Source organism: Oncorhynchus gorbuscha, linkage group LG10, assembly GCF_021184085.1.
Source record: "Oncorhynchus gorbuscha isolate QuinsamMale2020 ecotype Even-year linkage group LG10, OgorEven_v1.0, whole genome shotgun sequence".
Lineage (NCBI taxonomy): Eukaryota > Metazoa > Chordata > Actinopteri > Salmoniformes > Salmonidae > Oncorhynchus > Oncorhynchus gorbuscha.
The window spans coordinates 94,321,627-94,393,715 of NC_060182.1; the positions used below are offsets into that span (position 1 = coordinate 94,321,627).

The 72,089-nt window shown below is 44.6% G+C and overlaps 2 protein-coding genes across 7 annotated transcripts in view; both read left to right on the forward strand.

Moving 5' to 3' along the window:
- The first annotated feature begins 1,736 nt into the window (after window positions 1-1,736).
- On the forward strand, window positions 1,737-29,783 carry LOC124046772 (glycogen phosphorylase, liver form-like). Its single transcript, XM_046367519.1, has 21 exons — window positions 1,737-2,049; window positions 3,298-3,399; window positions 4,838-4,916; window positions 6,191-6,294; window positions 8,128-8,259; window positions 8,728-8,839; window positions 11,247-11,329; window positions 12,557-12,694; window positions 12,787-12,879; window positions 14,853-14,999; window positions 15,311-15,474; window positions 19,215-19,329; window positions 19,451-19,552; window positions 21,757-21,904; window positions 22,122-22,180; window positions 22,786-22,927; window positions 25,424-25,631; window positions 26,473-26,607; window positions 26,883-26,949; window positions 29,169-29,353; window positions 29,629-29,783. The coding sequence occupies exons 1-21, from the start codon at window positions 1,807-1,809 to the stop codon at window positions 29,723-29,725; spliced, it is 2,655 nt and encodes an 884-aa protein (XP_046223475.1). The 5' UTR covers window positions 1,737-1,806; the 3' UTR covers window positions 29,726-29,783.
- An 8,652-nt stretch (window positions 29,784-38,435) lies between these two features.
- The window catches only part of LOC124046767 (ninein-like), a 75,699-nt gene continuing 42,045 nt past the window's right edge, over window positions 38,436-72,089 (forward strand). For all 6 annotated transcript variants that reach the window (XM_046367512.1, XM_046367509.1, XM_046367510.1 and 3 more), the window contains exons 1-4: window positions 38,436-38,710; window positions 64,683-64,892; window positions 67,954-68,056; window positions 70,336-70,502. In XM_046367512.1, coding sequence (XP_046223468.1) covers window positions 64,704-64,892; window positions 67,954-68,056; window positions 70,336-70,502 — 459 coding nt within the window. In that variant the 5' untranslated portion in view covers window positions 38,436-38,710; window positions 64,683-64,703. The remainder of the gene's footprint in view (window positions 38,711-64,682; window positions 64,893-67,953; window positions 68,057-70,335; window positions 70,503-72,089) is intronic.

Sequence of the window (72,089 nt, forward strand, 5' to 3'; positions counted from 1 at the left end):
TTGTGGATTGGAGGAGAGGAAGATGATCCTAGATCTGTATCTAGAGGACATTTCACCCTGGAACTCATTAATGCCATTGCCAACTCTCTAAACACGTAGTTGTTTTTTCTGTTTGCCTCTTTGTTGAGTCATTATGCAGTCTACTAGACAGACTCTTTCCCACACTGCCCAAAAATATCTACACAGGCCCAGCACTGAGGAGGTCTCTGGACACGTGTGTGTGTGTGTGTGTGTGTGTGTGTGTGTGTGTGTGTGTGTGTGTGTGTGTGTGTGTGTGTGTGTGTGTGTGTGTGTGTGTGTGTGTGTGTGTGTGTGTGTGTGTGTGTGTGTGTGTGTGTGTGTGTGTGTGTGTGTGTGTGTGTGTGTGAGAGAGAGTAACAGGTAGACGGAGGGGGACTGAGACAGAGAGAGACTGGGGAGGGAGACAGAGAGAGGGGGGAGGGAGACAGAGAGAAATGGGAGAGGGAGACAGAGAGAGGGGGAGGGAGACAGAGAGAAATGGGAGAGGGAGACAGAGAGAGGGGGAGGGAGACAGAGAGAAATGGGAGAGGGAGACAGAGAGAGGGGGAGGGAGACAGAGAGAAATGGGAGAGGGAGACAGAGAGAGGGGGGGGAGACAGAGAGAGACGGGGGAGGGAGACAGAGGGAGTCGAGGGAGACAGAGAGAGGGGAGGGAGACAGAGAGAGGGGAGGGAGACAGAGAGAGACGGGGGAGGGAGACAGAGAGAGGGTCGAGGGAGACAGATTAAGAGAGAGATAGAGAAAGGGAGGCGAGGGAGACAGAACGAGGGGCAGGAAGACAGAGTGGGGGGGAGACAGAGAGCGTGAGGAAGACAGGGAGGGGGAGGGTCATCTCTGATCTAGGCCAAATTAAGACAAAGATGGTCATTATCCCAATGTTATATAACTATTCCAGGATACAAATTAAATTAGCATTCTTTTGTAAACTAGTTTTTAAGCAATTTTGAGACTGAATTTATATTTGATTCAACCAAATACAAATGTGTAGATACTGTCAGTACTGGAAGGTTGATGTTGAACTATTGGTGTAATTTATCCATACTCATTGTAGTTTCTCTAAACCTGCTGTATAGACCATGTTGTCTGATCATTTAAGTCATTTAAGGTGCCTATCCAAGAAGATGTGAGTTGAATGAAATACACGTTTGAGCACAGGAAACGCACGTGGGTAGTGGTGGTATCAAAAACCAAATGCGTCCTGCAGTCCCTCAAGACAACCTTTCTTTACTCTCCTAATTTAGCATAATTTAGCATTCTAGAATTTACATACGGTCGCTGGGCGACACACAAGTATAGGCAGTTCTCTCAATGTATATAATGCGCGCTTAAGCAATGTGCGTCGGAAATATAAAGTAATAAAATCGAAGCTCTGCTTGGCGGGTTATACAAAAAGTCCAATGTCCTTAAACATTGGTTATACTTTACATATAGTCTGTTTACTTATATGCCAATAAAGACAACTGTTGCTATTGTTATGATTATTGTTATTACTATATTTGGAAGTGTTGCTCTTATTACTGATCTCTCTTGGTGTTTTCTGTATCTGTGAATATTCAATAAAATGATAAGTGTCCCAAAAATATTTTTCCAATATTTTTCTCTGCACTCATCTGCCAGAGGTTGAGAGGTTGGGAGGTTGGGAACACGACACACCTCCTCCTCCATGCACCAATGGACATTAAAGAGGAGGAGACTGACGCTACAGAAAAGCAACTACCTAAACTTAATTTCTCCACTTTAAGAGTTGAAATTGAATGACTGTTAGCAGCCGTTTTGTTCAGCAGTATGGCGGCTCCTCTCACTGACCAGGAGAAGCGTAAACAGATCAGTATCAGAGGAATTGTCGGGGTGGAGAACGTCGCCGAGTTGAAGAAAGGTTTTAACCGACACCTCCACTTCACTTTGGTCAAAGACAGGAATGTAGCGACGCCGCGCGATTATTACTTCGCCCTCGCGCACACGGTTCGAGATCACCTGGTGGGAAGATGGATCAGAACCCAGCAGTTCTACTACGAGACCGATCCCAAGGTAAAGTTGTTGGCTTTTCCAAATATCATGCTGTACTTTTGTTTGGAGAACTTATCCTGGCTTTACCTGTCTGTCTTGTGCTGTCCTTATTTGGTCCAGTATTAGCTAGTGATGAGTCGTTCCAATGGCTCTTTTTGGTGAACTTTGGGAACCGAATCGTATTTGGTTCCCAGATTTGAAAACTGCGTCTACTAACACCTTTTTTTTAAAGTTTCAAACAACGATTATCTGCTAATAAATTACAAAATAATTATCAGAAGATGGTGAATCCTCACTGCAAAAAAATAATACATAGTGGAGAGAGCATATCGATCCGTACCACGCTCGTTTTTGCACCCCCCCCACAGAAAAAGGGGTTATGTAAATATGTATCTTAACGTGCATATCACGATCTGACATGGTACTCTACTTTTTTAAAATTACATTTGAGATTTGCAATTTTAAAAAATATATATATATCGATTTTCAAGAGTAGTGAATAAAGAGCTGTTTGGGTCCCAATTTACGCGTCTCTTATTTTTTTATATGTCAACGGAGCCAATAATGTGGCTCTCCGAAAAGACTCGGAATGACCATCACTAGTCACAGCCCCGCCTCCCTTTCTAATACATGGTTCCATCTGCTGCTCCTCGTCATCATTATCATCAATCTGCACCCTCTGGATGCTTCCTGATAATATCTCCTTTCTCCTGAAATGTCACCTAATTTCTACAAATCTAATAGCGTTGGATTGGTGGAGACCATAGGTTAGTGGGCGTTTCCACCATTATTTCTAATCGCGTTGGATTGGAGGAGACCATAGGTTAGTGGGCGTTTCCACCATTTCTAATAGTGACAATATTTAGCCTTACCATGAAGCTTTAGGACTCATGAAATCATAGTTTCAATGGCCTGGTTGTATTCCGGAAGAATCTGAGAGTAGGCGAGCTGATCTCGGATCAGTTTTGACTTTCACATCATAATGAAAAGGATTACACTACTACGCTGAGAATGTTTTTTTTATTGATACGTGCCAGTGTTGTATTAGTACTGAATGTTGCATGTTCCTGGGATGTGTGCATCACTAGGAAGCACACAGAGAATGGAACTAAAAGTGGTTATTGACATACCTGACTTTGTTAAAATATAAACTCTTTTTTTCATGCAAAACGTTTTCTCATTGGAATAAACGGGTTTGCATTGAGAAAATGATTCTCTTTTGATTCTGGTCTGCCACCTAATGAATACACCCCTGTTCTCCTTGACCAGCGGGTGTACTATCTCTCTCTGGAGTTCTACATGGGCAGAACCCTCCAGAACACCATGATTAACCTGGGGCTGCAGAACGCCTGTGACGAGGCCATCTACCAGGTGAGACAGAACTGAGAGACGTCTGGAGCACATCAATGGCCTGACTACAGGCAGGAACCACTGGAGCCAGAGACTAAAACAGCTGTTACAAGAGACAGAATTTCTCAATGACTGTGAAAGCGTGATTAACACACCTTAGTCGAGCAGGTTAAGCGTGATTAACACACCTTAGTCGAGCAGGTTAAGCGTGATTAACACACCTTAGTCGAGCAGGTTAAGCGTGATTAACACACCTTAGTCGAGCAGGTTAAGCGTGATTAACACACCTTAGTCGAGCAGGTTAAGCGTGATTGCCACACCTTAGTCGAGCAGGTTAAGCGTGATTGCCACACCTTAGTCGAGCAGGTTAAGCGTGATTGCCACACCTTAGTCGAGCAGGTTAAGCGTGATTGCCACACCTTAGTCGAGCAGGTTAAGCGTGATTGCCACACCTTAGTCGAGCAGGTTAAGCGTGATTGCCACACCTTAGTCGAGCAGGTTAAGCGTGATTGCCACACCTTAGTCGAGCAGGTTAAGCGTGATTGCCACACCTTAGTCGAGCAGGTTAAGCGTGATTGCCACACCTTAGTCGAGCAGGTTAAGCGTGATTGCCACACCTTAGTCGAGCAGGTTAAGCGTGATTGCCACACCTTAGTCGAGCAGGTTAAGCGTGATTGCCACACCTTAGTCGAGCAGGTTAAGCGTGATTGCCACACCTTAGTCGAGCAGGTTAAGCGTGATTGCCACACCTTAGTCGAGCAGGTTAAGCGTGATTGCCACACCTTAGTCGAGCAGGTTAAGCGTGATTGCCACACCTTAGTCGAGCAGGTTAAGCGTGATTGCCACACCTTAGTCGAGCAGGTTAAGCGTGATTGCCACACCTTAGTCGAGCAGGTTAAGCGTGATTGCCACACCTTAGTCGAGCAGGTTAAGCGTGATTGCCACACCTTAGTCGAGCAGGTTAAGCGTGATTGCCACACCTTAGTCGAGCAGGTTAAGCGTGATTGCCACACCTTAGTCGAGCAGGTTAAGCGTGATTGCCACACCTTAGTCGAGCAGGTTAAGCGTGATTGCCACACCTTAGTCGAGCAGGTTAAGCGTGATTGCCACACCTTAGTCGAGCAGGTTAAGCGTGATTGCCACACCTTAGTCGAGCAGGTTAAGCGTGATTGCCACACCTTAGTCGAGCAGGTTAAGCGTGATTGCCACACCTTAGTCGAGCAGGTTAAGCGTGATTGCCACACCTTAGTCGAGCAGGTTAAGCGTGATTGCCACACCTTAGTCGAGCAGGTTAAGCGTGATTGCCACACCTTAGTCGAGCAGGTTAAGCGTGATGTGATGCATCAGCTCATACATCATTAAACACTAATATGGGGCTGTCCCCTTTTGTGTTGTTGTATTGCCTGAACAAGTTGAATGTGAGTTTGTTATTTTTTTGAAGTCTCTGTTTGTTGTGTAGCTGGGTTTGGACATGGAGGATCTGGAAGAGATGGAGGAAGATGCCGGGCTGGGGAACGGAGGCCTGGGCAGACTGGCAGGTACAGTACGGACCAAGTGTTAGGTGTGTGTGTCCTTGCTAACTTCTATGGTGGTTCATGACCAAAGAAGTTGGCTACACGGAACCAATGGAACCGGGGAACGGGCTACAGGGTTCTATTTAATGTAGTACAGAATACAGTGGGTTGTCATCAGGTGGAAAACTACAGCAAACCTCTCTTGTCTGCAAGCCAGAACAGGAAGTTTACCTAACACTATGAGGCTGTTGTTGGCTGGCCAAAACAGGAAGTTTAACCAACCGTAGGAGGCTGTTTGGATGGCTGCATGTCCGTGTTTACACAAGCAGCTCAATTCTCTAAAAATAAGATCAGATTTGGGCTCCCTGTGTAAACGCAGCCTTTTTGAAATGAGAGCAGATCTTCATTCCACGAAGGAAATTATCAACATCACTGTAGCCTGGTCCCAGATCTGTTTGTTCTAATAAGCCAACTCCTATAGTCTCTATAACTAACCTCCATATGAATATTCCAGAACAGATACTAAGAAATACTACGCCATACTTTACCCCCTACGCCATACTTTACTCCCTACACCATACTTTACGCCTTCCACATACTTTAAGCTATACTTTACCCCCTATACTTTACGCCATACTTATCGCCTTACACCATACTTTAAGCCATACTTTACACTTTAAGCCCTACTTTAAGCCCTACTTTAAGCCCTACTTTAAGCCCTACTTTAAGCCCTACTTTAAGCCCTACTTTAAGCCCTACTTTAAGCCCTACTTTAAGCCCTACTTTAAGCCCTACTTTAAGCCCTACTTTAAGCCCTACTTTAAGCCCTACTTTAAGCCCTACTTTAAGCCCTACTTTAAGCCCTACGTGAAGCCCTACTTTAAGCCCTACGTGAAGCCATACTTTACACTTTAAGCCATACGTGAAGCCATACTTTACACTTTAAGCCATACGTGAAGCCATACTTTACACTTTAAGCCATACGTGAAGCCATACTTTACACTTTAAGCCATACGTGAAGCCATACTTTACACTTTAAGCCATACGTGAAGCCATACTTTAAGCCATACTTTACACTTTAAGCCATACTTTAAGCCATACTTTACACTTTAAGCCATACGTGAATCCATACTTTACACTTTAAGCCATACTTGAAGCCATACTTGAAGCCATACGTGAAGCCATACTTTACCCCCTTACACCATACAGGTTTTCTTTGCATCCACTGTGTCTTTAAACTTCATCGGTTTGGTATTTTTGAAACATTGACAAATAATGAATTGAAATTCCCTGCCCAGCATGTTTCCTGGACTCCATGGCCACCCTGGGTCTGGCAGCGTACGGTTATGGCATCCGTTATGAGTATGGGATCTTCAATCAGAAGATCAAGGAAGGTTGGCAGGTAACAACCCTTCTCTGCTTTATTCCACTGCATTTTAAAGGGGCAATCTGGGATGGATACATCCAGGTTTTTGACTAAATTATTGAGATGTATCATTTGATTCTTGGAGAATATAATGAATAAATGCATCATGAGCTTATTTAAACTGTCTTACCCTATTAGATACACTTATTTTAACAATGACAAACCACAAGGATTTCATTCTTTGCAGTAGAGTGTAACTTCTACAACACTATTCGTTATGTAGAGGACAGGTTTCAGGTTTCATGCATGCCTCTTCACTTCAGTCAATGAATAATCAAAACCATCTAGTTCAGCGTTCAGAAGTGCATTGCACTGCAAACACACAGCCCAGATTGAAAAGGGCAAAACCCCTCCGGTGTGTGTAATGTACTGTAGGTTGTTATCAGAATCCAAACAAGGGCAACAACACGTCGATTGGTTGGCTCAGAGGTTGAGAAGGCTATCGCAACAGGCACTGGTCCCAAATGGCACCCTATTCACTATGTAGTGTACTACTTTGGACCAGAGGCCATAGGGCTCTGTTCATGAGATGTGCACTATATAGGGAATAGGGTGCCATTTGGGATAAAAGCCAGTGTTTCACCACTTAAAGAGTGAAGACAGGCAGCAGCAAACCTCTTTCTGTTAAATGATTGACAGACACCGCAGACCTGGGTTCAAATACTATTCAAAATCATGTCTAATACTTTATCTGAGCTTGTTTGACGCAGTGGAACCAATCGAATAATCCTGCCCATCTGACACCTAAGATTCCAATAAGATTAGAGCGAACGCTAAAATGTATTTGAAAGGTTCCAGGTCTGCAACACTGTGGCGACCCACATCCTTCCTCTCTATGGCTCCAGCCTGGATTGCAACAGTGTGCAACAGTATGACAGGGGTGGATTTCAATTGAAATTAACCCTGGCTGCCTGGGGGGCCCCACTGATTTAAAAAAAATGTATGTATGTATGTATGTATGTATGTATGTATGTATGTATGTATGTATGTATGTATATGTATGTATGTATGTATGTATGTATGTATGTATGTATGTATGTATGTATATATATGTGTATATATAAACAATTATGTATATATGTGTATATATATGTATATATAAACAATTATGTATGGCCTATTGTGTTTATTTTTATTCTGAAATTAAAAGCGTACATGAAAGTTATATTAATTTGTGTAATAATAGCAGCAGGTCTGTGGGGAAATGTCTAGTTTGGGAGGGGGGGGCTCAACGGTATTTTGAAACTGGGCCCCTGGCTAGTGAGGACGTCTTTAGACCATCGTTCACTCAGATCACACTGACTAAATGAAGAAACGTTTTAGAATGAGAAGCTCAGCTGTTGTATTTGTACAATCATCTTTGGGGAGGCGGGGTAGCCTAGTGGTTAGAGTGTAGAGGCGGCAGGGGAGCCTAGTGGTTAGAGTGTAGAGGCGGCAGGGTAGCCTAGTGGTTAGAGTGTAGAGGCGGCAGGGTAGCCTAGTGGTTAGAGTGTAGAGGCGGCAGGGTAGCCTAGTGGTTAGAGTGTAGAGGCGGCAGGGTAGCCTAGTGGTTAGAGTGTAGAGGCGGCAGGGTAGCCTAGTGGTTAGAGTGTAGAGGCGGCAGGGTAGCCTAGTGGTTAGAGTGTAGAGGCGGCAGGGTAGCCTAGTGGTTAGAGTGTAGAGGCGGCAGGGTAGCCTAGTGGGAGTTGGCAAGAACACAAACTGATCTGAGACCAGGCTATGGTTCTATTCAACATATTGACCCATTTCAAGTTTTGCTTAGTCACACTTTCGATTTAGTATGTTGCCTTGTGATTGGCTTGCTCCTAGGTGGAAGAAGCAGACGATTGGCTGCGTCATGGTAACCCTTGGGAGAAGGCCCGCCCTGAGTACATGCTACCAGTGCACTTCTACGGCAGAGTGGAGGAGTCTAAGGAAGGGGCCAGATGGGTGGACACACAGGTACTTACAGTCATGATAATGAATACTACCCTTTAAAAAAATCATTGTAACGTGCTGATAATAGCGCTAAGTTGTACCACTTAGTACCTGCATATCTGATGGGGATTTGAGATGCATTTTCTAATGTACTTACATTGTCACTTGTGTTATTACACAGGTATAACAGCAACTAAGGGTCGCTGTGGTGTTAAAAATATTGTTTTGGGCATTGAACTTTGCTAAAAGTATTACTGATATTTATAATGTTAAATTGAAGTGTTCCCAATTCTTCCCACAGGTTGACTCACTAAGTACCTGCATATCTATGATTTTATTGAGTTTGGTATTTTTTAAATTTATAGTCTTGAATTGACCCTTAATCTTTTTGGAAGGAAGTTTTAAGATGATGAATAAATCTGACATTTTTAATCTTCATCTTCAACCTAATCTTAATTCCTTAACCCCCCCCCCAATGCCTTGCCTCTATAGGTGGTCCTTGCTATGCCTTATGACACGCCCATCCCTGGATATATGAACAACACAGTCAACACCATGAGGCTGTGGTCTGCCAGAGCTCCCAACGACTTCAACCTGATGGACTGTAAGTGGTGTCGTGTCTTTGGCATCATGAGATTGAAGACTGTTAATTTATCAAATCAATTCTCTGTAATTATTATTATTACGTGATTAAACAAATTATGTTAATGTAATTAACTAGGAAGTCAGGGCACCAAGAAAAATCTTCAGATTATAAAGTTATACTTTTCCTAATATAACTCTTCAGATATTTTAATATCTGATCAATTAGTCTTCTATTAATGAATGATTCTTTACCTCACGTTAATCTCATTCCAAACGTCGTAAATTGTTGGTTATCTGCACGAACCCAGTCTTCACTATGAGTCATCCACACATCAATTGTCTTAATAATTTATTTACGAACTAACTAAATAATCACAGAAATGCACAAACAGTAGATATGTATATGGTTACAAGGAAATGATAGGAGAGGTTCCCTAGTGGTCTAAGATGATATGACAGCTTGGTGGACAAAGGGAAGTGGGTGTGGACTGGGAAGTGGGTGTGGACTGGGAAGTGGGTGTGGACTGGGAAGTGGGTGTGGACTGGGAAAAGTCACTTCACAGTTGATAATTATATTAATTGTAATCCTTTGCACGTGAACGCTCACTCATTCGGAAATAATTGCAATAATTGCAATAATTGCTATATATATATATTTATTTATATATTTATTTATATTTATTTATTTATTTATTTATATTTATTTATATATTTATTTATTTTATATTTATTTATTTTATATATTTATTTTATATATATTTATTTTATATATTTTTATTTTATATATTTTTATTTTATATATTTATTTATTTATTTTATATTTATTTATTTTATATTTATTTTATTTATATATTTATTTTATTTATATATTATTTATATATATATAAATATATTTATATATATATATTTATATATATTTATATATTTATATATATAATTTTATTTATATATATATATATTTTATTTATATATATATATATAATTTTATTTATTTACGCTCAGTGTCCGTGATCTTTGTTGGAATCATCAGTCCTTCTGTTGGAAGGTTCATCTGAGCGTCTCTCTCTGCTTCCCTGAAGTCTTTTGTGGTTAGAATGGATACTTCGGAGTACCCTTCAGAAATGTTCTCATGGAATAGATGTTTCGGCGGTTGTCGGTCCTCGCATCTCGGGTTGACACAACTTCTAGCTGCAGACTAATAATTAGTATCTAAGATTTGCTCTTATTCTGTTAGGATCGATAGTCTCAGAGTTTAACCATATCCGCCCGTGTAGCCAATGCTCCACGTGGTATGGTTAGGAATTCAACAACCATTACAACCTTGGCTTATACTGAGGTTTTTGTGGACTCTACTCAAACCTTCGCCCCCTCTGTGAGAATTTCAATTCTCTCACATTAACGGTTTAAAATCACATTACATAATTTCACAAATAGTTTCATCTTTACTCATTCATTTTCTACAATAATTAGACGCAAACCTCACAATGGAGGCACCTGTATAAACAGGGTTATGGTAATGTGGCATGAAACAAAACTGACCGGGTCGTACCTGGCTTCTCCACCGACCGTTTACACATTCTCCAAAACATGGATATTGTTCAGTTCTCAAGTTCTGTGATGCAGAAGTTCTACTGTGAAACACACTCTCTATATACTGCATGGCCCTGAGGAGAGTCTCCTCCAGGAATTTACGACCTGAGATAACAGAACCTGGGTGTAGGAGGGAGGGGGATGCCACACTCGATACCCAGAAAGGGCCACGTCATGACAGTGGCCAGGAGGATGACATTACTTTTTTGTAACCCTGCCTACTCAGAGGTAGCTTTGGTCCAGGGTGTTAATACAGCTCGCTAGCACAGCCTTCTTCAAGCAAGCCACACTAACACCATGGACCAGAGCTAACTTTGACTCTAACTTGAGATGCAAGCACTTTAGCAAGCACCCTGTCAACTAAATGACGTGTTTCTGCCAATGTACGCTTTACGGAGGAAACGAAGTCGCACACATCTCAAGTTAGAATCCAGGCCTGAATGATGACAGCATTGAATTGAGTCTAGTGAATAATATGAAGCCGTTTCTTTTCCTGAGAAACAGAAGTCTTGAGTCTTCTCCCATTAATGTCCCTGTTAAATCACTTCTATGTGCTCTCCCATTTAAGGCAGGGTAGCCTAGTGGTTAGAGCGTTGGACTAGTAACCGAAAAGGTTGCAAATTCATATCCCTGAGCTGACAAGGTACAAATCTGTCGTTCTGCCCCTGAACAAGGCAGTTAACCCGCTGTTCCTAGGCCGTCATTGAAAATAAGAATGTGTTCTTAACTGACTTGCCTAGTTAAATAAAGGTAAAATAAATCAAATTAACTTCTATGTCCTCTCCCATTAAGGTCCCTGTTAAATCACTTCTATGTGTCATTCTATGTCTCCTCAGTCAATGTTGGAGATTACATCCAAGCTGTTCTGGACAGGAATCTGGCGGAGAATATTTCTCGTGTGCTTTACCCCAACGATAACGTAAGTTCTAGATTGGTACATTGACCACGTAGGTGTTAGTCCATTATGTCTCCCTCCTGCTCTCTTTCGTGTCGTTTAGCAGACGCTCTTATCCAGAGCGACTTACAATACTGAGTGCATACATATTCAATGATTTTCACACACTGGTCCCCTCGTGGGAATTGAACCCACAACCCTGGTGTTGCAACCACCATGCTCTACCAACTGGGCCCCCTGTGTGTGTGTGTGTTTTTTTTAAATTCTCACTTGGCACCTCTTGTTTTCTCCCCCTCCTATTTGTGGATGTTTCCCGATAGGCCCTGGTCTAAAGTAGTGCACTACCCTATGGGGCCCTGGTCTAAAGTAGTGCACTACCCTATGGGGCCCTGGTCTAAAGTAGTGCACTATAACGTATAGGGTGCCATTTCGGCACGCACACCTTGATTCCTCCACATACTCATCTCATATGTATATACTGCACTCAATACCTTCTACTGTATCTTGCCTATGCCGCTCTGTACCATCACTCATTCATATATCTTTATGTACATATTCTTTATCCCCTTACACTTGTGTCCATAAGGTAGTAGTTTTGGAATTGTTAGTTAGATTACTCGTTGGTTATTACTGCATTGTCGGAACTAGAAGCACAAGCATTTCACTACACTCGCATTAACATCTGCTAACCATGTGACCATTAACATCTGCTAACCATGTGACCATTAACATCTGCTAACCATGTGACCATTAACATCTGCTAACCATGTGACCATTAACATTTGCTAACCATGTGACCATTAACATCTGCTAACCATGTGACCATTAACATCTGCTAACCATGTGACCACTAACATCTGCTAACCATGTGACCACTAACTTCTGCTAACCATGTGACCACTAACATCTGCTAACCATGTGACCACTAACATCTGCTAACCATGTGACCACTAACATCTGCTAACCATGTGACCACTAACATCTGCTAACCATGTGACCACTAACATCTGCTAACCATGTGACCACTAACATCTGCTAACCATGTGACCACTAACATCTGCTAACCATGTGACCACTAACATGTGCTAACCATGTGACCACTAACATCTGCTAGCCATGTGACCACTAACATGTGCTAGCCATGTGACCACTAACATGTGCTAGCCATGTGACCACTAACATGTGCTAGCCATGTGACCACTAACATGTGCTAGCCATGTGACCACTAACATTAGATTTGATTTGTTGTAGTTCTTTGAAGGGAAGGAGCTGCGGCTGAAGCAGGAGTACTTCGTGGTGGCTGCTACCCTCCAGGACATCATCCGACGCTTCAAGAACTCCAAGAAGGGCTCCTCCGGCCCGGTCTCCTTCGACAGCTTCCCAGAGAAAGTAGATTACTTATTGATTTTTATCACGACTCCACTGAATCCTAACAACAACAACAAATACAGTTGGTTGTTCTTTTTTTTGTGTGTTGACAGGTGGCCATCCAGCTGAATGACACTCATCCTGCCATGGCCATCCCAGAGCTCATGAGGGTCTTTGTGGACATTGAGAAACTCGACTGGGACACGGTGCGTTTTTAAAAAGGGGGAGAGGATGAAACTGATTATTTATTGTATGAAAATAAAACCACTAACTTTATCTAAACTTGCATAATAAGTATTTGTGGGTGTGGTGTGTTGGGTAGATGAGTGAAAAGCCACGCGGCACCTTGAACCCTAAAGCCACGCGGCACCTTGAACCCTAAAGCCACGCGGCACCTTGAACCCTAAAGCCACGCGGCACCTTGAACCCTAAAGCCACGCGGCACCTTGAACCCTAAAGCCACGCGGCACCTTGAACCCTAAAGCCACGCGGCACCTTGAACCCTAAAGCCACGCGGCACCTTGAACCCTAAAGCCACGCGGCACCTTGAACCCTAAAGCCACGCGGCACCTTGAACCCTAAAGCCACGCGGCACCTTGAACCCTAAAGCCACGCGGCACCTTGAACCCTAAAGCCACGCGGCACCTTGAACCCTAAAGCCACGCGGCACCTTGAACCCTAAAGCCACGCGGCACCTTGAACCCTAAAGCCACGCGGCACCTTGAACCCTAAAGCCACGCGGCACCTTGAACCCTAAAGCCACGCGGCACCTTGAACCCTAAAAAGCCACGCGGCACCTTGAACCCTAAAGCCACGCGGCACCTTGAACCCTAAAGCCACGCGGCACCTTGAACCCTAAAGCCACGCGGCACCTTGAACCCTAAAGCCACGCGGCACCTTGAACCCTAAAGCCACGCGGCACCTTGAACCCTAAAGCCACGCGGCACCTTGAACCCTAAAGCCACGCGGCACCTTGAACCCTAAAGCCACGCGGCACCTTGAACCCTAAAGCCACGCGGCACCTTGAACCCTAAAGCCACGCGGCACCTTGAACCCTAAAGCCACGCACCTTGAACCCTAAAGCCACGCGGCACCTTGAACCCTAAAGCCACGCCACGCGGCACCTTGAACCCTAAAGCCACGCGGCACCTTGAACCCTAAAGCCACGCGGCACCTTGAACCCTAAAGCCACGCCACCTTGAACCCTAAAGCCACGCGGCACCTTGAACCCTAAAGCCACGCGGCACCTTGAACCCTAAAGCACGCGGCACCTTGAACCCTAAAGCCACGCGGCAAACCCTAAAGCCACGCGGCACCTTGAACCCTAAAGCCACGCGGCACCTTGAACCCTAAAGCCACGCAGCGGCACCTTGAACCCTAAAGCCACGCGGCACCTTGAACCCTAAAGCCACGCGGCACCTTGAACCCTAACCCTAAAGCCACGCGGCACCTTGAACCCTAAAGCCACGCGGCACCTTGAACCCTAAAGCCACGCGGCACCTTGAACCCTAAAGCCACGCGGCACCTTGAACCCTAAAGCCACGCGGCACCTTGAACCCTAAAGCCACGCGGCACCTTGAACCCTAAAGCCACGCGGCACCTTGAACCCTAAAGCCACGCGGCACCTTGAACCCTAAAGCCACGCGGCACCTTGAACCCTAAAGCCACGCGGCACCTTGAACCCTAAAGCCACGCGGCACCTTGAACCCTAAAGCCACGCGGCACCTTGAACCCTAAAGCCACCTTTATATCATAGAACAAGTGCCTCGTCTGTCGTAGCCTGGTATATCCACAGAAGATCTGGGGCCATCAAATCAAATGTTATTGGTCACATACACATATTTAGCGGGTGTAGAAAAATGCTTGTGTTCCCAGCTCCAACAGTGCAGTAGTATCTAACTAAATGCTTGTGTTCCTAGCTCCAACAGTGCAGTAGTATCTAACTAAATGCTTGTGTTCCTAGCTCCAACAGTGCAGTAATATCTAACTAAATGCACATCTAAAAGTAATGGAATTAAGAAATGTATAAATATTTGGATGAGCAATGTCGGAGTGGCGTTGGCATAAATATATCAGAATGGACATATGAGATGAGTAAAGCAGTGTGTAAACATGATTTGAAGTGACCAGGCTATTCAGTGTGTACTGCGCTATTAGAACCATTGCTCTTTCCTATCAGGCGTGGGCCATCACCAAGCGGACCTTTGCGTACACCAATCACACGGTGCTTCCCGAGGCTCTGGAGCGCTGGCCCATTGGACTGCTGGAGACCCTGCTACCCAGACACCTTCAGATCATCTACAGGATCAACCAGGGACACCTGGACGTACGTACCGTATAGACTGGGTTCAGTGGGTGGTATTCTGATGTACCACTATAGACTGGGCTGTGCTCCCTGCTAAGCGTATGAATACATTGATACTGAATGACTTGAAATGTATCCCCCTTACAAGACTCATGGACACTCATCCGGTCCCCATCAGCTCCCTCCTCTTGGCCCTAATTCACCCATAGACATGCTGCTTGTACTGTGTCAATAACCTGGACTGTTCAGATTGGCAGAATCATGTGGTTTTTAGGAGGGATATGGAGCAGATTGGGACCAGCTGACACAGTGCGTTTCTGGTGTTGCTCCAGGAGATTTCAGCTCTCTTCCCAGAGGACGTGGATCGGATACGCAGGATGTCTCTGATCGAGGAGGACGGGGGAAAGAGGGTCAACATGGCTCACCTGTGCATCGTGGGATCTCACGCCGTCAACGGAGTCGCTGAGATACACTCCAACATCATCAAGAATGATGTGTAAGATGGTTCATCTCTACTGTATTCTCCCTGATAGTAACAGCTTTCTCTCAGATGTGTAAGATGGTTCATCTCTACTGTATTCTCCCTGATAGTAACAGCTTTCTCTCAGATGTGTAAGATGGTTCATCTCTACTGTATTCTCCCTGATAGTAACAGCTTTCTCAGATCAGATGTGTTTCTCTCAGATGTGTAAGATGGTTCATCTCTACTGTATTCTCCCTGATAGTAACAGCTTTCTCTCAGATGTGTAAGATGGTTCATCTCTACTGTATTCTCCCTGATAGTAACAGCTTTCTCTCAGATGTGTAAGATGGTTCATCTCTACTGTATTCTCCCTGATAGTAACAGCTTTCTCTCAGATGTGTAAGATGGTTCATCTCTACTGTATTCTCCCTGATAGTAACAGCTTTCTCTCAGATGATGTAAGATGGTTCATCTCTACTGTATTCTCCCTGATAGTAACAGCTTTCTCTCAGATGTGTAAGATGGTTCATCTCTACTGTATTCTCCCTGATAGTAACAGCTTTCTCTCAGATGTGTAAGATGGTTCAGTATTCTCCCTGATAGTAACAGCTCAGATGTGTAAGATGGTTCATCTCTACTGTATTCTCCCTGATAGTAACAGCTTTCTCTCAGATGTGTAAGATGGTTCAGATTCTCCCTGATAGTAACAGATGATGTTCATCTCTACTGTATTCTCCCTGATAGTAACAGCTTTCTCTCAGATGTGTAAGATGGTTCATCTCTACTGTATTCTCCTGATAGTAACCTGATAGTAACTTTCTCTCAGATGTGTAAGATGGTTCATCTCTACTGTATTCTCCCTGATAGTAACAGCTTTCTCTCAGATGTGTAAGATGGTTCATCTCTACTGTATTCTCCCTGATAGTAACAGCTTTCTCTCAGATGTGTAAGATGGTTCATCTCTACTGTATTCTCCCTGATAGTAACAGCTTTCTCTCAGATGTGTAAGATGGTTCATCTCTACTGTATTCTCCCTGATAGTAACAGCTTTCTCTCAGATGTGTACGATGGTTCATCTCTACTGTATTCTCCCTGATAGTAACAGCTTTCTCTCAGATGTGTAACAGATGGTTCATCTCTACTGTATTCTCCCTGATAGTAACAGCTTTCTCTCAGATGTGTAAGATGGTTCATCTCTACTGTATTCTCCCTGATAGTAACAGCTTTCTCTCAGATGTGTAAGATGGTTCATCTCTACTGTATTCTCCCTGATAGTAACAGCTTTCTCTCAGATGTGTAAGATGGTTCATCTCTACTGTATTCTCCCTGATAGTAACAGCTTTCTCTCAGATGTGTAAGATGGTTCATCTCTACTGTATTCTCCCTGATAGTAACAGCTTTCTCTCAGATGTGTAAGATGGTTCATCTCTACTGTATTCTCCCTGATAGTAACAGCTTTCTCTCAGATGTGTAAGATGGTTCATCTCTACTGTATTCTCCCTGATAGTAACAGCTTTCTCTCAGATGTGTAAGATGGTTCATCTCTACTGTATTCTCCCTGATAGTAACAGCTTTCTCTCAGATGTGTAAGATGGTTCATCTCTACTGTATTCTCCCTGATAGTAACAGCTTTCTCTCAGATGTGTAAGATGGTTCATCTCTACTGTATTCTCCCTGATAGTAACAGCTTTCTCTCAGATGTGTAAGATGGTTCAGATGTGTAGATGTGTAAGATGGTTCATCTCTACTGTATTCTCCCTGATAGTAACAGCTTTCTCTCAGATGTGTAAGATGGTTCATCTCTACTGTATTCTCCCTGATAGTAACAGCTTTCTCTCAGATGGTTGGTTCATCTCTACTGTATTCTCCCTGATAGTAACAGCTTTCTCTCAGATGTGTAAGATGGTTCATCTCTACTGTATTCTCCCTGATAGTAACAGCTTTCTCTCAGATGTGTAACAGATGGTTCATCTCTACTGTATTCTCCCTGATAGTAACAGCTTTCTCTCAGATGTAGTAACAGATGGTTCATCTCTACTGTATTCTCTCCATCTGATAGTAACAGCTTTCTCTCAGATGTGTAAGATGGTTCATCTCTACTGTATTCTCCCTGATAGTAACAGCTTTCTCTCAGATGTGTAAGATGGTTCATCTCTACTGTATTCTCCCTGATAGTAACAGCTTTCTCTCAGATGTGTAAGATGGTTCATCTCTACTGTATTCTCCCTGATAGTAACAGCTTTCTTTCTCTCAGATGTGTAAGATGGTTCATCTCTACTGTATTCTCCCTGATAGTAACAGCTTCAGATGTGTAAGATGGTTCATCTCTACTGTATTCTCCCTGATAGTAACAGCTTTCTCTCAGATGTGTAAGATGGTTCATCTCTACTGTATTCTCCCTGATAGTAACAGCTTTCTCTCAGATGTGTAAGATGGTTCATCTCTACTGTATTCTCCCTGATAGTAACAGCTTTCTCTCAGATGTGTAAGATGGTTCATCTCTACTGTATTCTCCCTGATAGTAACAGCTTTCTCTCAGATGTAGTAACAGATGGTTCATCTCTACTGTATTCTCCCTGATAGTAACAGCTTTCTCTCAGATGTGTAAGATGGTTCATCTCTACTGTATTCTCCCTGATAGTAACAGCTTTCTCTCAGATGTGTATTCGATGGTTCATCTCTACTGTATTCTCCCTGATAGTAACAGCTTTCTCTCAGATGTGTAAGATGGTTCATCTCTACTGTATTCTCCTGATAGTAACAGCTTTCTAGATAACAGCTTTAGTAACAGCTTTCTCAGATGTGTACGATGGTTCATCTCTACTGTATTCTCCCTGATAGTAACAGCTTTCTCTCAGATGTGTACGATGGTTCATCTCTACTGTATTCTCCCTGATAGTAACAGCTGATGTGTAGATGGTTCATCTCTACATTCTCCTGCTTTCTCTCAGATGTGTAAGATGGTTCATCTCTACTGTATTCTCCCTGATAGTAACAGCTAGATGTGTAACATCTCTACTGCTTTCTCTCAGATGTGTAAGATGGTTCATCTCTACTGTATTCTCCCTGATAGTAACAGCTTTCTCTCAGATGTGTAAGATGGTTCATCTCTACTGTATTCTCCCTGATAGTAACAGCTTTCTCTCAGATGTGGTATCTCTACTGATGGTTCATCTCTACTGTATTCTCCCTGATAGTAACAGCTTTCTCTCAGATGTGTAAGATGGTTCATCTCTACTGTATTCTCCCTGATAGTAACAGCTTTCTCTCAGATGTGTAAGATGGTTCATCTCTACTGTATTCTCCCTGATAGTAACAGCTTTCTCTCAGATGTGTAAGATGGTTCATCTCTACTGTATTCTCCCTGATAGTAACAGCTTTCTCTCAGATGTGTAAGATGGTTCATCTCTACTGTATTCTCCCTGATAGTAACAGCTTTCTCTCAGATGTGTAAGATGGGGCTTCTCTAGGTTGTGTAAGAGAAACTCCCAACTGTCTGAAACCAGGGGCGGCAGGTAGCCTAGTGGTTAGATCGAATCCATGAGCTGATAAGGTTAAATTCTGTCGTTCTGCCCCTGAACAGGCAGTTAACCCACCGTTCCTAGGCCGTCATTGTAAATAAGAATTTGTTCTTAACTGACTTGCCTAGTTTAAATTTAAAAAAAAAAATTTTAACTGTTTTTGCTACGGTGGGCCTTATTGAACACTATTTTACCGTCTTCTAGTAGCGGCCTTCTAGAATCTAAAATATATTCATTTTTTTGTTCTGAAAGGTTCCGAGACTTCAGCGAATTAGAACCGGAGAAGTTCCAGAACAAGACCAATGGCATCACTCCTAGACGCTGGCTCCTCCTCTGTAACCCGGGATTGGCTGAGCTCATTGCTGAGGTTTGATTGGCATCTTTGATTGTCCGTTTTTATCTCTCTTGATATTCCTGTATCTTTTGAATGCAATTTTCTTTGCTAATCTGCTATGTCACCTTCATGTACTTTGTCTACATGTTTCTAGGCCATTGGGGAGGAATATGTGAAGGACCTCAGCCAGTTACAGAAGCTCAATGAGCTGGTAGACGATGATACCTTCATCAGAGATGTGTCTAAAGTCAAGCAGGTAAAGTCTCCCCACCCATTCATTAACAACAGTCAACATGCATGGCCTATAATGGATCATGGGGCATATTTGTGAGTTCTACTCTGTTTATTTACTCTATTTATTCAGTTGGTTGGATTGTTTGCTTGGCTGGAACATTGTTTTTATCCATGGGGGGGAAGAGGTCATTTTCTGCCAATATTACTATTGGGAAATGGCTCAGAACCATGCCATTTCCCAATAGTAATATTGGCAGAAAATGACCCCCCCATGGATAAAAACAATGTTCCAGCCAAGCAAACAATCCAACCAACTGAATAAATACACTGAGTACACGTCAGTGTGGAGCTCCTAATGCCATGCTAACTCGGCGCAGACAGGAAGTTGACCATATAATTCCATGCAAACTCAGAGCAGACAGGAAGTTGACCATATATAATTGGTTTTGTTCCTAGGTACACGTGTTGGGGCTTGTTGCTGATGTTACTATTTCATAAGATTTTCCTTTCAAACTGATCCCATTGGTTCAACAGGGTTACGCCCCAAATGGAACCTCTGTGTTCTACTTCCTGCGGTGGTACAAGTAGCATGTCATACTGTAGTAAAGATACCGTAGTAGAAAATAACTCAAGTAAAAGTCACAGTAAAATCCAACTTGAGTAAAAAAAAGTTTTTGGTTTTAAATATTCTTAAGTATCAAAAGTAAATGTATTTGCAAAATTATACTTAAGAAAAATTACAAGTGAAATGATTTGATTTAAAAAAAGGTTTTTTTACTATATATTCACAATTGTCTTTTTTGGGGTTTTATTTACGGATAGCCAGGGGAACACTCCAACACTCGGACATCATTACAGATAGCCAGGGGAACACTCCAACACTCAGACATCATTACAGATAGCCAGGGGATCACTCCAACACTCGGACATCATTACAGATAGCCAGGGGAACACTCCAACACTCGGACATCATTACAGATAGCCAGGGGAACACTCCAACACTCGGACATCATTACAGATAGCCAGGGGAACACTCCAACACTCGGACATCATTACAGATAGCCAGGGGAACACTCCAACACTCGGACATCATTACAGATAGCCAGGGGAACACTCCAACACTCGGACATCATTACAGATAGCCAGGGGAACACTCCAACACTCGGACATCATTACAGATAGCCAGGGGAACACTCCAACACTCGGACATCATTACAGATAGCCAGGGGAACACTCCAACACTCGGACATCATTACAGATAGCCAGGGGAACACTCCAACACTCGGACATCATTACAGATAGCCAGGGGAACACTCCAACACTCGGACATCATTACAGATAGCCAGGGAACACTCCAACACTCGGACATCATTACAGATAGCCAGGGGAACACTCCAACACTCGGACATCATTACAGATAGCCAGGGGAACACTCCAACACTCGGACATCATTACAGATAGCCAGGGGAACACTCCAACACTCGGACATCATTACAGATAGCCAGGGGAACACTCCAACACTCGGACATCATTACAGATAGCCAGGGGCACACTCCAACACTCGGACATCATTTACAGATAGCCAGGGGCACACTCCAACACTCGGACATCATTACAGATAGCCAGGGGCACACTCCAACACTCGGACATCATTTACAGATAGCCAGGGGCACACTCCAACACTCGGACATCATTTACAGATAGCCAGGGGCACACTCCAACACTCAGACATCATTTACAGATAGCCAGGGGCACACTCCAACACTCAGACATCATTTACAGATAGCCAGGGGCACACTTCAACACTCAGACATCATTTACAGATAGCCAGGGGCACACTCCAACACTCAGACATCATTTACAGATAGCCAGGGGCACACTTCAACACTCAGACATCATTTACAGATAGCCAGGGGAACACTCCAACACTCAGACATCATTTACAGATAGCCAGGGGAACACTCCAACACTCAGACATCATTTACAGATAGCCCCAAAAAACGAAAAAAATACTTTAAAGTACTACTCTACCCCATTGACTGTTTGTGGCGAGCCCTATGGGCCATGGTCAGAAGTATTAGGGCCCCTGGTCAAAAGTATTAGGGCCCCTGGTCAAAAGTATTAGGGCCCCTGGTCAAAAGTATTAGGGCCCCTGGTCAGAGGGAGTACATTCACTACAAGGGAATAGAATGCCATGTGTATCAAGTCAAGTCTTTCTGTGCCCAGGATAACAAGGAGAAGTTTTCCCAGTACCTGGAGAAAGAGTACATGGTGGAAATCAACCCGTCCTCTATGTTCGACGTCCACGTCAAGAGGATTCATGAGTACAAGCGCCAGCTCCTCAACTGCCTTCACATCGTCACCATGTACAACCGTACGTCGTGTTTGTGTGTGTAGTGCACTAGTTTTGTCAAATAGGGAATAGGGTGGCATTTGGGCCTCCCTGCCTTATGATGACCCTTGGTTATATATGATCTGTGAAGCTTCACCGTAGCCTTTTTTTATAAAGGGTTATGAAGGCTTCATTTAGGCGTTACAATAAGTAACACCTTATTGTTTAAAATCTGATCAAGTTTTTTGTTTTTTTAAAGGCATCAGGAAGAACCCAAAAGCACCTTTTGTTCCCCGGACTGTGATCATTGGTGGCAAGGTACGTTCCAGACTAGCTTCAACTCTTTCTCTCAATATCGGAAAAGAGAGAATTGACCTCCTGACTTTCTCATCCAAATGGGGTTTTGAGGAAAGCGGACACGAGGAATCAAGGAAATGCAATTGAGATTCTCCCTGTGTCTTTCATGTATTCCTTACACCCTCTCCCCTTCATAATCTATTGGAGGAAAAGGCTCGAAGGGGAGGAACTGTGGCTCTTCTACTTCAGATATATTTTGAGAAGGAAGTGAGGAGAGGGGACACCCTAGTGAAATTAATTGACACCCTCGGGGGCCCCTGGTAAAAAGTAGTGCACTATCATGACCCCTAGGGGCCCCTGGTAAAAAGTAGTGCACTATCATGACCCCTAGGGGCCCCTGGTAAAAAAAAAGTAGTGACAAACCCAGTGGCGTTGCAGTTCTTGATACAAACCGGTGCGCCTGGCACCTACTACCCTACCCCGGTCAAAGGCACTATGACCCCCTAGGGACCCTGGTTAAAAGTAGTGCACTAAATATAGGGAAAATGGTACCCTTGTTTTTTGGATGCAACCCCATGAATGGAGGAAAGCTGAATTTGAGAAGGATCCTTTGTCTCCCTCTACAGGCTGCGCCGGGGTACCACATGGCCAAGATGATCATCAAGCTGATCACGGCTGTGGGAGAGGTGGTCAACAAAGATCCTGTGGTGGGCAGCAAGCTGAAGGTCATCTACCTGGAGAACTACAGAGTCTCTCTGGCTGAGAAAGGTACTGTCTCTATCTGGAGAACTACAGAGTCTCTCTGGCTGAGAAAGGTACTGTCTCTATCTGGAGAACTACAGAGTCTCTCTGGCTGAGAAAGGTACTGTCTCTATCTGGAGAACTACAGTCTCTCTCTGGCTGAGAAAGGTACTGTCTCTACCTGGAGAACTACAGAGTCTCTCTGGCTGAGAAAGGTACTGTCTCTATCTGGAGAACTACAGAGTCTCTCTGGCTGAGAAAGGTACTGTCTCTACCTGGAGAACTACAGAGTCTCTCTGGCTGAGAAAGGTACTGTCTCTATCTGGAGAACTACAGAGTCTCTCTGGCTGAGAAAGGTACTGTCTCTATCTGGAGAACTACAGAGTCTCTCTGGCTGAGAAAGGTACTGTCTCTATCTGGAGAACTACAGAGTCTCTGGCTGAGAAAGGTACTGTCTCTATCTGGAGAACTACAGAGTCTCTCTGGCTGAGAAAGGTACTGTCTCTATCTGGAGAACTACAGAGTCTCTCTGGCTGAGAAAGGTACTGTCTCTATCTGGAGAACTACAGAGTCTCTCTGGCTGAGAAAGGTACTGTCTCTATCTGGAGAACTACAGAGTCTCTCTGGCTGAGAAAGGTACTGTCTCTATCTGGAGAACTACAGAGTCTCTCTGGCTGAGAAAGGTACTGTCTCTATCTGGAGAACTACAGAGTCTCTCTGGCTGAGAAAGGTACTGTCTCTATCTGGAGAACTACAGAGTCTCTCTGGCTGAGAAAGGTACTGTCTCTATCTGGAGAACTACAGGGTCTCTCTGGCTGAGAAAGGTACTGTCTCTATCTGGAGAACTACAGAGTCTCTCTGGCTGAGAAAGGTACTGTCTCTATCTGGAGAACTACAGAGTCTCTCTGGCTGAGAAAGGTACTGTCTCTACCTGGAGAACTACAGTCTCTCTCTGGCTGAGAAAAGTACTGTGTATATATCTACAGTTGCTAGTGAAAGTCCTGGGCTTTGCTCTTATTTTTCATGTTTATTTTGATCTTGACAAACTCCCCAGTCCCTGCCAGTGACTAGCATACTCATAACATGATACTGCCAAAATAATACTTACCTTCTCGGGGGAAAAGCATCACCATTATCCTTGTGGGAGTATTAGTGATGTCCAGGTAACTGCCAAAATAAAGGAAACCGTCAACATACAAAGCGTCTTAAAAGGGGTTTTTGGGTCACCGTGAGTCAGAACAGCTTCAATGCACCTTTGGTCTAGATTCTACAAATGTCTAGAACTCTATTGGAGGGATGCGACAACATTCTGCCACGAGAAATTCCATCATTCTGTGGTTTTTTTTTGTGTTGTGTGTTGATGATGGTGGAAAACGCTGTCTCAGGCACCGCTTCAGAATCTCCCGGTAATTAGGTTGAGATCTGGTGACTGAGATGGCCAGGGCACATGGTTTACATCGTCTTCATGCTCATGAAACCATTGTGACCACTCGTGCCCTGTGGATGAGGGAATTGTCATCCTGTGGGGGCGTAGCCAAAATAATGGCCTGCCCAACATTTTTGTGTGACCCTAAGCATGATGGGATGTTAATTGTTTAATTCGCCCAGGAACTACACCTGTGTGGAAGCACCTGCTTTCAATATACTTTGTCCTTCATGTACATTTAGTGGCAGTTACTCTATTAGATGCAGGTAGCGTTAAATGTGCCAGGTAGCCTAGCGGTTAAGAACATTGGGCCAATAACCGAAAGGTTGCTGGTTTGAATCCCCAAGCCGGCTAGGTAAAAATAAAAGTGTCTGTGCCCTTGAGCAATGAACTTAGACTTACAGGAACAGTTAGGTTTATCTGGGTAAGAGTTTATCTGGATAAGAGTCTGCTAAATGACTCACTACTGTAAGTCTCTGGATAAGAGTCTGTTAAATGACTCACTACTGTAAGTCTCTGGATAAGAGTCTGTTAAATGACTCACTACTGTAAGTCTCTCTGGATAAGAGTCTGTTAAATGACTCACTACTGTAAGTCTCTCTGGATAAGAGTCTGTTAAATGACTCACTACTGTAAGTCTCTCTGGATAAGAGTCTGTTAAATGACTAACATGAGCAATGAAAATGTAAATCGGGCCCTGGTCAGAAGTAGTGCACTATAAACTGTATCCTGTATTAGAGATGGATCGGTTTTTTTATATCTATTTTCCCCCCTCCCTACTGTAATCTATTTCCCTCCTTACTGTAATCTATTTCTCTCCTTACTGTAATCTATTTCCCTCCTTACTGTAATCTATTTCCCTCCTTACTGTAATCTATTTCTCTCCTTACTGTAATCTATTTCTCTCCTTACTGTAATCTATTTCTCTCCTTACTGCAATCTATTTCCCTCCTTACTGTAATCTATTTCCCTCCTTACTGTAATCAATTTTTCCCGCCTTACTGTAATCAATTTTTCCCGCCTTACTGTAATCTATTTTTCCCGCCTTACTGTAATCTATTTTTCCCGCCTTACTGTAATCTATTTCCCCCCTACAGTAATCCCAGCCACGGACCTGTCTGAGCAGATCTCCACAGCTGGCACGGAGGCGTCCGGCACTGGCAACATGAAGTTCATGCTGAACGGAGCACTCACCATCGGCACCATGGACGGAGCCAACGTAGAGATGGCCGAGGAGGCTGGAGAGGAGAACATGTTCATCTTCGGCATGAGGGTGGAGGACGTGGCAGAGATGGACGTACAGGGGTAACACACACACACAGGGGGACATGGAGGGTAGGGTTTGTTTTCCCAAATTATATCTAATACTTATCTAAGGGTCATACTTTATGCAATGCCACATTGACCGCGCCACATCGACCACATTGACCGCGCTACATCGACCACATTGACCGCGCCACATCGACCACATTGACCGCGCCACATCGACCACATTGACCGCGCCACATCGACCACATTGACCGCGCCACATCGACCACATTGACCGCGCCACATCGACCACATTGACCGCGCCACATTGACCGCGCCACATTGACCACATTGACCGCGCCACATCGACCACATTGACCGCGCCACATCGACCACATTGACCGCGCCACATCGACCACATTGACCGCGCCACATCGACCGCGCCACATTGACCGCGCCACATCGGCCACATCGACCGCGCCACATCGGCCACATCGACCGCGCCACATCGGCCACATCGACCGCGCCACATCGGCCATTGACCGCGCCCACGATCGGCCACATTGATCGCGCCACATGGACCACATTGATCGCGCCACATCGACCGCGCCACATCGGCCACATCGACCGCGCCACATCGGCCACATTGACCGCGCCACATCGGCCACATTGACCGCGCCACATCGGCCACATTGACCGCGCCATAAAGTTATGCGATGCTCAACTCAATAAGCATCTTGACTCGTGTGATTTACTGAGGAAGTAATCCCTGAACACATTGTTGACCCGTTTTGGTTGAAAGGGAAGTTGCTCTATTGTAAACCTTGTAATGTAGAGATGTGACTATGATGTCTTGTTGTGAGAAATGTTGCTACTCCTCCTGTTCTCTCCTCTTAAGCTACGATGCCGTGACGTATTACCAGAAGATTCCAGAACTGAAGCAAGCCATTGATCAGATCAACAGTGGATTCTTCTGTCCCAAACAACCAGAGCTCTTCAAAGACGTCACCAATATGCTTTTCAACCATGACCGGTAGGTAGTGGCTGTGAACGGCACCCTATTCCCTATATAGTGCACTACATTTGACCAGGCCCTGTAAAAGGAATTGGATGCCATTTTGGGATGCAGACATAGAATTACCAGAAGGGTCGAGGAACGCCTCTCCAGTCAATTTGACTGCAACACCCCATCGCAGAACATTGATTTGAATGGGAATGTTGATTCCAGTAATTGTATTTCTATGGCTACAGTACTGTTGGCTGATGTGGTCCTTCCTGAGTCATGACGTTGACTGTCTCTGTCTTCAGCTTCAAGGTGTTTGCAGACTATGAGGACTACATAAAGTGCCAGGAGAAAGTCAATGAACTATATCAGGTAATCATTATCCCCCATGTACCTCTAGTTAATAATGACTATATCAGGTAATCATCATTATCCCTCTAGTTAATAATGACTATATCAGGTAATCATCATTATCCCTCATGTACCTCTAGTTAATAATGACTATATCAGGTAATCATCATTATCCCTATAGTTAATAATGACTATATCAGGTAATCATTATCCCCCATGTACCTCTAGTTAATAATGACTATATCAGGTAATCATCATTATCCCTCTAGTTAATAATGACTATATCAGGTAATCATCATTATCCCTCTAGTTAATAATGACTATATCAGGTAATCATCATTATCCCTCTAGTTAATAATGATTATATCAGGTAATCATCATTATCCCCCATGTACCTCTAGTTAATAATGACTATATCAGGTAATCCTCATTATCCTTCTAGTTAATAATGACTATATCAGGTAATCATCATTATCCCCCATGTACCTCTAGTTAATAATGACTATATCAGGTAATCATCATTATCCCCCATGTACCTCTAGTTAATAATGACTATATCAGGTAATCATCATTATCCCTCTAGTTAATAATGACTATATCAGTTAATAATGACTATATCAGGTAATTATCATTATCCCTCTAGTTAATAATGACTATATCAGGTAATTATCATTATCCCTCTAGTTAATAATGACTGTATCAGGTAATCATCATTATCCCTCTAGTTAATAATGACTAGTTAACACCCCTACTCTAACAATAAGTGCCATGGGATCTTTAGTGACCACAGAGAGTCCACACATCCATTTTAACATCCCATCTGAAAGACTGCACCCTACACAGGGCAATGTCCCCAATCACTGCCCTGGGGCATTGGGATTTTTTTTTTTTTAGACCAGAGGAAAGAGTGCCTCCTACTGGCCCTCCAACACCACTTCCAGCAGCATCTGGTCTCCCATCCAGGAACTGACCAGGACCAACCCTGCTTAGCTTCAGAAGCAAGCCAGCAGTGGTATGCAGGGTGGTATGCTGCGGAAACCTGATTACAGTAGAGCCTGATACGGACCATCCTGCTGAATAGATTACAGTAGAGCCTGATACGGATCACCCTGCTGACTAGATTACAGTAGAGCCTGATACGGACCACCCTGCGGACTAGATTACAATAGAGCCTGATACGGATCACCCTGCTGACTAGATTACAGTAGAGCCTGATACGGATCACCCTGCTGACTAGATTACAGTAGAGCCTGATACGGACCACCCTGCTGACTAGATTACAGTAGAGCCTGATACGGACCACCCTGCTGACTAGATTACAGTAGAGCCTGATACGGACCACCCTGCTGACTAGATTACAGTAGAGCCTGATACGGACCACCCTGCTGACTAGATTACAGTAGAGCCTGATACGGACCACCCTGCTGACTAGATTACAGTAGAGCCTGATACGGACCACCCTGCTGACTAGATTACAGTAGAGCCTGATACGGACCACCCTGCTGACTAGATTACAGTAGAGCCTGATACGGACCACCCTGCTGACTAGATTACAGTAGAGCCTGATACGGACCACCCTGCTGACTAGATTACAGTAGAGCCTGATACGGACCACCCTGCTGACTAGATTACAGTAGAGCCTGATACGGACCACCCTGCTGACTAGATTACAGTAGCGCCTGATACGGACCACCCTGCGGACTAGATTACAGTAGAGCCTGATACGGACCACCCTGCTGACTAGATTACAGTAGCGCCTGATACGGACCACCCTGCTGACTAGATTACAGTAGCGCCTGATACGGACCACCCTGCGGACTAGATTACAGTAGCGCCTGATACGGACCACCCTGCGGACTAGATTACAGTAGCGCCTGGTACGGACCACCCTGCGGACTAGATTACAGTAGAGCCTGGTACGGACCACCCTGCGGACTAGGTTACAGTAGAGCCTGGTACGGATCACCCTGCAGAAAAGGTACATCTGGGCACAATTACCATTCTAAGGTGGTCCTTTGTGGCGCAGTAGGTAAGGCAGTGGTGTTAGCAGTACCAAAGTTGTAGGTTCAATTCCCACAAGGGTTTACATGCTACCATAAACATGTTTGCACTCACTACTGCAAATCTTTTCAGACAAAAGTGTGTGTGTGTATACATTTTTTAAAAATTGCTGAATGACCAAAAAGTAAAAGTAAAGTGGCATTATATATCTATATATATATCATGTTTTTTTCCCTTAGAACCCGAGGGAGTGGACCAAGATGGTGATCAAGAACATCGCTGCGTCTGGGAAGTTCTCTAGCGACCGCACCATCACCGACTACGCCACGGAGGTGTGGGGGGTGGAGCCTACAGATCTGAAGATCCCGCCCCCCAATGAGCCACGCGAGGCCCTCGACGAGACGGCCAGGGCGCTGCGGGAGAAGTGAGGCTGCCTGGTGTGGTGTGGACCAGGGTGAAGTTACTCCTAGATGCTGTTCTTGTCAGTTTAATGGTTAGGGAGTGGGAGATGGGGAAGCTAATCCTTGACCTGTACCTAGGGAAAACTTCACCCCAGATTGCCTGCCATTATTTAAAGGGAAAATATGTAACTCCATAAACGGAGCTCTTTATGTAAAGCAGTTGACTACTTAATAACAGTCTGTTACATACTTTCAGCATAAACAAACAGTGTTCTATTTTTCTGACCCCGTCTTCTAGGTGCTACACTGTTGCAACCAGATTCTTACCGTGTCTTTCAGTTGCCAACTGGCTCATACTGTACTTGAAAGTGAAGTTATCAAAAAAAGTTTCATGACCCTTAATTTTCAAATATTCTGTATTTGTTACTTAAAAATAAATCTAATCGTCTCTGATCTGATGTATTTTAATGTTTTATTTTTCAACTAATAGTAACATTATGAGAAAGACTAGTAGAATACAAAATCTGACTCAGAACATGGACACGCTGCCATGAAAGTTCCAGTGAGGACAAAGGACATGATAATGAACAGACTATGTTCCGTCCTGTTGGTACGCTTAGCCACCGGACAAAAGCAGCCAAAAAGTGCTCAGCATATGTGGGAACACCTTCAAGGCCATTCGAAAAGCATTCCAGCTGAAGCTGGTTGAGAGAAAGCCAAGAGTGTGCAAAGCTGTCATCAAGGCAAAGGGTGGCTATTTGAAGAATATAAAATATACTTAGATCGGTTTAACTTTTTGGGGGGTACATGATTCCATGTGTTATTTCATAGTTACAATGTAGGGGAAAAAAGTACAAATAAAGAAAAACCCTTGAATGAGTAGGTGTTCTAAAACTTTTGACCGGTAGTGTGTTTTTTAATTTTTATATACACTGGGGCAAAAAAGTATTTAGTCAGCCACCAATTGTGCAAGTTCTCCCACTTAAGAATACGAGAGGCCTGTAATTTTCATCATAGGTACACTTCAACTATGACCGACAAAATGAGAACAACAATCCAGGTGCCATTAATACAGGTAACGAGTGGAGGACAGAGGAGCCTCTTAAAGAAGTTACAGGTCTGTGAGAGCCAGAAATCTTGCTTGTTTGTCGGTGACCAAATACTTATTTTCCACCATAATTTGCAAATTCATTAAAAATCCTACAGTGTGATTTTTCTGGATTTTCTTTTTTCTTATTTTATCTGTCCCTCTGTACAGTGCCTTCGGAAAGTGTTCAGACCTCTTGACTCTTCCCACATTTTGTTACGTTACAGCCTTATTCTAAAATGGATTAAATATATATAATTCTCAGCAATCTACACACAATACCCAATAATGACAAACGAGAACCAGGTTTTTAATACATTGTTGGAAATGCGGACTTAAACCCCATTAAACATCTCTGGAGAGACCTGACAATAGTTGTGCAGCGACGCTCCCCATCCAACCTGACAGAACTTGAGAGGATCTGCAGAGAAGAATGGGAGAAACTCCCCAAATACAGGTGTTCCAAGCTTGTAGCATCATACCCAAGAAGACTCAGGCTGTAATCTCTGCCAAAGGTGCTTCAACTAAGTACTGAGTAAAGGGTCTGAATACTTATGTAAATGTGATATTTTGTTGTTTGTTGCTGAAATGTCTAAATAGCTTCTTTTCCTTTGTCATTATGGGCTATCGTGTGTAGAATGATGTAAAAAAATGGATTAATTCATTTTACAATAAGGCTGTAAAGTAACAATGTGGAATACATCAAAGGGGTCTGAATACTTTCCAAAGGCACAGCTTCTCTCTCTCTCTCTCTCTCTATATATATATATATATATATATAAACCAGGCTATGCTGTCTGTTGATGGTGCAATTCTGGTGGCTCCACACACCAACATGGAGGACGATTCTGGTGTCTCTGTCGGAGAATCTCAATGCATTGCCTTGATTCCTTGTGTCCTCTCCTCGCCTCCTCAAAACCCATTGGGGGAGAAGGTTGGAGTGGAGGGACCTCTGACCTCATCCAATGGGTTTTGAGGAGAGAGAGGATGTGAGGAATCATTGACGTTACGTCTATATTTCCCGATTCTCCACACTTTCACCAAAGTCCCCGTCCATGGATTTAAAAACATATTAGATTGGTGTCGGAACTGTCTGGAGGGAGGAACTCCCTTTGCTCCTGTATCTTCACAGCATCATTGGTCACCACCCTCCATAGAGAGTTCACACATCTCCATTTTGAGGAAAAGAGTCTAGAATGAAACCAAAATCTTCAAACACAAACTCCTTTCTCCTGAAGTCTACATTTGTTCACTACTTCAGATTGTTCCCACAAATCTAAACTCATCGGGTTGATGGAGGCATGGGATAGAGGGAGTTTCCACCAAACCAAATGTGTAACATGCGCCAAAATACAGTGAAATGCTTACTTGCAAGCCCTTAACCAAACAATGTAGTTTTAAGAAAAAAAGAAGTGTTAAAGTATTTACTAAATAAACTGAAGTAAACAATAAAAAAATAAAAATAATAATTAAAGAGCAACAATAAAATAAGAGTAACAAGGCTATACAGGGGGTACCGGTAGAGTCAATGTGCGGGGGCACCGGTTAGTTGAGGTAATATGTACATGTAGATAGGAAGGGGGGGGGGTCAATGCAAATAGTCCAGGTAGCCATTTGGTTAGCTGTTCAGGAGTCTTATGGCTTGGGTGTAGAAGCTGTTAAGAAGCCTTTTGGACCTAGACTTGGTGCTCCAGTACCGCTTGGATTGCCGTGTGGTACCAGAGAGAACAGTCTATGACTAGGGTGACTGGAGTCTTTGACAATTTCTAGGGCCTTCCTCTGACAATGCCTGGTATAGAGGTCCTGGAATGCAGGAAGCTTGGCCCCAGTGATGTACTGGGTCATACACACTACCCTCTGTAGTGCCTTGCGGTCGGAGACAGAGCAGTTGCCATACCAGGTGGTGATGCAACCAGTCAGGATGCTCTCGATGTTTCAGTCTTCTGAGGGGGAATAAGTTTTGTCGTGCCCTCTTCACAACTGTCTTTGTATGTTTGAACCAAGACTGTTCGTTGGTGATGTGGAAACCAAGGAACTTGAAGCTCTCAACCTGCTCCACTACAGCCCCGTCGATGAGAATGGGGACGTGCTCTGCCCTCATTTTCCTGTAGTCCACGATCATCTCCTTTGTCTTGATCACGATGAGGGAGAGGTTGAGCAAGCACCCCTGAGTGGCCACCGTGTTGAGGATCAGTGTAGCAGATGTGTTGTTACCTACCCTTACCACCTGGGGACGGCCCGTCAGGAAGTCCAGGATCCAGTTGCAGAGGGAGGGGTTTAGTCCCAGGGTCCTTAGCTTAGTGATGAGCTTTGAGGGCACTATGGTGATGAACACTGAGCTGTAGTCAATGAATAGCATTCTCACATAGGTGTTCCTTTAGTCCAGGTGGGGAAGGGCAATGTGGAGTGCAATAGAGATTGAGTTACATGAGTTATAGTACCTACCAGATGAGGTACAGTACCTACCAGATGAGGTACAGTACCAACCAGATTAGTTACAGTACCTACCAGATGAGTTACAGTACCAACCAGATTAGTTACAGTACCTACCAGATGAGGTACAGTACCTACCAGATGAGTTACAGTACCTACCAGATGAGTTATAGTACCTACCAGATGAGTTACAGTACCTACCAGATGAGTTACAGTACCAACCAGATGAGTTACAGTACCTACCAGATGAGGTACAGTACCAACCAGATTAGTTACAGTACCTACCAGATGAGGTACAGTACCAACCAGATTAGTTACAGTACCTACCAGATGAGTTACAGTACCTACCAGATGAGGTACAGTACCAACCAGATTAGTTACAGTACCTACCAGATGAGTTACAGTACCTACCAGATGAGTTACAGTACCTACCAGATGAGGTACAGTACCAACCAGATTAGTTACAGTACCTACCAGATGAGGTACAGTACCTACCAGATTAGTTACAGTACCTACCAGATGAGCTACAGTACCAACCAGATGAGTTACAGTACCAACCAGATGAGTTACAGTACCAACCAGATGAGTTACAGTACCAACCAGATGAGTTACAGTACCTACCAGATGAGTTACAGTACCAACCAGATTAGTTACAGTACCTACCAGATGAGTTACAGTACCAACCAGATGAGTTACAGTACCAACCAGATGAGTTACAGTACCAACCAGATGAGTTACAGTACCTACCAGATGAGTTACAGTACCAACCAGATTAGTTACAGTACCTACCAGATGAGTTACAGTACCAACCAGATGAGTTACAGTACCAACCAGATGAGTTACAGTACCAACCAGATGAGTTACAGTACCTACCAGATGAGTTACAGTACCAACCAGATTAGTTACAGTACCTACCAGATGAGTTACAGTACCAACCAGATGAGTTACAGTACCAACCAGATGAGGTACAGTACAAACCAGATGAGCTACAGTACCAACCAGATGAGTTACAGTACCTACCAGATGAGTTACAGTACCAACCAGATGAGTTACAGTTCTTACCAGATGAAGTCCTATAGACTTCTGAGAATGCATTTTTATTGTTGTCAAATGTCCCTTGACGCCCCATCCCTAAGTCTTGCAGGATGCTGTGACACATCTAAGTCTGGTAATGGCCAATAAATGTGTATATACAGTTGTTTTGCTTCCTGACAGTCATTGTATAATATGCTCCGTATCAATCAATAGGGTCAGGCTGACCTCGTCGGTTTACACCAGTGGGAGTAGACAACATGTATCCGTGGAAATGGGCAGAGAATGACAGGTATGTAGATGATACACAGAAATAATGTCAGATTCTTCTGTCAGGACAGCCCCTGAGAACTAACAGAGATCAGATAAGAACACTGTGTTGTCCAATAGGATTACACAAAAAAATAGAAATGGGTCTCTGGCTTACAGAGAAAAAAAATAAAAATATGAATCATTCTTTCAGACTTTATCGGGGTATAATGAGGAAGTTGGGAATGTTCTGAACATACAAGAGAGGCCTTTTAATAGGCCAAAACAATTGCAGCCTAGTGCTGTGTATTTTAATTGACAAAGACATCTATATATACTCATACGTAGATCAATTACTGGTAGACTGTGATGTCATAATGTAGTCCACCAGCAGACTGGCTTTCCATTCTATTGAGCCTGGGGGGATGAGGTTAGCTATGGCAACGCTGAGCCTGGGGGATGAGGATAGCTATGGCAACGTGGAGCCTTGGGGATGAGGTTAGTTATGGCAACGCTGAGCCTGGGGGATGAGGTTAGTTATGACAACGTTGAGCCTGGGGGATGAGGTTAGCTACGGCAACACTGAGCTTGGGGGATGAGGTTAGCTATGGCAACGCTGAGCCTGGGGGATGAGGTTAGCTATGGCATCGCTGAGCCTGGGGGTGAGTTTAGCTATGGTAACATTGAGTCTTGGGGGTGAGGTTACCTATGGCAACGCTGAGCCTGGGGGTGAGGTTACCTATGGCAACGCTGAGCCTGGGGGTGAGGTTAGCTATGGCAACGCTGAGCCTGGGGGTGAGGTTAGCTATGGCAACGCTGAGCCTGGGGGTGAGGTTACCTATGGCAACGCTGAGCCTGGGGGTGAGGTTACCTATGGCAACGCTGAGCCTGGGGGTGAGGTTACCTATGGCAACGCTGAGCCTGGGGGGTGAGGTTACCTATGGCAACGCTGAGCCTGGGGGGTGAGGTTACTTATGGCAACGCTGAGCCTGGGGGGGTTGAGGTTACCTATGGCAACGCTGAGCCTGGGGGGTGAGGTTACCTATGGCAATGCTGAGCCTGGGGGGTGAGGTTACCTATGGCAACGCTGAGCCTGGGGGTGAGGTTACCTATGGCAACGCTGAAAGGAGAGCAAATACAGTCATACAGGCTGTGACTTACTACAGTGACTGTTCACTTGAACCAGTTGACAGTTTGTTGTGTAACTTCTTCTTTTCAGGAGGGTTGCCTTGGTTACCTTGATGTTCATGACCTTGGTTTCATTTTCAGTATCTCTTTTCCTCATTTTGAAGTGTAAACTGCAGAGATCTTGACTTTGGGCCAGACATAGGAGAGAACGCGTAGGTGTACTTCCTGATGACATGAAGGATTGTGAAATTTGAGGTGAAGGGTGGTCTATGTGCAATAGGAAGCAATATTATGATTGGCTCACAAAAGTTATAAAAAGATCAACATGTTGATTAGGCTAAACACACACACACACACACACACACACACACACACACACACACACACACACACACACACACACACACACACACACACACACACACACACACACACACACACACAGATATATAATATGAGTTCTGTAGGCTACAGATGGGAGGGCAGTCAATGGTTAGAGCGTTGGACAAGTAACCGAAAGGTTGCAAGTTCAAATCCCCGAGCTGACAAGGTACAAATCTGTCGTTCTGCCCCTGAACAGGCAGTTAACCCACTGTTCCTAGACCAGTTAACCCACTGTTCCTAGACCAGTTAACCCACTGTTCCCAGGCCGTCATTGAAAATAAGAATTTGTATTTAACTGACTTGCCTGGTTAAATAAAGGTACAATTAAAAAGTGTATTATTATCATTATGTCAAGGAAAGGGAATGACAGTCAGCTATTCATGTCACTGTCTCGTCCTCATCTGTGTAGATTTATTATGTAAATCTGATTATATTCTCGTGCCATAATTAAAGTAACTTTTGTTAAATTAAGGTTTCAATGTTATGAATGAAAGCATGTTTTATTTTAACCCATTACTTATTTGTCATGTTTAATCATTTATTTGCAAAGGATGATGTGTGTGTGTGCGTGCGTGCGCGCGCATATATATATATATTTCTTTTTTTTCACCTTTATTTAACCAGGTAAGCTAGTTGAGAACAAGTTCTAATTTACAATTGCGACCTGGCCAAGATAAAGCAAAGCAGTTTGACACATACAACACAGAGTTACACATGGAATGAACAAAACACAGTCAATAATACAGTAGAAAGAAAACAAAGTCTATATACAGTGAGTGCAAATAAGGTCAAATAAGGGAGTTAAGGCAATAAATAGGCCATGGTGGCGAAGTAATTACAATATAGCAATTAAACACTGGAATGGTAGCTGAGCAAAAGATGGATGTGCAAGTAGAGATACTGGGGTGCAAAAGGAGCAAAATAAATAAATACATTATGGGGATGAGGTAGATAGATGGGCTGTATACAGATGGGCTATGAACAGGTGCAGTGACCTGTGAGCTGCTCTGACAGCTGATTCTTAAAGCTAGTGAGGGAGATGGGAGTCTCCAGAATCTCCATATATACATTCCGGAGTCTCCAGAATCTCCATATATACATTCCGGAATCTCCATACATACATTCCGGAATCTCCAGAATCTCCATATATATATTCCAGAATCTCCATATATACATTCCGGAATCTCCATAGATACATTCCGGAATCTCCATAGATACATTCCGGAATCTCCATACATACATTCCGGAATCTCCAGAATCTCCATATATATATTCCAGAATCTCCATAGATACATTCCGGAATCTCCATAGATACATTCCGGAATCTCCATACATACATTCCGGAATCTCCAGAATCTCCATATATATATTCCAGAATCTCCATAGATACATTCCGGAATCTCCATATATACTTTCCGGAATCTCCATATATACTTTCCGGAATCTCCATATATACTTTCCGGAATCTCCATATAATATATATATATATATATATATATATATATATATATATATATATATGACATAAAAGTTATTTTGATTCAATGACAGTTTAAAACAGATGCATTGGCCTTGTAGAGGAATTTTTGAATATCAAATGGTCCCCGGCCCCCATACTTGGATACTTTGGATGCTTGGATACTCCTCGAATACTCTCTCCTCTCTCCTTCTCAAAACCCATTGGAGGAGAATGTCAGAAGGGCGGGACCTATTTACACACCATTACAACACTCAACATAGCCATAGTATGACATTTGCAATGTCTCTATCCGTTTGAAACTTTTTTTGTAATGTTTACTGTACCCTTTTTTAAATTGTTTATTTCAGTTGGTTTATTATCTATTTCACGGGTTTTGGTTTCACATGCCAATAAAGCCTTTGGATTTAATTGAGATGAGAGAGGACGCGAAGAGTGGTCAATTGAGATTCTCCCAATGACTGAATCATTTCCAATTGAGATTCTCCCAATGACTGAATCATTTCCAATTGAGATTCTCCCAATGACTGAATCAAATCGGATTGAGATTCTACCAATGACTGAATCAAATCATATTGAGATTCTACCAATGACTGAATCAGATCGGATTGAGATTCTACCAATGACTGAATCATATCCGATTGAGATTCTCCCAATGACTGAATCAAATCGGATTGAGATTCTCCCAATGACTGAATCAGTTCCTATTGACATTCTCCCAATGACTGAATCATGTCCTATTGAGAGTGTACCAATGACTGAATCATGTCCTATTGAGAGTGTACCAATGACTGAATCATGTCCTATTGAGAGTGTACCAATGACTGAATCATGTCCGATTGAGAGTGTACCAATGACTGAATCATGTCCGATTGAGAGTGTACCAATGACTGAATCATGTCCGATTGAGAGTGTACCAATGACTGAATCATGTCCTATTGAGATTGTACCAATGACTGAATCATGTCCTATTGAGAGTGTACCAATGACTGAATCATGTCCTATTGAGATTCTCCCAATGACTGAATCATGTCCGATTGAGAGTGTACCAATGACTGAATCATGTCCGATTGAGAGTGTACCAATGACTGAATCATGTCCTATTGAGAGTGTACCAATGACTGAATCATGTCCTATTGAGATTCTCCCAATGACTGAATCATGTCCGATTAAGATTCTCCCAATGACTGAATCATGTCCGATTGAGAGTGTACCAATGACTGAATCATGTCCGATTGAGAGTGTACCAATGACGACATCCGTACGACTCCAGTGCATTTCAACGCGTCACCACCCCTTCCCCCCTGAGGAGCTTTTCAAAATCTGAAAGGAGAGGCAGCAGGATGCAGAAGGCATTTTAGCCGTACTGAACCAGAACAAACCGTTTTGACAACGAAATAAAAAATTAAAGTAGGCCAACCGTGACACGCAACCCCAAAACAAGAAGTTTAATCATCAAGTTTCGTTATGTTTTTTTATTTAGAAAAAATACCAAAGACGGAAGGTTGTTGGGAAACTTTGTAGCGGGCTCCCTAAAACACGACCAGAGAGGAGGAATAGGCATCCTCCGAGTCAGTGGAGTTGCTGTGGGTAAGTTTGTAGCTATTTTTTTTAAATGATCTATTATTTCAAAACATGTCAACTTCATTACCTACCAGGCTCGTAGGCAACGATCCCCCAAAAATGTAATACACATTGAACGGGGTGGTTTCGTTCTGACACGCCGCCGAAGACATTTCAACATGGTCTTCATGCAGCGCCCAGTTTTTCGCTTTCTTCGACCATATTTTCCTTGCCTGCAAATCGACATTACTAGACCGTTAGACTTTTTTTTCAAAGCATTATCATCACGAAAAGTATCTTGACAGAAATGCTCCAGTCGTGCGTGCCTCGTTACAATGTATCTATGTTCCAATCGTCGCGTTTTGAACAAGGTAACAAGCAGAATTTAGCCTGGTTACTTTGTTGTAACCTGTCAACCGAGTCACTGCATGAATCATTTGGTTCTCTGCCCTTTGACCCCCCTAAGTGCCCAGGGAAAGTTGTGTGTGTGCGCACGCAAAAGTATGTGGACACCCCTTCAAATTAGTGGATTCGTCTACTTCAGCCACACCCGTTGTTGACCGATGTATAAAATCGAGCACACAGCCATGCAATCTCCATAGACAAACACATACAGTAGAATGGTGTTACTGAAGAGCTCAGTGACACGTTTTCAACTTGGCAAGGTCTTCGGATGCCCTGCTAGAGCTGCCGGCGGTCAACTGTAAGCGCTGTTATTGTGAAGTGGAAATGTCTAGGTGCAACAATGGCTCAGCCGTGAAGTGGTAGGACACACGTAGAGTGTAAACATCGTCTGTCCTCGGTTGCAACACTCACTATCAAGTTCCAAACTGCCTCTGGGAGCAAGAGATCTGTTCGTCAGGAGCATCGTGAAAGTGGGTTTCCGTGGCTGAGTGGCTGCACACAAGCCTAACATCACCATCAGATGTTAATGGTCACATACACACGGTTAGCAGATGTTATTGGTCACAGGGTTAGCAGATGTTATTGGTCACAGGGTTAGCAGATGTTATTGCTCACAGGGTTAACAGATGTTAATGGTCACATACACACGGTTAGCAGATGTTATTGGTCACAGGGTTAGCAGATGTTATTGGTCACATGGTTAGCAGATGCTATTGGTCACAGGGTTAGCAGATGTTATTGGTCACAGGGTTAGCAGATGTTATTGGTCACAGGGTTAACAGATGTTAATGGTCACACGGTTAGCAGATGTTAATGGTCACAGGGTTAGCAGATGGTAATGGTCACAGGGTTAGCAGATGGTAATGGTCACAGGGTTAGCAGATGTTATTGGTCACAGGGTTAGCAGATGTTATTGGTCACATGCACAGGGTTAGCAGATGTTATTGCTCACAGGGTTAACAGATGTTAATGGTCACATGCACATGGTTAGCAGATGTTATTGGTCACAGGGTTAGCAGATGTTAATGGTCACATACACACGGTTAGCAGATGTTAATGGTCACAGGGTTAGCAGATGTTAATGGTCACATACACACGGATAGCAGATGTTAATGGTCACATACACACGGATAGCAGATGTTAATGGTCACATACACACGGTTAGGGTTAGCAGATGTTAATGGTTACAGGGTTGCAGATGCTATTGGTCACAGGGTTAGCAGATGCTATTGGTCACAGGGTTAGCAGATGCTATTGGTCACAGGGTTAGCAGATGTTATTGGTCACAGGGTTAGCAGATGCTATTGGTCACAGGGTTAGCAGATGCTATTGGTCACAGGGTTAGCAGATGTTATTGGTCACAGGGTTAGCAGATGCTATTGGTCACAGGGTTAGCAGATGCTATTGGTCACAGGGTTAGCAGATGCTATTGGTCACAGGGTTAGCAGATGCTATTGGTCACAGGGTTAACAGATGCTATTGGTCACAGGGTTAACAGATGCTATTGGTCACAGGGTTAGCAGATGTTATTGGTCACAGGGTTAGCAGATGCTATTGGTCACAGGGTTAGCAGATGCTATTGGTCACAGGGTTAGCAGATGCTATTGGTCACAGGGTTAGCAGATGCTATTGGTCACAGGGTTAGCAGATGCTATTGGTCACAGGGTTAGCAGATGCTATTGGTCACATACACACGGTTAGCAGATGTTATTGGTCACATACACAGGGTTAGCAGATGTTATTGGTCACATACACAGGGTTAGCAGATGTTAATGGTCACATACACAGGGTTAGCAGATGTTAATGGTCACATACACAGGGTTAGCAGATGTTATTGGTCACATACACACGGTTAGCAGATGTTATTGGTCACATACACACGGTTAGCAGATGTTATTGGTCACATACACACGGTTAGCAGATGTTATTGGTCACATACACACGGTTAGCAGATGTTATTGGTCACATACACACGGTTAGCAGATGTTATTGGTCACATACACACGGTTAACAGATGTTATTGGTCACATACACACGGTTAGCAGATGTTAATGGTCACATGGGAGCAGATGTTAATGGTCACAGGGTTAGCAGATGTTATTGGTCACAGGGTTAGCAGATGTTATTGGTCACATACACACGGTTAGCAGATGTTAATGGTCACATACACACGGTTAGCAGATGTTATTGGTCACAGGGTTAGCAGATGTTATTGGTCACAGGGTTAGCAGATGCTATTGGTCACAGGGTTAGCAGATGTTATTGGTCACAGGGTTAGCAGATGCTATTGGTCACAGGGTTAGGATGCTATTGGTCACAGGGTTAGCAGATGCTATTGGTCACAGGGTTAGCAGATGCTATTGGTCACAGGGTTAGCAGATGCTATTGGTCACAGGGTTAGCAGATGCTATTGGTCACAGGGTTAGCAGATGCTATTGGTCACATACACACGGTTAGCAGATGTTATTGGTCACATACACAGGGTTAGCAGATGTTATTGGTCACATACACAGGGTTAGCAGATGTTATTGGTCACATACACAGGGTTAGCAGATGTTAATGGTCACATACACAGGGTTAGCAGATGTTAATGGTCACATACACAGGGTTAGCAGATGTTATTGGTCACATACACACGGTTAGCAGATGTTATTGGTCACATACACACGGTTAGCAGATGTTATTGGTCACATACACACGGTTAGCAGATGTTATTGGTCACATACACACGGTTAGCAGATGTTATTGGTCACATACACACGGTTAGCAGATGTTATTGGTCACATACACACGGTTAACAGATGTTATTGGTCACATACACACGGTTAGCAGATGTTAATGGTCACATGGTTAGCAGATGCTATTGGTCACAGGGTTAGCAGATGTTATTGGTCACAGGGTTAGCAGATGTTATTGGTCACAGGGTTAGCAGATGTTATTGGTCACATACACACGGTTAGCAGATGTTATTGGTCACAGGGTTAGCAGATGTTATTGGTCACAGGGTTAGCAGATGCTATTGGTCACAGGGTTAGCAGATGTTATTGGTCACAGGGTTAGCAGATGCTATTGGTCACAGGGTTAGCAGATGCTATTGGTCACAGGGTTAGCAGATGCTATTGGTCACAGGGTTAGCAGATGCTATTGGTCACAGGGTTAGCAGATGCTATTGGTCACATACACACGGTTAGCAGATGTTATTGGTCACATACACAGGGTTAGCAGATGTTATTGGTCACATACACAGGGTTAGCAGATGTTAATGGTCACATACACAGGGTTAGCAGATGTTAATGGTCACATACACAGGGTTAGCAGATGTTATTGGTCACATACACACGGTTAGCAGATGTTATTGGTCACATACACACGGTTAGCAGATGTTATTGGTCACATACACACGGTTATGTTATTGGTCACATACACACGGTTAGCAGATGTTATTGGTCACATACACACGGTTAGCAGATGTTATTGGTCACATACACACGGTTAACAGATGTTATTGGTCACATACACACGGTTAGCAGATGTTATTGGTCACAGGGTTAGCAGATGCTATTGGTCACAGGGTTAGCAGATGTTATTGGTCACAGGGTTAGCAGATGTTATTGGTCACAGGGTTAGCAGATGTTATTGGTCACATACACACGGTTAGCAGATGTTAATGGTCACATACACACGGTTAGCAGATGTTATTGGTCACAGGGTTAGCAGATGTTATTGGTCACAGGGTTAGCAGATGTTATTGGTCACAGGGTTAGCAGATGTTATTGGTCACAGGGTTAGCAGATGTTATTGGTCACATACACACGGTTAGCAGATGTTAATGGTCACATACACACGGTTAGCAGATGTTATTGGTCACAGGGTTAGCAGATGTTATTGGTCACAGGGTTAGCAGATGTTATTGGTCACAGGGTTAGCAGATGTTATTGGTCACAGGGTTAGCAGATGTTATTGGTCACAGGGTTAGCAGATGTTATTGGTCACATACACAGGGTTAGCAGATGTTATTGGTCACAGGGTTAGCAGATGTTATTGGTCACAGGGTTAGCAGATGTTATTGGTCACAGGGTTAGCAGATGTTATTGGTCACATACACAGGGTTAGCAGATGTTATTGGGAGTGTAACAAAATGCTTGTGTTTCTAGTTTTAACAGTGCAGCAATATCTAACAAGTAATCTAACAATTCCACAACTACCTAATAACCCCAAATATAAGCAAAGGGATGGAATAACAATATGTACATATACATATAAGGATGAGCGATGGCCGAGCGGCATAGGCTAGATGCAATAGATGGTATAAAATGCAAGATATGTATCCGTGACTAGTTATCCATTAATTAGTGGCCAATGATTTCAAGTCCGTATTTAGGCAGCAGCCTCTCTGTGCTAGTGATGGCTGTTTAACAGTCTGATGGCCTTGAGATGGAAGCTATTTTTCATTCTCTTGGTCCCAGCTTTGATGCACCATACGCAATGTTTGTGTTTAATTGCTAGATTGTAATTACTTTGCCACCATGGCCTATTTATTTCCTTAACTTACCTCATTTCCACTCACTGTATATAGACTTTTTGTTTTCTTTTGTTCTACTGTATTATTGACTGTATGTTTTGTTTATTCCATGTGTAACTCTGTGTTGTTGTATGTGTCGAATTGCTACGCTTTATCTTGGCCAGGTAGCAGTTGTAAATGAGAACTTGTTCTCAACTGGCCTACCTGGTTAAATAAAGGTGAAATAAAATAAAATATGTTAAGTGTCTGCTGGTTTGGTGTGAACCTCGCCACCATTGGACTCTGCAGTAGTGGAAACGTGTTCTCTGAGGTGAAGCGTGATTCATCACTCATCTGGCAGTCTGACGGAGGAATTTGGGTTAGGTGGATGCCAGGAGAACGCTACCTGCCCCTATGCATATTGCCAACTGTAAAGTTTGGTGGGGGAATAATGGTCTGGAGATGTTTTTCATGGTTCGGGCTAGGCCCTTTAGTTCCAGTGAAGGGAAATCTTAATGACAACAGCATACAGTGACAATGTAGACAATTCTGTGCTTTGTTGAAACAGTTTGGGGAAGGCATTTTCCTGTTTCAGCAGTGCACAAAACGAGGTCCATACAGAAATGGTTTGTAGAGATTGATGTGGAAGAACTTGACTGGCCTGCACAGAGCCCTGACCTCAACTAGAGGTCGACCGATTATGATTTGTCAACGCCGATACCGATTATTGGAGGACCAAAACAAGCCGATTTTAATTTATATATATATTGTAATAATGACCATTACAACAATACTGAATGAACACTTATTTTAATGCACAATAAAATCAATTTAATCTCAAATAAATAATGAAACATGTTCAATTTGGTTTAAATAATGCAAAAACAAAGTGTTGGAGAAGAAAGTAAAAGTGCAATATTTGCCATGTAAAAAAAGCGAACGTTTCAGTTCCTTGCTCAGAACATGAGAACATATGAAAGCTGGTGGTTCCTTTTAACATGAGTCTTCAATATTCCAAGGTAAGAAGTTTTAGGTTGTAGTTATTATAGGAATTATAGGACTATTTCTCTCTATACCATTTGTATTTCATATACCTTTGACTATTGGATGTTCAAATAGGTACTTTAGTATTGCCAGCCTAATATCGGGAGTTGATAGGCTTGAAGCACAGCGAAGAGCTGCTGGCAAACGCAGGAAAGTGCTGTTTGAATGAACGCTTAGAGCCTGCTGCTGCCTACCTCCGCTCAGACTGGTCTATCAAATCATAGACTTAAATATAACATAATAACACACAGAAATACGAGCCTTAGGTCATTAATATGGTCAAATCCGAAAACTATAATTTCTAAAACAAAACGTTTATTCTTTCAGTGAAATATGGAACCGTACCATATTTTATCGGGTGGCATCCATCAGTCTAAATATTGCTGTTACATTGTAACAACCTTCAATGTTATGTCATAATTATGTACAATTCTGGCAAATTAGTTACGGTCTTTGTGAGGAAGAAATGGTCTTCACACAGTTCGTAACGAGCCAGGCGGCCCAAACTGCTGCTTTTACTCTGACAGAACAGAACGCAAGTGACACAATTTCCCTAGTTAAAATAAATTAACGTTAGCAGGCAATATTAACTAAATATGCAGGTTTAAAAATATATATTTGTGTATTGATTTTAAGAAAGTCGTTGATGTTTATGGTTAGGTACACATTGGTGCAACGAGAGTGATTTTTTTTCACGAATGCGTTTGTTAAATCATCCGTTTGGTCGAAGTAGGCTGTGATTCAATGATAAATTAACAGGCACCGCACCGATTATATGCAACGCAGGACAAGTTTGTTAACTACACATGGTTGATGATATTACTTGGTTAACTAGTGATTATGTTAAGATTGATTGTTTTTTATAAGATATGTTTAATGCTAGCTGGCAACTTACCTTGGCTCCTTGCTGCACTCGCGTAACAGGTGGTCAGCCTGCCACGCAGTCTCCTCGTGGAGTGCAATGTAATCGGCCATAATCGGCGTCCTATAATCGATGTCCAAAATGGCCGATTACTGATTGTTATGAAAACTTGAAATCGGCCCTAATTAAATCGGTCATTCCGAATAATCGGTCAACCTCTAACCTCAACCCTATCGACCACTTTTGGGATGATTTGGGGGATGAATTAGAGCCAGGCTTAATCGCCCAACATCAGTTGCCCGACCTCACTAGTGCTCTTGTGACTGAATAGAAGCAAGTTCCTGCAGCAACGTTCCATCGTCTAGTGGAGGCTGTTATAGCAGCAAAGGGAGGTACCCAACTTCATATTAATACCCATGATTTTGGAATGAGATGTTCAATGAGCAGGTGTCCACATACTTTTGGTCATGTAGTCTCCTGGATATGAGGTAGATTAGTTTCTCAACTTCCTGTATTGAATTATAATTATGACTGTCTTAAGTTAAAGGTTAAATAAGGGTTGGTATAAGGCATGGTCATATTGTTTTGGCAACATTCACCATCTAGTTTAACATTAACATGATAGTGTACTTTAAAAAAATATTTATTTAACCTTTACTTAACTGGGCAAGTCGGTTTTAAAAACAAATTATTATTTTCAATTACGGCCTAGGAACAGTGAACTGCCTTGTTTAGGGGAAGAATGACAGATTTTTACCTTGTCAGCTCAGGGATTCGATCAAGCAACCTTTCGGTTACTAGTCCAGCACTCTAACCGCTAGGCGACCTGCCGCCCCATGGTAAACCTATGAAACAGTTATTTCTTCCATTTAATTACTTGGGTATTATGCTCTAGGTTGCATTATTGACTGTTATGCATCTGTTTGTGCTGGCCTTGTGCTGAGAGCTTGTTCTGCCTGTTTTGTGCTGAGGGCTTGTTGTTCTGAGAGCTTGTTGTGCTGAGAGCTTGTTGTGCCTGTTGTTTTGTGCTGAGAGCTTGTTGTGCCTGTTGTTTTGTGCTGAGGGCTTGTTGTGCCTGTTGTTTTGTGCTGAGGGCTTGTTGTGCCTGTTGTTTTGTGCTGAGGGCGTGTTGTGCCTTTTGTTTTGTGCTGAGGGCTTGTTGTGCCTGTTGTTTTGTGCTGAGGGCTTGTTGCGCCTGTTGTTTTGTGCTGAGGGCTTGTTGCGCCTGTTGTTTTGTGCTGAGGGCTTGTTGCGCCTGTTGTTTTGTGCTGAGGGCTTGTTGCGCCTGTTGTTTTGTGCTGAGGGCTTGTTGCGCCTGTTGTTTTGTGCTGAGGGCTTGTTGCGCCTGTTGTTTTGTGCTGAGGGTTTGTTGCGCCTGTTGTTTTGTGCTGAGGGCTTGTTGCGCCTGTTGTTTTGTGCTGAGGGCTTGTTGCGCCTGTTGTTTTGTGCTGAGGGCTTGTTGCGCCTGTTGTTTTGTGCTGAGGGCTTGTTGCGCCTGTTGTTTTGTGCTGAGGGCTTGTTGCGCCTGTTGCCATGGATATGTTGACTCAACACACAGATGTTGTTTAATGAAGACTAGCCTGGTGACAATGTAAATCATTCACATCAAAATGATACTAGTAGACCTTTTGTGAGAGGTGTGTACTTGGTTAGACCTATCTGAAACAATAACGCATGCTTAAATAAGTTTGTGCAACTGTTACTCTGGGTCACAAATGATGCACTTTTCCATATTATGTAATGGACCACCTATGGGCCCTGGTCTAAAGTAGTGCACGATATAGTGCTGTTTGGAACGTAGCCTTAGTCTATTGTCTGACATGGTGATTCTGAACCATCCCTGGAATCTCTGACATGGTGATTCTGAACCATCTCTGACATGGTGATTCTGAACCATCCCTGGAATCTCTGACATGGTGATTCTGAACCATCCCTGGAATCTCTGACATGGTGATTCTGAACCATCCCTGGAATCTCTGACATGGTGATTCTGAACCATCCCTGGAATCTCTGACATGGTGATTCTGAACCATCCCTGGAATCTCTGACATGGTGATTCTGAACCATCTCTGACATGGTGATTCTGAACCATCTCTGACATGGTGATTCTGAACCATCTCTGACATGGTGATTCTGAACCATCTCTGACATGGTGATTCTGAACCATCTCTGACATGGTGATTCTGAACCATCTCTGACATGGTGATTCTGAACCATCTCTGACATGGTGATTCTGAACCATCCCTGACATGGTGATTCTGAACCATCCCTGACATGGTGATTCTGAACCATCCCTGACATGGTGATTCTGAAATGGTGATTCTGAACCATCTCTGAAATGGTGATTCTGAACCATCTCTGAAATGGTGATTCTGAACCATCCCTGGAATGGTGATTCTGAACCATCCCTGACATGGTGATTCTGAACCATCCCTGGAATGGTGATTCTGAACCATCCCTGACATGGTGATTCTGAACCATCCCTGACATGGTGATTCTGAACCATCCCTGGAATGGTGATTCTGAACCATCCCTGGAATGGTGATTCTGAACCATCCCTGACATGGTGATTCTGAACCATCCCTGGAATGGTGATTCTGAACCATCCCTGGAATCTCTGACATGGTGACTCTGAACCATCACGTTGGCGGCTCGTCTTTTCCTCGAAGCGGGCAAAGGTGTTTAGTTCGAGGTGTCGGTGTCCACAACATCGCTTTCCCTTTTATAATCCATGATTGTCTGGAGTTTTCGTGTGGCTTTGGCTCGGACCATTTACACTAGGTGTGAGCAGAACATGTTGAGCATCTGATTGGGGTTGACCCCAATTAGTCGACAGGTCGATTCTTTGGTCCTTAGGCTTTTGGTCAACCGATATTGTTTTTTTTGTCGAGCAGATATATGTGTGTATGTTGTGTAAGGACACGCAGGCATCGAATCTGACCTGATTATGCATAGATTATGCATAGAAGTAGACCTATAGGCTACCTGACCTGATTATGCATAGAAGTAGACCTATAGGCTACCTGGCCTGATTATGCATAGAAGTAGACCTATAGGCTACCTGGCCTGATTATGCATAGGCTACCTGGCCTGATTATGCAGACCTAGAAGCATAGACCTATAGGCTACCTGGCCTGATTATGCATAGAAGTAGACCTATAGGCTACCTGGCCTGATTATGCATAGAAGTAGACCTATAGGCTACCTGGCCTGATTATGCATAGAAGTAGACCTATAGGCTACCTGGCCTGATTATGCATAGAAGTAGACCTATAGGCTACCTGGCCTGATTATGCATAGAAGTAGACCTATAGGCTACCTGGCCTGATTATGCATAGAAGTAGACCTATAGGCTACCTGGCCTGATTATGCATAGAAGTAGACCTATAGGCTACCTGGCCTGATTATGCATAGAAGTAGACCTATAGGCTACCTGGCCTGATTATGCATAGAAGTAGACCTATAGGCTACCTGGCCTGATTATGCATAGAAGTAGACCTATAGGCTACCTGGCCTGATTATGCATAGAAGTAGACCTATAGGCTACCTGGCCTGATTATGCATAGAAGTAGACCTATAGTCTACTATTATGCATAGAAGTAGACCTGGCCTGATTATGCATAGAAGTAGACCTATAGGCTACCTGGCCTGATTATGCATAGAAGTAGACCTATAGGCTACCTGGCCTGATTATGCATAGAAGTAGACCTATAGGCTACCTGGCCTGATTATGCATAGAAGTAGACCTATAGGCTACCTGGCCTGATTATGCATAGAAGTAGACCTATAGGCTACCTATTGACTTGGATTGAAATAGCTTCCTGGTACTCATTTTGGGTGCTGGTGCTGTTTATATGTAGGTGCAGGAGCTCCACAATATTTGAGCTAATATTCTATAAGAGGAACAGGAACTTGAGCAGTAGAAACTTTGAGGTGCCGGTTCTCAGCCCCGGTGAGCTCCTGCCCAAGTCAAGCACTTGATCAAATAACCTACAGCTGTGTCTGTCCCGAGCTCACTGGCATCCCGAGCTCACTGGCATCCCGAGCTCACTGGCATCCCGAGCTCACTGGCATCCCGAGCTCACTGGCATCCCGAGCTCACTGGCATCCCGAGCTCACTGGCATCCCGAGCTCACTGGCATCCCGAGCTCACTGGCATCCCGAGCTCACTGGCATGGGAAACTCTGAGGGCACTGAATATTTGATACAATGTTGCAAGTTCGCTAGCACCAGCTTCAGGCCTGCACTAAATTAATAGTTGATAGTGTTTCAAGTTCGTTGCAGACAGGCCATGTGTAGCCAATGTGATTGATTCATAGGATATTTTAGTTTTATCAGGAGATTTTCTACCTGCAGGCTGCAATGTTTTTATTTGTTGGCTGTATGTAGGCTATTTTTACATAGTTGGCAATAGAAGTTACCTTAGGTTTATCATTTTAATTTTGATTAACCACATGGCAATGATTTCAGATATGAAGACATTTATTATATGAAAATGATATAATAATAATAATAATAATAATATATGCCATTTAGCAGACGCTTTTATCCAAAGCGACTTACAGTCATGTGTGCATACATTCTACGTATGGGTGGTCCCGGGGATCGAACCCACTACCCTGGCGTTACAAGCGCCATGCTCTACCAACTGAGCTACACAGAGTGGTAGCAGTGGTAAAATTAAATGAGCTTTCCACAATAGAAAGGTTATCGTCTTCTCTTGTAGTCTGTTACCGGAAACTGCAAAAGCCAGCAGGAGCAGGAGGAGAATTAGGTTAAGTATTATTATTCTTCTTCTAGTTATCTAGATCTCTGGCACCCTTTTGAGGCATCAAACATTAAGCTTAAAGCATCAGACAATCTCAATACATAAAGTTGATTTTATTAACACAGGTGCCTATATATGGAAAAACACATTTAAAAAATGTTGAGGAATCGATTGGTTGATGGAACAGGCGACTTTTGGTCAGACAGCCCAAGTCTGAAGTCGTGTCTGAGTCGTTGAACTGCAACTCATTTTGACTTTGATTGCTTTACGGAGGTCATAGCTTGTCTGCTTGTACATGTCCATATTCCTAGTCACCTTGCCCTGGTTAAATGCTGTGGTTTGCACTTTCAGTTTTTTGCGAATTTCGCCATCTACCCACGTTTTTTTTGTGTGGTTTGCATGAGTTCTAATCGTCATAGTAGCAACAACATCGTCTGATAAACCAGTCAGTGTATACATCAAAACTATTCCCAGAGGTGACCCGGAACATTTCCCAGTCTGCTTGATCAAAACAGAGCCGAAGCACAGATTCTGAAAGGTCAGACCAATGTTGAACACTTCTTACCACAGGTGATTCCTGTTTCAGCTTGAGGGCTTTGTAGCCCCCCCCCCCCCCCCCCCCCGCAAGGGAGATTAACCTCTTGTCTTATGATTTCCCCTGCTCCAGTCTGCTCTGCCTTGGTCCTGATTCTGCTCTGCCTTGGTCCTGATTCTGCTCTGCCTTGGTCCTGAGTCTGCTCTGCCTTGGTCCTGATTCTGCTCTGCCTTGGTCCTGATTCTGCTCTGCCTTGGTCCTGATTCTGCTCTGCCTTGGTCCTGATTCTGCTCTGCCTTGGTCCTGATTCTGCTCTGCCTTGGTCCTGAGTCTGCTCTGCCTTGGTCCTGAGTCTGCTCTGCCTTGGTCCTGAGTCTGCTCTGCCTTGGTCCTGAGTCTGCTCTGCCTTGGTCCTGAGTCTGCTCTGCCTTGGTCCTGATTCTGCTCTGCCTTGGTCCTGATTCTGCTCTGCCTTGGTCCTGATTCTGCTCTGCCTTGGTCCTGATTCTGCTCTGCCTTGGTCCTGATTCTGCTCTGCCTTGGTCCTGATTCTGCTCTGCCTTGGTCCTGAGTCTGCTCTGCCTTGGTCCTGATTCTGCTCTGCCTTGGTCCTGATTCTGCTCTGCCTTGGTCCTGATTCTGCTCTGCCTTGGTCCTGATTCTGCTCTGCCTTGGTCCTGATTCTGCTCTGCCTTGGTCCTGATTCTGCTCTGCCTTGGTCCTGATTCTGCTCTGCCTTGGTCCTGATTCTGCTCTGCCTTGGTCCTGATTCTGCTCTGCCTTGGTCCTGATTCTGCTCTGCCTTGGTCCTGAGTCTGCTCTGCCTTGGTCCTGAGTCTGCTCTGCCTTGGTCCTGAGTCTGCTCTGCCTTGGTCCTGAGTCTGCTCTGCCTTGGTCCTGAGTCTGCTCTGCCTTGGTCCTGAGTCTGCTCTGCCTTGGTCCTGATTCTGCTCTGCCTTGGTCCTGATTCTGCTCTGCCTTGGTCCTGATTCTGCTCTGCCTTGGTCCTGAGTCTGCTCTGCCTTGGTCCTGAGTCTGCTCTGCCTTGGTCCTGATTCTGCTCTGCCTTGGTCCTGATTCTGCTCTGCCTTGGTCCTGATTCTGGCAATCTACAGCCACAATGACCCCCTGCAGGGATCCAACAAGGACCTTATTGAGCGACAAGTCTATTTTACTGACCTCTTGGTGCCTACTTGAAAAATCTAAAGACAGTAGTTGTTAAGGAGTCCATTGAGAAGGAAAGTCTGTCAAGTCTTGGGTCCGTATCCACAAAGTGTCAGAGTCTGTGCTGATCTAGGATCAGTTTAGCCTTTTAGATCATAATGAATGAGGGTATATGGACAGAACCTAGATTAGAATGGATGAGGGTATATGGACAGATTCTAAATCAGAATGGATGAGGGTATATGGACAGAACCTAGATTAGAATGGATGAGGGTATATGGACAGAACCTAGATTAGAATGAGTGTATATGGACAGATCCTAGATCAGAATGAATGAGTGTATATGGACAGATCCTAGATCAGAATGAATGAGGGTATATGGACAGAACCTAGATTAGAATGAGTGTATATGGACAGATCCTAGATCAGAATGAATGAGTGTATATGGACAGATCCTAGATCAGAATGAATGAGGGTATATCGACAGATCCTAGATCAGAATGAATGAGGGTATATCGACAGATCCTAGATCAGAATGAATGAGGTTATATGGACAGATCCTAGATCAGCACTCTTACTCTGGGACACTTCGTGGATACAGGCCCCTGGTCTTTGGCTTGTATTTTTACTGTGATGTTATGGGGTAGCTGACTAGCTGGGGTATGGGATTAATGTGAGATCTTCTGACCGTAATAACAGCATGGTTCACTTGAATGAGATTCGCTACTGAGACTTGCAGAAGCTGAATACTGATTATGGGTTTGGACAGCCCATTGTCTTGATTTGAATGGGTGGGTAGCCCCGGTCTAGGAGGAGGGGACACCTGGCTGATACAGACTTTATATGAAGTACCATAATGTCGTCACTATGACAACGAGCAGCTGGTTATGGTGGGAGTCTATCTACACCGTGTGTGTGTGTGTGTGTGTGATGCTTTCCTTCCTTTGTCTGACATGATTGAAATGGACTTGGTCAGATTTTTGTGACATTAGTCAATTCTCTGTATTGTTATAGAGACATCTGTTAAAAATCAGATTCATTTTTGATTTTATTGTTGTATAACTTGACCTCATTTAAAAATGTCTGAGCATAATCCTGATACAGATGAAATAACCTGTTTTTTTTAATAAAGTTTTTAAATTTGTATACTATGCCCTATGGGCCCTGGTCAAAAGTAGTGCTTCAGAAATGGCACCTTGACCAGTACTTTTGACCCACGGCGTACAGTGTTTTCAGAAAGTATTCATACCCCTTGACTTATTCCACATTTTTGTTGTGTTACAGCCTTAATTTAAAAAATTGATGGAACAGATTTGGTTTTATTTTTTTCTCACCTATCTACACACAATATTCCATAATGACAGTGAAACATGTATTGACAATGAAATAATTTTGTAGAAGCACCTTTTGGCAGCGATTACAGCCGAGTCTTTCTGGGTAAATCCCGAAGCGCTTTCCACACCTGGATTGTGCAACATTTGCCTATTTTTATTCTTTAAAAATGTCTTGCTCTGTCAAATTGGTTATTGATCATTGCTAGACAACCATTGTCAGGTCTTACCATAGTTTTGCGTTAGATTTTCAAGTAGATTTATCTCAGCCACTCAGGACGGGTCACTGTCTTGGTAAGCAACCAGTGTAGATTTGGCCTTGTGTTGTAGGTTATTGTCCTGCTGAAAGGTGAATACATCTCCCAGTGTCTGGTGGAAGGCAGATTGAACCAGGTTTTCCACTAGGACTTTGCGTGTGCTTAGCTCCATTCTGTTTCTTTTTTTTTATCCTGAAAAACTCCCTGTACTTAACAATTACTAGCATGCCCATAACATGATGCAGCCACCACTATACTTGAAAATATGGAGAGTGGTACTCAGTAATGTTTGGGGAAAATACAATACAACACTTTGTATTCAGGACAAAAGTGTAATCGCTTTGCCAATGTATTTTCAGTCTGACTTTAGTGCCTTGTTGCAAACAGGAAGCGTCTTTAGGGATATTTGTTATTCTGTATGGGCTTCATTCTTTCCCCTCTGTCATTTAGGTTAGTATTGTGGAGTAACAAATGTGTTGGTCCATACTCAGTTTTCTCCCATCACAGCCATTAAACTCTGTAAACTGTTTTAAAGTCACCATTGGCCTCATGGTGAAATCCCTGAGCGGTTTCCTTCCTCCGTCAACTGAGTCAGGAAGGACGCCCGTATCTTTGTGGTGACTGGGTGTATTGATACACCGAGTTAGGAAGGATGCCTGTATCTTTGTGGTGACTGGGTGTATTGATACACCGAGTTTGTATCTTTGTGGTGACTGGGTGTATTGATACACCGAGTTAGGAAGGACGCCTGTATCTTTGTGGTGACTGGGTGTATTGATACACTGAGTTAGGAAGGATGCCTGTATCTTTGTGGTGACTGGGTGTATTGATACACTGAGTTAGGAAAGACGCCTGTATCTTTGTAGTGACTGGGTGTATTGATACACTGAGTTAGGAAGGACGCCTGTATCTTTGTGGTGACTGGGTGTATTGATACACTGAGTCAGGAAGGACGCCTGTATCTTTGTGGTGACTGGGTGTATTGATACACTGAGTTAGGAAGGACGCCTGTATCTTTGTGGTGACTGGGTGTATTGATACACTGAGTTAGGAAGGATGCCTGTATCTTTGTGGTGACTGGGTGTATTGATACACTGAGTTAGGAAGGACGCCTGCATCTTTGTGGTGACTGGGTGTATTGATGCACTGGGTTAGGAAGGACGCCTGCATCTTTGTGGTGACTGGGTGTATTGATACACTGAGTTAGGAAGGACGCCTGCATCTTTGTGGTGACTGGGTGTATTGATACGCTGAGTTAGGAAGGACGCCTGCATCTTTGTGGTGACTGGGTGTATTGATACGCTGAGTCAGGAAGGACGCCTGTATCTTTGTGGTGACTGGGTGTATTGATACACTGAGTTAGGAAGGACGCCTGTATCTTTGTGGTGACTGGGTGTATTGATACACTGAGTTAGGAAGGACGGCTGTATCTTTGTGGTGACTGGGTGTATTGATACGCTGAGTCAGGAAGGACGCCTGTATCTTTGTGGTGACTGGGTGTATTGATACGCTGAGTTAGGAAGGACGGCTGTATCTTTGTGGTGACTGGGTGTATTGATACGCTGAGTCAGGAAGGACGCCTGTATCTTTGTGGTGACTGGGTGTATTGATACGCTGAGTTAGGAAGGACTTTATCTTTGTGGTGACTGGGTGTATTGATACGCTGAGTTAGGAAGGACGGCTGTATCTTTGTGGTGACTGGGTGTATTGATACGCTGAGTTAGGAAGGACGCCTGTATCTTTGTGGTGACTGGGAGTATTGATACACTGAGTCAGGAAGGACGGCTGTATCTTTGTGGTGACTGGGTGTATTGATACGCTGAGTCAGGAAGGACGCCTGTATCTTTGTAGTGACTGGGTGTATTGATACACTGAGTTAGGAAGGACGCCTGTATCTTTGTGGTGACTGGGTGTATTGATTCATCATCCAAAGTGTAATTAATTACCATCATGCTCAAAGGTTTATTTAATGTCTGCTTTTTTAAATATACCAATAGGTGTCCTCCCTCAGCGAGGCATTGCCCCTCTGCAGGATCACTGACCATGTCTCTGTCATTGGTCCTGTCGAGCCCCCATCGAGCGTGGGCCGGTCTCCCGTTGGTCTTGTCGAGCCCCCATCGAGCGCGGGCCGGTCTGCCGTTGGTCCTGTCGAGCCCTCATCGAGCGTGGGCCGGTCTGCCGTTGGTCCTGTCGAGCCCTCATCGAGCGTGGGCCGGCCTGCCATTGGTCCTGTCGAACCCCCATCGAGCGTGGGCCAGCCTGCCATTGGTCCTGTCGAACCCCCATCGAGCGTGGGCCAGCCTGCCATTGGTCCTGGAACCCCCATCGCCGGGCCGGCCTGCCATTGGTCCTGTCGAACCCCATCGAGCGTGGGCCAGCCTGCCATTGGTCCTGTCGAGCCCCCATCGAGCGTGGGCCGGTCTCTGTCATTGGTCCTGTCGAGCCCTTCATCGAGCGTGCGCCGGTCTCTGTCATTGGTCCTGTCGAACCCCCATCGAGCGTGGGCCGGTCTCTGTCATTGGTCCTGTCGAACCCCCATCGAGCGTAGGCCGGTCTCTGTCATTGGTCCTGTCGAGCCCTTCATCGAGTGTGGGCCGGCCTGCCGTTGGTCCTGTCGAGCCCTCATCGAGCGTGGGCCGGTCTCTGTCATTGGTCCTGTCGAACCCCCATCGAGCGTGGGCCGGTCTCTGTCATTGGTCCTGTCGAGCCCTTCATCGAGCGTGGGCCGGTTGTTGTTGTTTTTTCTGGATAAAAAAGGGCCTTAGATGGTGGTCATGGCAGGTGGCCCCATATTGGCTGTGTAGAGAATGTATATTTTTAAGCCAATTTACTGCAATTCTACAATTTTCTCCATGGAGCTGAGAGAATGTTGCTATTTTAAAGGATATTTCCTACATTTCTATTTTCCCCCCCATGGCTAATGCTGTGTTCTAAATTCATTGTTTTTGGAATTACATTTTCCCTGACGAGATTTTTAATTTGGTGATTGTTCGTTCTCATAAATTAATTTTAAAAATACAGTGGAACACCTGCTCTTTCCACAACAAACTAACCAGGTGAACCCAGGTGAATCCAGGTGAATCCAGGTGAACCCTTATTGATGTCACTTGTTAAACCCACTTCAGTCATTGTAGATGAAGGGAAGGAGACGGGTTCAAGAATACTTTTAAAGCCTTGAGACAATCGAGTGAAGGGGCAAGACAAAGTATTTACATTTACATTACATTTAAGTCATTTAGCAGACGCTCTTATCCAGAGCGACTTACAAATTGGTGCATTCACCTTATGACATCCAGTGGGACAGTCACTTAACAATAGTGCATCTAAAACTTAGGGGGGGTGGGGTGAGAGGGATTACTTAACCTATCCTAGGTATTCCTTAAAGAGGTGGGGTTTCAGGTGTCTCCGGAAGGTGGTGATTGACTCCGCTGTCCTGGCGTCGTGAGGGAGTTTGTTCCACCATTGGGGGGCCAGGGCAGCGAACAGTTTTGACTGGGCTGAGCGGGAGCTGTACTTCCTCAGTGGTAGGGAGGCGAGCAGGCCAGAGGTGGATGAACGCAGTGCCCTTGTTTGGGTGTAGGGCCTGATCAGAGCCTGGAGGTACTGAGGTGCCGTTCCCCTCACAGCTCCGTAGGCAAGCACCATGGTCTTGTAGCGGATGCGAGCTTCAACTGGAAGCCAGTGGAGAGAACGGAGGAGCGGGGTGACGTGAGAGAACTTGGGAAGGTTGAACACCAGACGGGCTGCGGCGTTCTGGATGAGTTGAAGGGGTTTAATGGCACAGGCAGGGAGCCCAGCCAACAGCGAGTTGCAGTAATCCAGACGGGAGATGACAAGTGCCTGGATTAGGACCTGCGCCGCTTCCTGTGTGAGGCAGGGTCGTACTCTGCGGATGTTGTAGAGCATGAACCTACAGGAACGGGCCACCGCCTTGATGTTAGTTGAGAACGACAGGGTGTTGTCCAGGATCACGCCAAGGTTCTTGGCGCTCTGGGAGGAGGACACAATGGAGTTGTCAACCGTGATGGCGAGATCATGGAACGGGCAGTCCTTCCCGGGAGGAAGAGCAGCTCCGTCTTGCCGAGGTTCAGCTTGAGGTGGTGATCCGTCATCCACACTGATATGTCTGCCAGACATGCAGAGATGCGATTCGCCACCTGGTCATCAGAAGGGGGAAAGGAGAAGATTAATTGTGTGTCGTCTGCATAGCAATGATAAGAGAGACCATGTGAGGTTATGACAGAGCCAAGTGACTTGGTGTATAGCGAGAATAGGAGAGGGCCAAGAACAGAGCCCTGGGGGACACCAGTGGTGAGAGCACGTGGTGAGGAGACAGATTCTCGCCACGCCACCTGGTAGGAGCGACCTGTCAGGTAGGACGCAATCCAAGCGTGGGCCGCGCCGGAGATGCCCAACTCGGAGAGGGTGGAGAGGAGGATCTGATGGTTCACAGTATCGAAGGCAGCCGATAGATCTAGAAGGATGAGAGCAGAGGAGAGAGAGTTAGCTTTAGCAGTGCGGAGCGCCTCCGTGATACAGAGGAGAGCAGTCTCAGTTGAATGACTAGTCTTGAAACCTGACTGATTTGGATCAAGAAGGTCATTCAGAGAGAGATAGCGGGAGAGCTGGCCAAGGACAGCACGTTCAAGAGTTTTGGAGAGAAAAGAAAGAAGGGATACTGGTCTGTAATTGTTGACATCGGAGGGATCGAGTGTAGGTTTTTTTTTCAGAAGGGGTGCAACTCTCGCTCTCTTGAAGACGGAAGGGACGTAGCCAACGGTCAGGGATGAGTTGATGAGCGAGGTGAGGTAAGGGAGAAGGTCTCCGGAAATGGTCTGGAGAAGAGAGGAGGGGATAGGGTCAAGCGGGCAGGTTGTTGGGCGGCCGGCCGTCACAAGACGCGAGATTTCATCTGGAGAGAGAGGGGAGAAAGAGGTCAGAGCACAGGGTAGGGCAGTGTGAGCAGAACCAGCAGTGTCGTTTGACTTAGCAAACGAGGATCGGATGTCGTCGACCTTCTTTTCAAAATGGTTGACGAAGTCATCTGCAGAGAGGGAGGAGGGGGGGGGGAGGGGGCGGAGGATTCAGGAGAGAGGAGAAGGTGGCAAAGAGCTTCCTAGGGTTAGAGGCAGCAGCTTGGAATTTAGCGTGGTAGAAAGTGGCTTTAGCAGCAGAGACAGAGGAGGAAAATGTAGAGAGGAGGGAGTGAAAGGATGCCAGGTCCGCAGGGAGGCGAGTTTTCCTCCATTTCCGCTCGGCTGCCCGGAGCCCTGTTCTGTGAGCTCGCAATGAGTCATCGAGCCACGGAGCGGGAGGGGAGGACCGAGCCGGCCTGGAGGATAGGGGACATAGAGAGTCAAGGGATGCAGAGAGGGAGGAGAGGAGGGTTGAGGAGGCAGAATCAGGAGATAGGTGGGAGAAGGTTTGAGCGGAGGGAAGAGATGATAGGATGGAAGAGGAGAGAGTAGCGGGGGAGAGAGAGCGAAGGTTGGGACGGCGCGATACCATCCGAGTAGGGGCAGTGTGGGAGGTGTTGGATGAGAGCGAGAGGGAAAAGGATACAAGGCAGTGGTCGGAGACTTGGAGGGGAGTTGCAATGAGGTTAGTGGAAGAACAGCATCTAGTAAAGATGAGGTCGAGCGTATTGCCTGCCTTGTGAGTAGGGGGGAAGGTGAGAGGGTGAGGTCAAAAGAGGAGAGGAGTGGAAAGAAGGAGGCAGAGAGGAAAGAGTCAAAGGTAGACGTGGGGAGGTTAAAGTCGCCCAGAACTGTGAGAGGTGAGCCGTCCTCAGGAAAGGAGCTTATCAAGGCATCAAGCTCATTGATGAACTCTCCGAGGGAACCTGGAGGGCGATAAATGATAAGGATGTTAAGCTTGAAAGGGCTAGTAACTGTGACAGCATGGAATTCAAAGGAGGCGATAGACAGATGGGTAAGGGGAGAAAGAGAGAATGACCACTTGGGAGAGATGAGGATCCCGGTGCCACCACCCCGCTGACCAGACGCTCTCGGGGTGTGCGAGAACACGTGGGCGGACGAAGAGAGAGCAGTAGGAGTAGCAGTGTTGTCTGTGGTGATCCATGTTTCCGTCAGGGCCAAGAAGTCGAGGGACTGGAGGGAGGCATAGGCTGAGATGAACTCTGCCTTGTTGACCGCAGATTGGCAGTTCCAGAGGCTACCGGAGACCTGGAACTCCACGTGGGTCGTGCGCTGGGACCACCAAAGTAGGGTGGCCGCGGCCACGCGGTGAGGAGCGTTTGTATGGTCTGTGCAGAGAGGAGAGAACAGGGATAAACCGACACATAGTTGACAGGCTACAGAAGAGGCTACGCTAATGCAAAGGAGATTGAATGACAAGTGGACTACACGTCTCGAATGTTCAGAAAGTTAAGCTACGTAGCAAGAATCTTATTGACTAAAATGATTAAAATGATACAGTACTGCTGAAGTAGGCTAGCTGGCAGTGGCTGCGTTGTTGACACTACACTAATCAAGTCGTTCCGTTGAGTGTAATAGTTTCTGCAGTGTTGCTATTCGGGGCTAGCAGGCTAGCTAGCAGTGTTGTTTACGTTACGTTGCGTTAAAAGAACGACAATAGATGGCTAGCGAACCTAGAAAATCGCTCTAGACTACACAATTATCTTTGATACAAAGACGGCTATGTAGCTAGCTAAGTAGCTAGCTACGATCAAACAAATCAAACCGTTGTACTGTAATGAAAATGAAGTGAAAATGTGATACAACCTGTGAATGCGACCGGGTAGTTGAGTTCTATACAGAAGACGTTGGCTAGCGTTGGCTAGCTGTTGGCTAGCTAGCCGAGTCACCTACGTTAAGGACGACAAATAGCTGGCTAGCTAACCTCGGTAAATTAAGATAATCACTCTAAGACTACACACTCTAAACCTAAACAACACAATTATCTTGGATACGATGATACGATGATACGAAGACAGCAAAGACAGCTATGTAGCTAGCTAACACTAAACTAATCAAGTCGTTCAGTTGAGTGTAACAGTTTCTCCAGTGCAGCTAATCAGTGGACGTTAGCTAGCTGGCTAGTGAAGACTACGTTAGGACGGCGAAATACGATAATTACGCAATTATCTTTGATACAAAGACGGCTATGTAGCTAGCTGAGAAGAATTTGCTAAGATAAGACAAATCAAACCGTTGTGATATAATGAAATATAATGAAAAAGTTATACTACCCGTTGGAGCGACGTGCAGATGCGACCACTCGCTCCAACCGGAACCGGAACTATTGAAGTGCCTTTTAAACAGTATGAAAGTATGGTGGTAGGGGCCAGGCGCATCGATTTTAGTGTGTTAAGAACTGCAACGCTGCTGGGTTTTTCCACGCCAACAGTTTCCCGTGTGTATCAAGAATGGTCCACCCACCCAAAGGACATCCAGCCAACTTGAAACAACAGTGTGAAGCATTGGAGTCAACATGGGCCAGCATCTCTGTGGAAACCTTGTAGAGTCCGTTCCCAGACGAATTGAGGCTGTTCTGAGGCCAAACTCAATATTAGGAAGGTGATCGTAATGGTTTGTACTAGAGGTCGACAGACTATGATTTTTCAACGACGATACCGATTAATCGGCCAATTTTTATTTATTTATTTGTAATCATGATAATTACAACAATACTGAATGAACACAGATTTTAACTTAATATAATACATAAATGAAAATCAATTTAGCCTCAAATAAATAATGAAACATGTTCAATTTGGTTTAAATAATGCAAAAACAAAGTGTTGGAGAAGAAAGTAAAAGTGCAATATTTGCCATGTAAAAAAAGCGAACGTTTCAGTTCCTTGCTCAGAACATGAGAACATATGAAAGCTGGTGGTTCCTTATTAACATGAGTCTTCAATATACCCAGGTAAGAAGTTTTAGGTTGTAGTTATTATAGGACTATTTCCTCTATACCATTTGTATTTCATTAACCTTTGACTATTGGATGTTCTTATAGGCACTATAGTATTTCCAGTGTAACAATATAGCTTCCGTCCCTCTCCTCGCTCCTCCCTGGGCTCGAACCAGGAACACAACGACAACAGCCACCCTCGAAGCAGCGTTACCTATGCAAAGCAAGGGGAACAACCACTCCAAGTCTCAGAGCAAGGGACGTTTGAAATGCTATTAGCGCCACCCCACTAACTAGCTAGCCATTTCACATCGGTTACACCAGCCTAATCTCGGGAGTTGATAGACTTGAAGTCGATGCTTGAAGCACAGCGAAGAGCTGCTGGCAAACGCAGGAAAGTGCTGTTTGAAAGAATGCTTACGAGCCTGCTGCTGCCTACCACCGCTCAGACTGGTCTATCAAATCATAGACTTAAATATAATATAATAAACACAGAAATACGAGCCTTTGGTCATTATGGTCGAATCCGAAAACTATCATTTCGAAAACAAAACGTTTATTTCAGTGAAATACGGAACCGTTCAGTATTTTATCTTATGGGTGGCATCCCTAAGTCTAAATATTGCTGTTACATTGTACAACCAGGTCAGGGTAGCCTAGCGGTTAGAGCGTTGGACTAGTAACCGGAAGGTTGCAAGTTCAAACCCCCGAGCTGACAATGTACAAATCTGTCGTTCTGCCCCTGAACAGGCAGTTAACCCACTGTTCGTCGGCCGTTATTGAAAATAATAATTTGTTCTTAACTGACTTGCCTGGTTAAATAAAGGTAAAATAAAATAAATGTCATAATTACGGAAAATTCTGGCAAATTAGTTCGCAAGGAGCCAGGCTGCCCAAACTGTTGCATATACCCTGACTCTGCTTGCACAGAACGCAAGAGAAGTGACACCATTTCCATAGTTAAAATAAATTCATGTTAGCAGGCAATATTCACTAAATATGCAAAAAAAACACATACAGTGCCTTGCGAAAGTATTCGGCCCCCTTGAACTTTGCGACCTTTTGACACATTTCAGGCTTCAAACATAAAGATATAAAACTGTAATTTTTTGTGAAGAATCAAGAACAAGTGGGACACAATCATGAAGTGGAACGATATTTATTGGATATTTCAAACTTTTTTAACACATCAAAAACTGAAAAATTGGGCGTGCAAAATTATTCAGCCCCCTTAAGTTAATACATTGTAGCGCCACCTTTTGATGCGATTACAGCTGTAAGTCACTTGGGGTATGTCTCTATCAGTTTTGCACATCGAGAGACTGAATTTTTTTCCCCCATTCCTCCTTGCAAAACAGCTTGAGCTCTGAGGTTGGATGGAGAGCATTTGTGAACAGCAGTTTTCAGTTCTTTCCACAGATTCTTGATTGGATTCAGGTCTGGACTTTGACTTGGCCATTCTAACACCTGGATATGTTTATTTTTGAACCATTCCATTGTAGATTTTGCTTTATGTTTTGGATCATTGTCTTGTTGGAAGACAAATCTCTGTCCCAGTCTCAGGTCTTTTGCAGACTCATCAGGTTTTCTTCCAGAATGGTCCTGTATTTGGCTCCATCCATCTTCCCATCAATTTTAACCATCTTCCCTGTCCCTGCTGAAGAAAAGCAGGCCCAAACCATGATGCTGCCACCACCATGTTTGACAGTGGGGATGGTGTGTTCAGGGTGATGAGCTGTTGCTTTTACGCCAAACATAACGTTTTGCATTGTTGCCAAAAAGTTCAATTTTGGTTTCATCTGACCAGAGCACCTTCTTCCACATGTTTGGTGTGTCTCCCAGGTGGCTTGTGGTAAACTTTAAACAACACTTTTTATGGATATCTTTAAGAAAGGGCTTTCTTCTTGCCACTCTTCCATAAAGGCCAGATTTGTGCAATATACGACTGATTGTTGTCCAGTGGACAGAGTCTCCCACCTCAGCTGTAGATCTCTGCAGTTCATCCAGAGTGATCATGGGCCTCTTGACTGCATCTCTGATCAGTCTTCTCCTTGTATGAGCTGAAAGTTTAGAGGGACGGCCAGGTCTTGGTAGATTTGCAGTGGTCTGATACTCCTTCCATTTCAATATTATCGCTTGCACAGTGCTCCTTGGGATGTTTAAAGCTTGGGAAATCTTTTTGTATCCAAATCCGGCTTTAAACTTCTTCACAAACAGTATCTCGAACCTGCCTGGTGTGTTCCTTGTTCTTCATGATGCTCTCTGCGCTTTTAACGGACCTCTGAGACTATCACAGTGCAGGTGCATTTATACGGAGACTTGATTACACACAGGTGGATTGTATTTGTCATCATTCGTCCTTTAGGTCAACATTGGATCATTCAGGGATCCTCACTGAACTTCTGGAGAGAGTTTGCTGCACTGAAAGTAAAGGGGCTGAATAATTTTGCACACCCAATTTTTCAGTTTTTGATTTGTTAAAAAAGTTTGAAATATCCAATAAATGTCGTTCCACTTCATGATTGTGTACCACTTGTTGTTGATTCTTCACAAAAAAATACAGTTTTATATCTTTGTTTGAAGCCTGAAATGTGACAAAAGGTTGCAAAGTTCAAGGGGGCCGAATACTTTCGCAAGGCACTGTATATACTTGTGTATTGAATAGGATGTCTATTGGGTTGCAGCCCTGGTTTTGTCATCCATTTTGTCATCACATGATGACGCTGTGTAGTGGCAGTAGATCAACATCCTAGAAGCAGGTACAGGCTGGAGAGGCTGGAGGGGAGGTTCTGTTTGGACTTGGTGGAGGGGGGTTCTGTTTAGTCCTGGTGGAGGTGGGGGGTTCTGTTTGGACTTGGTGGAGGGGGTGTTCTGTTTAGTCCTGGTGGAGGTGGGGGGGGTTCTGTTTGGACTTGGTGGAGGGGGTGTGTTCTGTTTAGTACTGGTGGGGGGGGGGTTCTGTTTGGACTTGGTGGAGGGGGTGTTCTGTTTAGTCCTGGTGGAGGGGGTTCTGTTTAGTCCTGGTGGAGGGGGAGCTGCTGTTTGGAACAGCCCTGGTCGTCTGGAAATTAGATCAACGTAGTAGCAGTCTTTGTGTCCAGGACAGAGTGCTGTCTGTTCTAACCCTGTATTTATCTTTACCTGTCTGTCCAGGGCAGGGTGCTGTCTGTCCTAACCCTGTCTCTATTTTTACCTGTCTGTCCAGGGCAGGGTGCTGTCTGTTCTAACCCTGTCTCTATCTTTACCTGTCTGTCCAGGGCAGGGTGCTGTCCTATGGGATGGATGCCGGCCAGCAGGATCAGTACGAGGAGCGTCTGAAGGAGGTATTTGAGACTTTCGACACCAGTGGAGCCGGGTTGCTGTGCCCCGAGGAGCTATCCAGCCTGTGCCAGGCCCTGCACCTGGAGGATGCCACCCCAACACTGCTACATGCCCTGCTGCAGAACCAGGACCCACTCACTGACAGGGTAAGCCCCTACACCTGGGCCTGTTCATTAGGCACCAAACTGAAGAAAATGGACTGAAACAAGGAGGTACGACCACAAAGTGTCCAATAAGAAACGCTATTGTGTTCACTCATGAACAGAACCTGGGAACTCTGGATATTCTCAGCCTTAAGTTTAGTGTTTTACTGGCAGGGTCAGCCCCCTGCACCAGCCACAGCTCAGGGTAATCTACCTGTTGGATGGAGAGTGAGGTCGACACAGTGTTTCTTTTCCTTAGACTCTGTAGAATCACAAGCCTAAAGTACAGCGGGCATATGAATTAGTTTTATTTATCTCTTGTGTTTTTGGTGGGATACAGGCTCTATTCTGTCGTCAGAGAGCAGCTCTGAACTCTTTATGCAGCCTCCAGCACTCGGGTCTTCGTTCAGCCAGCCAGCCAGGGAGCGAGCCAGCCAGCTAGGGAGCCAGCCAGCTAGGGAGCCAGCCAGCCAGGGAGTGAGCCAGCCAGCCAGCCAGCTAGGGAGCCAGCCAGCTAGGGAGCCAGCCAGCCAGCCAGCTAGGGAGCCAGCTAGCCAGCCAGCTAGGGAGCCAGCCAGCTAGGGAGCCAGCCAGCTAGCCAGCCAGCTAGGGAGCCAGCCAGCCAGCCAGCCAGCTAGCCAGCCAGCTAGGGAGCCAGCCAGCCAGCTAGGGAGCCAGCTAGCCAGCCAGCTAGCCAGCCAGCCAGCCAGCTAGGGAGCCAGCCAGCCAGCTAGGGAGCCAGCCAGCCAGCCAGCTAGGGAGCCAGCCAGCCAGCTAGGGAGCCAGCTAGCCAGCCAGCTAGTGAGCCAGCTAGTGAGCCAGCCAGACAGCTAGGCAGCCAGCCAGCTAGGGAGCCAACCAGCCAGCCAGCCAGCTAGGGAGCCAGCCAGCCAGGTCCAGTCTCCTTGTGCTTTGTTAGCTGTCCTGTTTTAGAAATTAGACCCCGTCATTGACCTCCTCATCCCAGGTGTCTGTCATGACAACCAGGCCAATCCACATTCTCAATTGAAGTGTATCAGTTTGAGAGGGTGCTTGATGAGGAAAACTGCCCTCTTGCTTTAAGGCTGAAGTAAGAAGGCCAAGATCTCATGCAGCTGTTTTTCATTTCTGGGTAACAATTAAATACTTTATTGTGATTTTAGATTGTTTTCAATCTTAGCAAAGAGACATTTTTCAAACAATACATTTGCTAGCCTGTCTAGGAGTGGGGATGTGGGAAAAGGGGAAAAATAGCTGTTATTGTCTTGTTATTCCAACGTCATAGTGTGGAAATGCATACAAACAAAACACAGGAAAATTAAGTTTTTGACGACACTGGTCCTTTAAATCTAAATGTCTTTTTAGTGCGTTTTTTTTTGTTATCTCATATTCTTCATGTCTGATCAAAATAAAACAAGCCAACATGATTATTCCTCCAATTATTTGAATGGTATTTTACTGCATGTACTGTATCGGCTCAACAACATCTGGCCTTCAAACCCAGAAGTTTCTATGCATCTGTGGGTGGATCCATCAAAATAAACCTACATTACTCATAACCACCTACCCAAATCTAGCAAATGGCTTTCCTGGAATGAATGGAAGGGGGGGGGGGGGTCAGCAGAAGCAGGGAAGCGATGACGGCTGACCCAAACACCAGGGTATCCCCCCCCAACAATAAAGGACCAGGGTATTTCTCCCCCCCGACAATAAAGGACCAGGGTATTTCTCCCCCCAACAATAAAGGACCAGGGTATTTCTCCCCCCCCAACAATAAAGGACCAGGGTATTTCTCCCCCCAACAATAAAGGACCAGGGTATTTCTCCCCCCAACAATAAAGGACCAGGGTATTTCTCCCCCCCCCAACAATAAAGGACCAGGGTATTCCCCACTCCCCCCAACAATAAAGGACCAGGGTGTATTTCTCCCTCCCCCCCCAACAATAAAGGACCAGGGTATTTCTCCCCCCAACAATAAAGGACCAGGGTATTTCTCCCCCCAACAATAAAGGACCAGGGTATTTCTCCCCCCAACAATAAAGGACCAGGGTATTTCTCCCCCCAACAATAAAGGACCAGGGTATTCCCCCCCAACAATAAAGGACCAGGGTATTTCCCCCCAACAATAAAGGACCAGGGTATTCCCCCCATCAATAAAGGACCAGGGTATTCCCCCATCAATAAAGGACCAGGGTATTCCCCCATCAATAAAGGACCAGGGTATTTCCCCCAACAATAAAGGACCAGGGTATTTCCCCCCATCAATAAAGGACCAGGGTATTCCCCCCATCAATAAAGGACCAGGGTATTCCCCCCCATCAATAAAGGACCAGGGTGCCCCTCCCCCCAACAATAAAGGACCAGGGTGCCTCCCCCCCAACAATAAAGGACCAGGGTATTTCCCCCCCCAATAAAGGACCAGGGTATTTCCCCCCCCCCCCAACAATAAAGGACCAGGGTATTTCCCCCCCCCAACAATAAAGGACCAGGGTGTCCCCCCCCAACAATAAAGGACCAGGGTATTCCCCCATCAATAAAGGACCAGGGTATTCCCCCCATCAATAAAGGACCAGGGTATTTCCCCCCAACAATAAAGGACCAGGGTATTCCCCCCAACAATAAAGGACCAGGGTGTCCCCCCAACAATAAAGGACCAGGGTGTTTCCCCCCAACAATAAAGCCAGGAAGGGAACCCGGCCTTAGCCAGCAGTCATCTGCCCGGCAACGGAACACAAAGAGAATCTCCATATCTATTGGCACAGGGCCAGCAGCTGCTGCTTCAGACGTGTGTCCTCCCTCCTCCCTCGTTCCACCCCCCCCCTCGAGACGTCATCCAGGATTCAAATCAATGTTAGGAATTTCCAGACCATTAATTTATTATCTGAGTAAAGTTTCTACTTGTTGAGCATCCATCTTCCTCTAATGTCACATGTTCACATAGTTGGTGTCCCGTTGACATCACGACTAAGTAATACTCAATCCACTCATTCAGTGGACGTTTAGGATTTGACCTTTGACATTGCTACTAGTAGTCCTTACATTCAGGAAGACTGTTTCATTGCGGGTGTGTGTATTTGTGTTTCAGGTTGATTTTGACCAGTTCAAGAATGCTTTAATTCTGGTGTTGTCAACGACGACAGCAGTAGCAACGTCCAGTCAGGACACAACATGTGCACCGCCACAGCCGGGTAAGGAAGGAGCGAAAAGTGACCGATGTCAATGATCAACAGTATAGCTTCCTCACTCATAAACCTTTACTGTTATTCACCTCCCGTCTCCCAAATACACCCCCCACCTAATGTCTTAGCTAGATAAGCTACTACTTCGAGGGCGCCGCCTCGGGTGGAGGCATTTCAAGCTGAGGAGCGAGGTTACCATTCCAATTTGATTACAGATGGTTGTATTTCTGTAAAGAGTAGCAATGCAATGAACACTATTTACAATACTTGCCATGCCAGCTAGATGGGGCGGCAGGTAGCCTAGTGGTTAGTGTTGGACTAGTAACCAGCAGGTAGCCTAGTGGTTAGAGTGTTGGACTAGTAACCAGCAGGTAGCCTAGTGGTTAGAGTGTTGGACTAGTAGGTAGCCTAGTGGTTAGAGTGTAGCCTAGTGGTTAGAGTGTTGGACTAGTAACCAGCAGGTAGCCTAGTGGTTAGAGTGTTGGACTAGTAACCAGCAGGTAGCCTAGTGGTTAGAGTGTTGGACTAGTAACCAGCAGGTAGCCTAGTGGTTAGTGTTGGACTAGTAACCAGCAGGTAGCCTAGTGGTTAGAGTGTTGGACTAGTAACCAGCAGGTAGCCTAGTGGTTAGTGTTGGACTAGTAACCAACAGGTAGCCTAGTGGTTAGTGTTGGACTAGTAACCAGCAGGTAGACTAGTGGTTAGAGCGTTGGACTAGTAGTAGACCCAACAAACTTAGGCACAATAGCCAAATGCATCGTGGGTAAGGAATGAATACAGTTGTATTTTTGGACTAAATAGCAGGATACGATGCAATACTAACCAATTAGAAGGTTCAGTGCCATACCAACCTGGACGACCATATCAGCATCGGTAGTAGATCCCACATACTGAGGCGCAAAGCCAAATGCATCATGGGTCATAAACTACCAACTGACTGAGTCATTGGGAAACCTGCCTGGTCTTTGTGGTTGAATCTGTGTTTGAATTTCACTGCTGGACTGAGGGACCTTTCAGATAATTGTATGTGTGGGGTCACAGAGATGAGGTAGTCACTCAAATCATGTTAAACACTATTATTGCGACTTGTTATTTGTCTGGTTCAGCAAAGGTTTACTCCTGAACGTATTTAGGCTTGAATACTTATTGACTCAAGACATTTCAGCTTTTCATTTTTAATGAGTTTGTAAAATTGTAAAAATATGCTACCACTTTGGCATTATGGGGTATTGTGTGACACCTTTAAACAACAACGTGGGGAAAAGTCAAGGGGTGTGACTACTTTCTGAAGGCACTGTCTGTGCCAAAGAGTTCGAGGTCAGTCAGTCCTTGTCAACGTTTTGGACCAGGTAATCACTCTACCTTTTTAAAAATATGACTGCACATCAATTGAACTAATGTGTTCTGTGTTCTGATGAGTCACAGTTGGTGTCTGAATGAAAGTGAAAACATTCACCTCGGGTTTCAGTGTTAATTTCGTCAGTATTAACTCTGACAAAATACTTTTAAACTACCTATTTTTCCTGACAAACTATCAACGATAACGAGACGTTGTAGAAAGAAACAAATGACATGTTAGTTTGAATAATTTACATGAGACTAATGGACGTTCAATTTGACATGAAGTGCCTTTTTTAAAATATGTTTTGTCCAATCATAAGCATGCATGCAGAATATTTCATCCTCATTGGCCGTTAAAAAAAAAATGTTTTACGTCTTTCTGTTGCGCTGCGGTTGGGTTGATCTGGCGCTCTCTCCCGCGCGCACAGCTCCTGGTCACTTCAATCTCTCGTCTCTCTTTTTTTAACTGATGCGCAGCCGGGACACTTCAGTTGTTTTTAATTCCGGTTATTTTGTTACACACACACAGTTCTGATGTGGAGAAAATCAGAGTTACATTTTTTAAGCTGTAGGTTTTCTATCCTATATGGTTAATTAATTTTGCCTGCCATGGTATATGAGGGGATAGCAGGCCTAGTTGGGCAAGGCAATCTAAAGGAACACATGATGAAAGGAAGGGGGAAAATGCACTGACTAAAATGACTTAAACAAAAATTGTCCAGTATTTTTGTCAACTGATAGTTTAGTTATTAACTGACTCAGATTAAAGTTTAAAACAAAGTATAAAATAGCTGTGAAAATTAACACTACTCAGTTTTCCAATCAGGATTTTCGTTCCAACTGAGAGCAAATTATTTTATTATTGAATTACTTCTGGAGAAGTGACAATCGCTAGGTTTTTTTACATTTTATCATTTTGATTTTATTCATCTTCTCCTTCTCAACAGACTCACCAGTCCAAGCTAAGTTTGTGCGGGGTAGTAAACGCTATGGCCGGCGCTCTACACCAGAGTTCATCGAGACCATCGCAGACTTCTCAGAGGTGGTGAGCTCAGAGGCTACAGGGCAGCAGGAGCCAGAGGACCATGACTCCACCGTACCGAGGAAATGTGAGGTAAAAACCTGCCAATTGAGATTGACAGCCGATTATAAGACCTTTGAACAGGTCCAACATTCACAAGGCCGCAGGGCCAGACGAATAACCAGGACGTGTACTGCGAGCATGCGCTGACCAACTGGCAAGTGTCTTCACTGACATTTTCAACCTCTCCCTGTCTGAGTCTGTAATACCTACATGACCACCATAGTGCCTGTGCCCAAGAACACTAAGGTAACCTGCCTAAATGATTTCCGACCCGTTGCACTCACGTCTGTAGCCATGAAGTGCTTTGAAAGGCTGGTCATGGCTCACATCAACACCATCATCCCAGAAACCCTTAGACCCACTCCAATTTGCATTACGCACCAACAGATCCGCAGATGATGCAATCTCTATTGCACTCAACATTGCCCTTTCCCACCTGGACAAAAGGAACACCTATGTGAAAATGCTGTTCATTGGTTACAGCTCGGCGTTCAACACCATAGTGCCCTCAAAGCTCATCACTAAGCTAAGGACCCTGAGACTAAACACCTCCCTCTGAAACTGGATCCTGGACTTGGCACCCCCAGGTGGTAAGGATAGGCAACAACACATCTACCACACTGATCCTCAACACATGTACGTAGTCTCTTCCTGTGTACTCCCTGTTCAGCAACACATCTGCCACACTGATCCTCAACAATGGAGCTCCCCAGGGGTGCGTGCTTAGTCCCCTCCTGTACTCCCTGTTCACCCATGACTGCGTGGCTAAACACAACTCCAACATCAAGTTTGCTGACGACGCAACAGTCGTAGGCCTGATCACTTACAATGATAAGACAGCCTATAGGGAGGAGGTCAGAGACCTGGCAGTGTGGTGCCAGGACACCAACCTCTCGCTCAATGTGATCAGGACAAAGGAGCTGATTGTGGACTACAGGAAAAGGAGGACCGAGCACGCCCCCATTCTCATCGACGGGGCTGTAGCGGCGCGGGTTGAGAGCTTCAAGTTGGTGTCCACGAACTATGAAGTCAGGAAAGAAATTGCCAAAGTCTCCAGCCACCCTTAGTCATAGACTGTTCTCTCTGCTACCGCACGACAAATGGTACTGGAGCACCAAGGCTAGGTCCAAAAGGCTTCTTAACAGCTTCTACCCATTTACATTTAAGTCATTTAGCCCCTCAAGCCATAAGACTCCTGAACACCTAATCAAATGGCTACCCAGACTATTTCATTGATCCCCCCCCCCTTTCTTATGCTGCTGCTACTCACTTTGAATTTATCTATACATTGTCACTTTACCCCTAACTACATGTACATATTACCTCAATTACCTCGACTAACTCTGTACCGTTACCCCCTGTATATAGCCTCCACATTGACTCTGTACCGGTACCCCCTGTATATAGCCTCCACATTGACTCTGTACCATAATACCCTGTATATAGCCTCCACATTGACTCTGTACCATAATACCCTGTATATAGCCTCCACATTGACTCTGTACCGTAATACCCTGTATATAGCCTCCACATTGACTCTGTACCGTAATACCCTGTATATAGCCTCCACATTGATTGTTTTTTATCGATTTTATTTTGTAAATATTTTCTTAACTC

Excerpts from the sequence above, each read along its gene's own strand:
- LOC124046772 (XM_046367519.1), top strand. The coding sequence starts at position 1,807 with ATGGCGGCTCCTCTCACTGACCAGGAGAAGCGTAAACAGATCAGTATC. Across the intron at positions 11,330-12,556 it reads TGCTTTACCCCAACGATAAC|TTCTTTGAAGGGAAGGAGCT; the intron begins GTAAGTTCTAGA and ends GATTTGTTGTAG. Across the intron at positions 26,608-26,882 it reads ATGCTTTTCAACCATGACCG|CTTCAAGGTGTTTGCAGACT; the intron begins GTAGGTAGTGGC and ends CTCTGTCTTCAG.